The 72,089-nt window shown below is 34.1% G+C and overlaps 1 protein-coding gene and 1 pseudogene across 1 annotated transcript; one reads left to right on the top strand and one right to left on the bottom strand.

The window, feature by feature from the left end:
- The first annotated feature begins 19,567 nt into the window (after positions 1-19,567).
- LOC149580413 (ATP-dependent RNA helicase DEAH13-like) lies at positions 19,568-61,854 on the top strand. The gene is given in 14 exon segments (XM_089790728.1): positions 19,568-19,836; positions 44,070-44,141; positions 52,664-52,712; positions 52,944-53,019; positions 53,124-53,192; positions 53,392-53,441; positions 53,665-53,725; positions 53,831-54,144; positions 54,146-54,425; positions 57,761-58,006; positions 58,133-58,363; positions 58,581-58,694; positions 58,815-60,053; positions 60,222-61,854. Coding segments are annotated over 12 exon segments (4,194 nt in total). The 5' UTR covers positions 19,568-19,836; positions 44,070-44,141; positions 52,664-52,695; the 3' UTR covers positions 61,719-61,854.
- Positions 61,855-62,119: 265 nt separating this feature from the next.
- LOC149580412 (serine hydroxymethyltransferase 4 pseudogene) lies at positions 62,120-63,103 on the bottom strand (annotated as a pseudogene).
- Positions 63,104-72,089: the final 8,986 nt, after the last annotated feature.

The raw sequence follows: 72,089 nt of genomic DNA, 5'->3' as shown, positions 1-72,089 counted from the left end.
AATGATAAGACAATCACTTGTTTGGATGATGTTGGATCAGCTAGGGTTATTGCTGGAATTAAGAGACCCATCTCTTTGCGGACAATTTCTGCCAAGCAATTGGCAAGGTGTGCTCGAAAAGGCTGCAATTTGTTTGCCATATTGGTAAACAACTTAGAAAATTCCATGGTTAAAGGTTCTTCTCTTGATCATCCAGTCTTGCATAGTTTTTCAGATGTTTTTGTTGAAGAGATTCTTGGAATACCTCCGAGAAGAGAAATTGATTTTCAAATCGATTTAGTGCTAGGAACAAAACCAATTTCCAAGACTCCATACAGAATAACAACTCAAGAGCTGGTTGAACTTAAATTTCAATTGGAGGAGCTTTTGGAGAAAGGTTTAATTCATCCTAGTGTATCACCTTGGGGTGCTCCGGTAATCTTTGTCAAGAAGAAAGATGGCTCCTTGAGACTTTGCATAGACTATAGACAGTTAAACAAGGTCACTGTTAAGAACAGGTATCCTTTGCCTAGAATTGATGATTTGTTTGATCAAGTCAAGGGTGCCCGTGTCTTTTCGAAGATTGATTTGAAATTCGGGTATCATCAACTTAGGATCTAGGAAGCTGATATTCATAAGACAACTTTTCGTACTAGGTATGGGCACTACGAATTCATAGTAATACCTTTTGGGTTAACAAATGCACCTTCTATCTTTATGAGCCTAATGAATGGTGTGCTTAGAACTTTTCTAGATAAGTTCATAGTGGTTTTTCTAGATGATATTTTGGTGTATTCTAACACTGCTGAGGAGCACGACCAGCATTTAGAGCAAGTTTTGGAATGCCTTCGTGGGAACAAACTGTATGCCAATCCTATGAAGTGCAAATTTTTCAAATTGAAGATTTGTTACTTAGGTCATATCATTTCAGGGAATGGAATTCCTGTAGATCCATCCAAAATTCGGGCTATTGTAGATTGGCCAGCACCTACGAATGTGTCCGAGGTTCGAAGTGTCATAGGCTTAGCAAGCTATTACCGTAGATTTGTGTTAAACTTTTCCAAAATAGCGCATCCTATCACGTCTCTTAAGAGAAAAGGGAAGAAATTTGTGTGGACAGAGGAATGCAAGGAAGCATTTCAGAAACTTAAGGAATGTTTGACTAGTGCACCAGTTCTGGCAATCCCTGATTCAGCTAAGGAGTTCATGGTTTGTACTGATGCATCTTTGGATGGCATAGGGGCAGTGTTGATGCAAGAAGGACATGTTATAGCTTATGAGTCCAGAAAACTAAAGATTCATGAGGTGAATTACCCTACTTATGATCTCGAACTTGCGGCGATCATGCATACTTTGACCAAGTGGCGGCATTTTATTTTGGGTCAACGATTTGAGTTACATATTGATCACCGAAGCCTTTAGTATCTTTTCACACAACCAAACCTCAATGCTAGGCAGCGAAGATGGATGGAGTTTCTGTGTGAATGACTTCGAGATTAGTTATGTGCAAGGGAAGGAGAACGTTGTTGCTGATGCACTTAGCAGAAGGCGACATGAATTATCTTCTTTGATCCTAATAGTGGATCTTAAGGATAATATTTTACAGAATCTTTCTGCAGATCATTGGTTTCAGGATGTTAAAGTTTTTATTGACAGTGGCAGCATCTTGGAAGGGCGTGTTGAGGGGTATTCAGTAAATTCTGAAGGTTTACTGTTGTTTAGAGGGAGTGTGTACGTTCCTGAGTTGGGTGATTTGAGAAATCTAGTTTTGTTTGAGGCCCACAAAGCACCATATTCAGCTCATCCAGGTGTCAAGAAGATGCATGCTGACCTTAAGCAACATTATTATTGGTCTGGAATGAAGAGAGACATAGCAAATTTTGTGGCTCGATGCTTGGAATGTTAGCGAGTTAAGTCTGAACATCAGCACCCTGCGGGATTATTGCAGCCACATAATATTCCAAAATGGAAATGGGACACCATTTCTATAGATTTTATTACTGGATTGCCTATTATAGCTCGTAGGCATGATGCTATTATGGTGGTAGTGGATCATTTTTCTAAGGTCGCCCACTTTATTCCAATTAGATCGTCCTATAATGCAACAACGATTGCCAAGATATATATGGAACAGGTAGTTAAGTTACATGGTATTCCTAAAAAGATTATTTCTGATAGGGATCCAGTGTTTACTTCTTCCCTTTGGAGATCCATGCAGCGAGAGTTAGGTACTCAGTTGAATTTTAGTTCATCTTATCACCCAGAGATAGATGGACAAACTGAATATGTCAACCAGATCTTGGAAGACATGCTTAGAATGTATGTAATGGATAGACATAATAGATGGGAGGAGTATCTACACTTGGTTGAGTTTGCTTATAATAATGGATATCACAGTTCCATAGGTATGGCACCCTTTCAAGCATTGTATGGTAGACCTTGTAAGAAACCTCTCAGTTGGGATAATTTGGAGGACAGGACTCTTTTAGGACCTGATATGTTGCAAGATTTGGAGCAGCAAGTTAAGAGGATCAGAGAGCACCTTATTACTGCTCAGGATAGACAGAAGAAATATGTTGATAAGCATAGAATTGACCGTCAATTCTTGGTGGGTGATAAAGTGTTTCTCCAGGTAAGACCGCGTAAGAGTCCAATTCGTTATGGAAAGGGATCCAAGTTAGCACCTCGATTCATGGGTCCGTTCGAAATTTTGGAACGGATTGGACCTGTTGCCTATAAACTTGCCTTGCCACTGAGTCTTTCACGCATTCATAATGTATTTCATGTTTCAGTTTTGCATAAGTATATACCTAATATTGCTCATGTACTTGATTGGAAAAATTTGGAAATTATGGATGGACAAATCATGCTGGAACCAATGTAGATCACACAAAGCAGAACTATGAGTTTAAGAGGGAGAGAAATAAGGCAAGTAAAGGTCCTATGGGACCACAATGATGAAACATCTACTACCTAGGAGGACACTGAAATGATGAGAGCAGCTCATCTATTCTTGTTTACTGACTTCCAGGAGAAAGTCGAATCCTAGTGGGGGAGGGTGTCATGCCTGACCGCTACTTCGAGTTTTTCTGCAAATTAGGACCTTGTGTTATAAGTTTCTTTCTATTGTTATGTTTGTATTTCTGAAGAACTTGGTTATATTACTGTCTTTGAATCACAAGTCTGATGTTGAACGTATTTTTTATTTTGAACTATGTTATTAGTAGTGAATGTGATTTAGGATTTTATGATTTGAAACTGGCATATAAATGATTTCATGTTGATTGGGTATCAATTATGTTTATTATGTTTCAAACTCATTGTAAACTACTTTCTGTTTTATATTGTATGTTAACTTGACATTGCAAATACATTTGAATGGTAATATGTTGTATGCATTTAGAACTTAACATTGTACTTTCATATACGTGATTGTGAAGGGATGGAATTTTTGCATTAGATTTGTTTTTCCGTATAGCATATAGGCATATGTTGTAAAGGGATTAAATAATTTATATTGCATATAACCTTGAGATGGTTTTAATTACAAAACTTATATTCATTTTGTTTTAAAGGGTTTAATAAACCGCAGTTTGCATTTCATAGATATATATGTTTTTTTTTTAAAGGGGTCTAAACACCCTAAGTTGAGGTTGGCATAAATATTTTCTATTTTGTTTTAAAAGGGGTTTAATATTTCTTAAATGGCATACAACCCTAAAAGGGTATCGAATGCCATAAAAGAGGAAAACATATTCATTGTGTTGAAATCCAAATTCATGGCAGTGGATTTGGTACTGCCGAATACACGGCTCTGTGATTCATGTTGTGTATTGAATACTTGTTATGATGATTTATGGCACCAATGGTTTAGTTGGCCATTTCGTGTTGTGAGTTGGGTTTTTTGTAGAATATGGGCTGAAAACTAGGCCACATTGCTCTGTTTGGCTTTACATCTATGATCTTATTACTGAGGTATCGGCATAATGAAGGGTGTTGGTTGGAAGGGAAACTTGCTTATGTGGTTAAGCTCGATGGAGATACTCATCAGAAGTTGTCTGTTGTTTTGTTGGGTTCTTCTGCTTCACCCCATTGTGAAGTCATTTGCGAGTTATGTGTGTTGGCTTTGTAGAGATTGCTTACCAGTTTTGACTTGGTTTTTGGGGCTTCGGCATCGAGTTGAATTTCAGAGCATTTTCCATCTTCAGTACTGACGTAGGGGCAATTTCTTACCCTACTCTCTCTCTGTTTGCAATTGCAATGTTATTTCGATTAGCATGTTGTAAATGGTTATCGATTTTACTTATTGTGTATTGACACTCAAGGATGGATATGTGTAGAGCATGGTACTATGTGCAATGCTTAGCCCTGTATATATTCATCTTTGAATGTGGAGTATGGAGATATTAGTTTGGAGGTCACTATATGTATAAATTTGGGCTTTTCCCTAAACATATATTTCTTCTCCGAGTTGAACCCAGTCAGAGCCTCATGCTTGTGACAGTTAGTTGTATGTGATTATGTTATATTTGGGTATTCAGCTTTGACAGGGCCAAGCTCTGAGGAACCCATATCTTGAATACATAGATATGTGTGGTTCGGCCACAGACACGAGCTCACATTAGGTTGCAGACTCATGACTGATTAGGGCACAGTCACTCTGTTTTTAAGATATAAATGATTTAAAATAAGGGATATGTCATTGTTAAAAAATAGAATGTTTGAATTCTGTAGCTTGGTTATTGTATATTGAAACAGTAAGATAGTGAACAGTATGGGATAACTGAAGGTAGTGACATTGTGTCAAATAGTTAGTAGGAAGCTCGAGTTAAGTAGAAAAATTCTCTGCAACAGCATAATTTACCCATTAATTTATAATGGAAGTTGAATCATTATTAACTGTTGTATTGTGGAATTTCTTGCAACTAAATAAGGCATTATTTTATAACAAAGGCATAAATAGATGTTGTTGTATCACCAGGGTCATTATGTGAACAGCTAGTGAGCATCTTATAGTTTAGGGATTTTACATCTTAATCACTTTTGGTCATTAATATGATGTAAGTTACATTTCATATTTGTGAATCATATTTTAAATTGATTTCAGATATTGTATTTTAATATGTTGATTGTAGATATAACTGGGTGGTATCTTATTGTTAAACAGTGGTAAAACTTCAATAGACACTTGGATATTCAGTAACATTGTAAATAATCTTTTGTTAAGTATTGGTTGCACTTGGATTCAGTTATGTTTGATTTTGCTATGAAGTGTCTTAATAAGCATTTGTGGATTGTTTTGAGATAAGATGTTTGAAACAGAATATTGTTTTACAAAGATGTATTTCTGTTTATAAATGAAATGGAAAGTCGTTTTAAGTTATGAGATAGATTATGATATATGTTGGTGACATGTCATTTAAAAGCAAGAATATCATAGGTATATTGTGTATTATCTTGGTCTTTTCGAATGTTAAGTTTAGTTTATTATAATAGTAGGAATAAGTAGTATAGTACTACGACTGGTAAATATCATTAAACTGATGTAATAGTTTAGTTATATTTACGAGATCGTAATATTATAGTATTTATTTCTGTTGTTAAAATAACCTAAGTTTACTTTCAAAGTTGACAGTAGAAGATGAGAGTTTTAAAAGATGAAGAATGAAATATCATGTGAAAACTGTCTATTATTCGTTGCATGTGCATCCTTAGAATATCTGTTTGATGTGTATTTTAAGGATAGTTGTAATGAACATATATTGAGGTGGCTGAATATCGAATTATTCTATTCAGTTAATTAATTCAGTGATAATTTTAAGATGAATTGGGTGGGTTAATTACATACAAAAGATAATTGGCCTTACCTATGACTTAAACCAGTAAGGTTAAGTACGGAGAACAAGGCAAGTCTCTATTACGTCATTTCACGAGTACCATAGAGAATCCCACTATGTGTTGTCTATGAGCTTACCATATACGGATGCAGTATCTTAGCACCATAGTGATGACACCTCAGTATATATATGATTCATTTACTAGTTATTCTTAGTGCGAGTTTAATTTTGCGTTGTTAAGAAGATGGTTACTTCTTGCATATTAATTTTAGAATTGCACTATGTTATGAGGTTCAGATATCTACATCATGGTTTTGTATATGTTTATTCTAGCAAGTGTGCAGGTGGACTACGCTTTTTAACTCAGTATGTACTGAGCCCTCTTTGTGTGGTGTTGCATTTTTGTGTGTGTTTCAGGTCTTTCAAGTTGAATATCAAGTAGCTAAGGTTGATTGTTGAAGTTACTTCTTGAAACAGAATTTGATTCTTGTAGAGTCCATATATTGGACCTAGGTGTCTAAGAATGATATTGTGCTTCATTATTGTACTGAACTCTTTATGTATTAATATCATTATGGAAATTTATTTTGATGATATCTTCTTCTATTATGAGGTTTACGAATTGAGAATGACTCAATCATTGTTCATATTCTTGTAAAAGATGATTAAAAAAAAAAAAATCTATGATTCATTATGCTTGTTCATGGTTTCATATTTATTTATTTTTGTTTTAGTATAGCGTTACACATGTAAAACACAAGGAGATCATTGTCCAAGGTAGGGCCATATAAAAATGGTGAGTAGGAATCGATTAAGGAAGGGCAAAAGAATAAATTTGTAGATGACACAATCACTTAGCACAAGAAGTCGACACTAGACACTTCTTACTCATGTTGCATTGGATCAAACCGAAGGAATAAAGACACAAAGGGAAATAGATACATATCTTGTAGTAGAACAATAAGTGATAAGGAGCAATTCGAATATGACAAACAACATATTTGAGCAAGCATAATTATGAACACTTCTATTATTAACCAAAGGAAGATGAAAAAAAGACATCAAAATATTCAAACACAAGGTAATACTAATTGGGAAGGTACATGTTTTGGCCTAAGTTTTTTATGTGGGAAAGAGAGGTAAATATGGAATCACATGATCATCTGGGGTCAAGTACATTGAATAAGGTATGAAATGCTTCTCCTTATTATTTTTCATAAAATAATGTATATGGTGTTGGTTACATGTATTATTTTACAAAATTTTAACTAGAATTAGCAAGTTTCTTTGGTATAATTCTTGCTTGTAAAGAAGGGAATATTAGCAACATTATTGTGATTTGTACACAAAACAAGAAAGCATAGACAAGGCACTTAACTAGTGGCCCTAGTGTTTAAAATGAATACAAGATACACTCATAATAAATATCATTTACATATGAACAAACACTTCATATTCATGAATTTTTAGTGGTTGTTTTCACTACCCTAAAATACACATGCAAATTGTTAAAGTATTGATGTAGTAATGGTAAATTGTATATCCCGTCTCCATTCTATTCCAAAAACAAAAGATGCAGAAGTGCGAGTCAAGTAAAGTATTGGAAGCATTAATAATGTGCCTTACTGAGATGTCACCTCGTAGGATGTAATGATGCATGATATATACAAAGTGTATTTGTTGATAAGATATGTCAATGTCATTATTTTTGGAAAATGAGAGTGGATGAAACTGATATAAAGAAGGAAGTTGTATTGCTTTGATGTGAAAGAGTCAAGGCTTACACTAATCTTAGGTACTACAAAGAATTTTATTGAAATTATACACGAGAATATTAGATCATGAAATGAGAAGAAGAGGTGATTGATATTATCATGTGATTGAAAAATCTATAAGAGTGGAATAAGCTTTGTTGAGAAGAAGATGAAGATTTTTCTTTAGTTTATCCCTCAACTATAAGAAGGATGATTTTTTCCAAAGAAGAAAGCCAGAAAGAAGGTTTTCATATTTGATGTGATATATAATCATTTGGTAATATGAGTGAGAATTTTACATTGTGTAGGAGGAATAAAAATCAATGTTTGATTCCCACTTGAACCATCTTTAAAGGGGGCATGTTCCATTCATGTGGAGATATGTATTTCTTATCTTGAGTATTATATTTACCTACTCATTGTATCCTTTCTATTATTTGTATTTCTATACATACTATAAAGAGCTATTTGCCTTGATCTTTTCCTTTGTTTTTGGGGATGTTCTTGCAAGAAAAGAAGATTGGTATATTAGGCATGCTACCAAATATTGTGCAAACTCAATCTTATTGCAGAAACTCTAAAGAAGTTGTGATCGAGAATTCATTAGTTGTCTAGAAGTGAATATTATTGATGATTGAGATTATGAGTATTCTTCCATTAAGAGGGAGTCCAACACTTCTTCAACGACAATGTAGGAGTTCAAAAGATTGATACTCAAAGGGAGTCTAAAAAAATGCATGTGTTTGACTTCATAATTTTGATGGGCCTACCAATGTGCAAATCATGAGGAAATAACAACTTATCACTAGAAAGTCTGATATCATATTCATAGGGAGTTCAAGATGCATCCTTGGACAAAGAGAGCTTGTAATGGAGTAACTACAGAACCTGACTTCTTAAGATCATTGTTCAAAGGGAGAATTTTGAGGTGCAATCCTTTGTGAATGATATCTTCTCTATTAGGAGAAGTTATAAGCAAAATTTATTGTAATTTATTCTTCTCTATGGGATAGAATTAAGGTGAAAACCTTTTTACCACACTCTAACTGCGTTCATGCTGGTTACTATTTCACATATGATATGTAATGAAAGGTGACAATCTTTCATTGACATATATAAACAGAAGGTAACCATTATAAGATGGAGATCTTATAAATGACAGGCTTGTTATCATGACAAACTTCATTAAATCATGATAATAAGGTAAGCATTGCAAGGTGGTGATCTTATAAATGGTAGACCTATTATTATGGTTTTTTGGGCCAGATTTTACCAGACACCATGATAACCAACTTGTTATGGTTCTTTGGACCGAATCTTGCCAGACACCATAGTTACTACTATAGATCACAATTAAGGTGGTGTTTTTAAAGTTATGAGAATTCTTCAATTGTGTATTATGAAAGGTGAAAAATTTAGCCTCAATGTGAATTGAATATCATACTGAGATAATCTCTTCTTATTCTTGAGAGGATAATGTGTTCTATAAATCCTCCTAGCTAAGAGGTTGTCTTAAGGTTGTAGCTTTTGTTGGATTGATTTAATCATGAGATACCTTGTTGATGGTAAATCATCTTTAAGATAAATATCTTATATATATAATATATGTAATATAATATATATTAAATATATTATACATTGTATATTATTATATAATATAATACATATAATACATATATGGTTAACATATTAATATTACATATATGCTTAAATACGAGTTATACATATGGTTATTTATATAATTAATATATTAACTAATGATGATTAACTATAGAGACATGTCTCCTCCTTGCATATTTATGAGTCTTCAAATCTACATTTGGAAGACATTAATCACATAGGCAATGTTAGTGCATTTGTAGAAAATGATCCATGTTAGTCAACAATTGTCAATGTCTCTTGTTTTCTTTAGATTTTATGCGGTTGCAGTGAGACTGGAACAATTTATTACAAATTGTGTTGATTTTTTATCTCTCATTGTTCATATATGTAAATTCTTTTGCTTTCCATTATTTATTTATGAATATTCTTTGTAGGTAATTGCCCAATTCATAAATTCTTGGTCCCTTAATTCCATTATTTTGGAAAAATCCATTATCTATATCTTGTGACTCCTACTCATTCTATGAGACTGCACACTTCAAGTGTCATGTCTCTGCAGTCATTGCATTCCACATGTTATCATGCATCTTAGGCATTTTGTCAAATATTTTAATTGTAATGTCATCAACCTTCACATTCCATTCCTTGACATGTAATGTCTTTGAAACATTCAGACAAACAAGCCCCGAGTTTTTCCTACAGTCATGAATTCCATGGAAGTACATCTCATAGAGGAATTTTGTCAAAAATTATGGATTCTTCATCTATGCTTCCATAATTTTCATATATTATGCCCTTCCACGAATACACTTTGTGGGATGACTTTTGTGTTTAAGGCATTTTGACAAATAGTATGTGTGCCTTGTCTATGATTTCACTATTTACATCAAGGTTGCCAATTTAAATAAAATCTCACAACAAAATGTATATCGGTGGGTGGTTGTGTTCTAGCACGAATATCCATAATTTCATATGGACGAATGAAGAATAAAGTCATGTTTATATTGATAACATTTCTTCAATGCTCGTTGTTTCATCTTTTTGCCTACTTACATAGTCATCACATACAATGAAGTAAAATGTGTCATCTACCAAATACTCATGTGCTCTGTTTTCACTCTCACATGCCGAAAATCTTCCATTTTTCTGCATCTGTATCAATTCATAATTTTTATTGAAAATTTGCATATGCATGTTTTCATGGATGTTCAACATCTCTCTTAATTTAAATTAAATTTACAGGAAACATTATGTGAAATTGTGAGGGTTATCTTATTTTTGTCTGTTTAAAGAATACAGTACAACATATGTTTCTATCAACGTAAATATTGCACGTTTTAATGCAAGTGCTAGTATTAATTAAATCGATAGGCTTTTCTATTGTGGGAACCATAATGACTAGAAAATTGTCTTATCTCAGAATATTGTTAGCATGTTATTGAAAAAGAATGACACCAGGATCTAACATGGAAACCCAATTTGGGGAAAAAACACCAAGTAACATGCTACCACTTTTGACTCTTCTAAAGTGAGCTCGGTTAAGAGCCAACCCCGCTAAAGCTTACAAAACATAGTGTTAGGTGTGACCTCGTTAAAATATTTAATCACCTTGTTAGGAATGACCTGGCTGGAGGTATTTAGATCATTCCATTAGAATATCATCTTGATTAAAGAATTTACAAATGGTTGTTAGGTCAACCTTGATTAAAGGATTTTACTGCCACGATGGTTAGAAAGTAACAACTAGGTTTGATCTGTTAAGATACAACTCACTTTGTAAATTTAGATCTCCATTTGGCTCACAAATTCACCAATCAACAATGGATGAACTATTAAAACATCTCTTCTACCTCCTTAAATAGGTAGCTTAGATTTTTTACCACTTAAACATCATCATAGATCTTAGGGTTCAATCAAATTCATTGAATTTGTTCATCATTTTGTCCTACTCCTTTCTTGAAACTTCTCCTTGAATCCTCACCTTATATCACTTAACAAATTCAATTCATTCATTAAATATGCCAGCTCATTAATCCTCATCTTTCATGCTTTTTGACTAATTCAAAAATTCAACTATGACAACCTCAAAACTTGATTCTTTCACAAATGGTTATTTTGTTGACACTCGAGCATCAATGTGTTCTTCTACTCAATAAACACTAGGTAGCTTGGTCTCTATTGTTCTGTCTAGCTCAACTCACATTGGCTCACTCAGTCTTAACTTCACTCAGTCGCTACTACATTTCCTTCTTCATCTTGCTCGACCATAACTATCACTTGGCTAATATTGTTTTCTCGACTATCTTTTAAGTTCCTTAATCTTTTGCTTCATTGGCCTAGTAAACTAGTACTCATCAAGCTTAGTGTTTTACTCAACAACTCTTCTACACTCCAACTCAATTGCCTGCTTCATTTCATATGGTAATCAAACAACACATTATCTTGTCAAATACTAACTGATCAAGTGCCCATTGCAATTCCATCATATTTACTGCTCTTTTCTCAACAACTTCACTAGTTCATCTACTTTATCTTCTCTTTTCAATTCCTCTTCATCAATCAACTGATATGACACTCTACACTATTAGCAAATGTCTCACCAATAAGGTCTGACATCAATGACAACATAACAATTATAGTTTCCAATAATTTTGTGATTCATTTCAAAATCATTTACTCACTTATGTTGCTTGTAATTTATATGTTTATACTTCTAAGTTTGTTGGTAAATACAAATGATTCATTGCGGGTCAACAATTTTAGAAGTAATGTCCTCTGATATAAAATGATCTCTTCTATTTAGAAAAATGTGGGTGTTATTAGCAGTGAATGAGTCAATGAATAAATTGAATTTATTGCTACAATTGTTATTTGACATAGGTAAGCTACAAAATCTAATCAACTCTCATACATCAAGTATGCACATTGTGTGAAAAAGCTTTATTGCAACATTTATTTTTAATGCATTGAATTATATTGTTTCCTAAATAACATAAGTGTAATATTTAACAAGTGCCACATAGTGGCTAGTATTTGTCAATAAGAAAAGTGTAGTTGAATTATAATATTAAATACATTTGATAAATATAGTAAGCCAAATTTAATTATATTACAATTTTAAATGTACTTAGATATAGTAGAAACATTTTTAATAAAAGGTAATTATAAAGAATTAATCGCTAAGAATTTTTTTTATTTTTAATAACTATAAGAAAATAAATTTAGTTGAATAATAATATTAAGTATAATTAAATATAATAAGAATGTTAATAATAAAAATAAGTTAAAATTTTCAATTAAATACTATAAACTTAATTAAGAATGCTTCTTAAAAATTAACATTGTATCCTAAAAAATTAAGAGTGTAATCTAAAATTTAATAATGCATCCTCAAAAATTAAGAATGTTTTTCAAAATTAAAAATGATGCTTTTAAAAATTAAATTTTTTATAACCAATGATTTTTTGTGAAGGAATGTGTTATAAACTTAAACTTTATATGCATCCTAAAAAGTCGAATCAATGCATAATGGTTGCTTGAAATTCGCTAATAAGGCCTCAACCATATGTTGAAATAAGAAAATTTAATCACTCCAAAAGTGATTGCAATAGTATATAGCCTTTGACAAATACTAATAACAAATGCCACATAGTGGCTAGTATTTGTCGATAAGAAAAGTTTAGTTCATTTTTATTTTTTTTATAGGTAATCAATCTTAGCCTAGATTATTTATCATTCATTATTATTATTATTGTTAGATTAATTATTATTATGTGTTAATCTTGAGTAGATTTGAACCCAAGACCTCCTCGATGAGAGGCTCACAATTTACCGATGTGTTGTAGGCTCTTGCCAAAGTTTAGTTCAATTATAATATTAAATAAATTTGATAAATATAGTAAATAAATTTAATTATGTTATAATTTTAAAATATGATTAGGTATAGTAGAAACATTTTTAATAAATGGTAAATATAAAGAATTAATCGCTAAGAATATAAAAATATTTTTTAATAACTATAAAAAAAAAAATTTAGTTGAATAATTATATTAAGTACAATTGAATATATAAGAGTGTTAAAAATAAAAATAAGTTCAAATTTTCAATCAAATACTATAAATTTAATTAAGAATGCTTCTTAAAAATTAACATTGTATACTTAAAATGTAATCTTAAATTTAATAATGTATTCTCAAAAATTAAGAATGCTTTAAAAAATTTAAAATGAATGCTTTTAAAAATTAATTTTTTTATAACCAGTGATTTTTTGTGAAGGAATGTGTTATAAACTTAAAATTTATATGCATCCTAAAAAGTCATATCAATGATAATGGTTGCTTGGAATTTGCTAATAAGGAATTTAGTTAGAAAAGAAAATTCTTGAGTTCATTCTTAATGAAAAGTGATTGCAATAGTATTTAGCCTTCTACAAATAGTAATGTATTATTTGAGAGATTTATGATGTTATTCATTATATCTACCTCATAATATGGTATTCAATCAAGCTTCCACATTAATACTTCATTTGTGTCTATTTAAAATATAAATGACCTTCTTGACAAATTATATTTGAGACAATACTGTCTAGCATATACTACTATGAGTGTAAACATTGTACTTTTGATAAGGCTTAGCTATTTAAATTAATTGAATTATTACTTTTAAAAAAATGAAGATTGTAGTTTTATCTGCCTTCCCAACATATCCCCTTTCCTGCTTACCTTTATCAAAAAGTACCAATAAGAAGCTTGAGGCAAAACTCTGAAGTTTTCTCTAGAATGACACTGATGAACAGAAAAAATTGGCACTTGTTAGATGGGGAAATTTATTTAAGCCAAAGAAATCAAGAGGCTTAGGTATCAAAAACTTAAGTTGGCAAAATGAAGCATTAGGGGCTAAACTTACTTGGCATCTTTTTGTAGAAAGGGATCATTAATGGGCTAAAATTATGTATAACAAATACCTTAATGTAGATGATGCCTATTCCGTGTTTAGAATGAGGATCCTCCCTAAAGGATCTGAAAGCTGGAATTTTATAGCAAAAAGCAGAGCCCTTATTAGTAAATATCTCACATGGGGTGGTTGGAATGGTGATGAAGCTCTCTTCTGGGAGAATTCATGGGATGGTTACCCCTCAGTAGATAGCATGGGGATCCCAACTACCATCAAAGAGAAATTAGTTAAACTTTGGGGAAGTAAGGTCAACAATTATAAAACTAAAAAAGTTATTAATGAAACTATAAGATGGGAATGGAAATCGGTGGAGAATATAGATGTGGAACCAACAATAAAAAAGGCATACAAAAAAAAATTTAGAAAAGGAAAATAAAGCAGTTAGAGAGAAATGACAAACTCATTTAGGTAGTATCAAAAGATGGCAGGTATAGTGTTAAAAAAGGATATAGAGTCATCATGCATTCCCAAAGATGGGAAGAAGTGAACAAGCTATTTAAACTCTGTTGGGATTCATCTTGTCTACCAAAGACAACTTTCTTTTTGTAGATGACATCTTAGAATAGGATCTTAAATACTGATAGACTCAGTAAAATGAGTATTGAGGGACCATCAAGATGTGTGTTATGCAAGCAAGATGGTGAAAATACTAATCCTATCTTATATAGACGTCCCTATACTCAATTTTGTTGGGATTGGTTGAGACAGATGCTAGGTTGGACCACCCCTATGCTAGGATCCCTAGATTATTTTCTTAAGGGTTGGCCAATAGATAATAGTAAATTTATATACAACAAATTATGGAATATTTGTCCATCTATCCTTATGTGGGAACTATGGAAAGAAAGGAACAAAAGAATATTTCGTGACAAGGACATCACGGAAGATGAGATTATTAAAAAAATTGAGGCATGTATAGTTGAGACTTTAAACACTCACTTGAGAAAAACCCAAAAAGAGGAAGGATCATTTTAAATTGTGGGATGGATTAATGAAAAAGAATTGGAAAAACCTAATTAATCCTCTGCTTATTTATAAAAAGAAGAATAAAGAGGTGAGGGACAAATGTAGATGGATCCCACCATCGATTGGGTGGACCGAATTAAATTTTGATGGAGCCTCAAGAGACAATCTTGGTACTGCTGGAATAGGATGTATAATCAATAATGATTTTGGTAGGTGGATTGCCAAAAGGGCTAAATCCATGAGATCAACCACTAACAACAACCTTGCTAAAATAGAAGCTCTACAAGAAGGTCTCCAAATTTGCCTAAATCTAGGTTTATTGAAGGAGATTCACAGATTGTACTAAATGCCATTAGGAAAAGGAAGATGCCTAATTTGGTTTTAAACTCTAAACTAGAAGAAGTACTAAATATTCTAGACTGCTTCAAAGATATTTAGATTCTTCATATCTTTCAGGAAGGCAACAAAAATGCAGACTAACTAGCAAATAAGGGTGTTGATGGCAAAAATATTTTAATCTATAAAGATTAATAATTTAAGCATGAATTGGATAGCTATACTAATATAAAGGGATTAGGATATCCAACTCTAATTAGCAAAATTAGCTTTGAAGGAGTGGTTAGAGATTAAGGACACATCCTCATTACCTTTAGATATCTATTTCTATATGGGTACAAAGGTTGGATCAAGAATACATATACGTAAAATATATATATTTAGCTAAATGCAACTTATAGTCGTTGGAACATTTGACCTGCATAGTTAGCAAAGGGATAGTTGAACAAATTTATAGATACTAATCAAGAATTTGAAAAAATCAAAGGCAATCTAAAAATAATTAATAAAAAAAGAAAGGTTTTTAAATTAAAAAATTAAAATAGTTAGATAATAACTCGAGCATCTATGAAAGGAACTCTATGTTTGAATTAGTAATTATTAAATCATATATATTAATCTGTATTCCTAATTATTGCTTGGAGATGTAGGTTTATTAATATGTTTAGGAGCTTTATGTCTCCCATGGTCTTATCATCATTATGTGACACTAGGCTAAATATTATTACAAATCTATTTGATGTCATCTAGCCGACATCAAGCGATGATGGCAAACAATCTAGTTGCTTTTGGATCCTTTGAAAGAGTTTTAGCTTTCTATTTAAAATTGGCTAGGTATTTATAACGTATATTGTCTAGTCCATGCTGAGCCTATTTCTGTTAGTACAAGATACTATAGACTCAATTCTAAAGTATACGAATTCATAATATGCTCATTGATTTGGCATTAGATTGACATGTAAGGGAAGTGGTGTAGGAGCACCTACATAAAGTATTTAGGTCAAGTTTTATGCACATGTTGACTCAAGAAATTTATTCTGGTTTTATCATTAGGATAAGATCTTTTCTTGGAATTTGTTCAGACCCTTGTGGGGTCATTCTTCCCTATTCTATATTAATCTAGAATTTTCTATATTGTAATAATCTAGAATGTTCCATAGACTATTGTAAAAAGTATAAATAGAGTTTTTAGGTTTAGGTTTAGGTCAAGTTTTTGGATATGAAGTTACAGGGAGAAGAAATCTGTAGGAGAACAAATGTATTTATTGTTCATTTGAAGAATTAATTAAGAAGAAATTTTAATATATATTTCTTGTTGGTGTTGGTTCTTTTTTGATATTGCTTCTGTTGAATTTATCTATGCATCATTTTTGGTATCAGAGCTTGGGGAAAGCTCCTGAGGCAATTAGATTTTATGTCCCAATCAGAGTCAGAAGCTGAAACATCAAACATGGTCACCAATGCTGAACTGGCAGGAAAGGAGTCCAAGCAGTATTTGGTAAAACTTAAAGGTTATTCAGATGTAGATGCTATGTGGATGACCGAACAAGATATCAAGAAATAGGGTAACACTCTACAAGAGCTCAACTCAAGTGGGCTTGAGATCAAATTTCTTGGGGAGTATGGTACAGGAGCACCCACATAAAGTATTTAGGTCAAGTTTTATGCATGTGCCAACTCAAGAAATTTATTTCGATTTTGTCATTAGGATAAGATCTTTTCTTGGAATTTGTTCAGACCCTTGTGGGATCATTCTTCCCTATTCTATATTAATCTAGAATTTTCTATAGTGTAATAATCTAGAATGTTCCATAAACTGTCGTAGAAAGTATAAATAGAGTTTTTAGGTTTAGGTTTAGGTTTAGGTCAAGTTTTTGGATACGAAGTTGTAAGTAGAAGAAATATGTAGGAGAACAAATGTATTTACTGTTCATTTGAAGAATTAATTACGAAGAAATTTTAATATATATTTCTTGTTAGTGCTGGTTCTTTTTTGATATTGCTTCCGTTGAATTTATCTATGCATCAGGAAGGATTCTATTCACTGTTAGGAAATTATTGATCATTAGATTGAAGCCACAACCTTAGATCTAAGTATAAGGCTTTTAAATTAAAAATAATTTTAACAGGTATTCATATTAATTGACAAAATCTTAAAATAATCAACACTGTTAGGATCAAGTTTGTAATAAAGGTGGATATTATGTTAGAATTTAAGTAAAAAACATTCTTAAAATGCACTATTGATCAGTAATCTTGACATAATGTTAAAGGAAAGAAATGTAGGAATCTCCAGCCAGGAATTCAAGGATATCTAAATCGATGTTTTTAATTAATAATACTAACATTCATTTTGAGTTGCATTACTGACCAGCATGTTAGCTAGGTGTTATCACTCCATCCAGGATTGCAAACGAAGAGTCAACTATAAAGTATATATAGATCTGGTTGAAGTGGTTACTCTCATTTCAGACACTGAAGAGTTCAAATGATTGTTATTAAGATCATTGGAGCTTGTATAATTCATAGAAGGAACTGTAGACACCTAAATTTGATTACACCACTTCAGTAATCTAGTTTAGCCATCTCTAAAGGCATCATTAATTAAATTCTTATTTAATTAATCTTTGGCCATCCCCTAGCTGATTAATTTAATTAATCATCTATAGTCCTAATTGATAAATCAAATAATCTGTCATTTATCAATTAAATCCTATTCTCCTATCTAATTCCAAAATCCCCATTTATTAAATAAATCTATTTGATAAATAAATCCCTCAAATCTAAAAACCCCTAACTTATCCCTAATCCTCCATTTAGCCTAATCCACCCCATCCACCCATACTAACCAAGCTTAGCCACTAACTCACCCAACCTCATTAATGCCATCCACTTGCACATCTCTAACATCCCTAATCTAATCCTAAACCCAAGCCTAATCCACCCCTTAATGTTGTCACATTCCCTAAACAAGTTTAAGACTTTCCTAAAGCAAACCAAAGCCTCCCCTCAAAATATCCCAACCACAAACTTGATGAAGCTCACAAACCCTTAAATGCTCTTACAAGCCCACTCATGACTCTTACACCTCTCCCACTCATGACTCTTACATCCCTCTTACATATTCAACCTCCCTCATCATGCCTTTAACTAACCCTTTATCATATCCTCTCACACTCATCCTCCTTGTGACAAGTGTCACCTTCCCATTGGTGCTAAACAAGCACAATCCATGTGCTCTCTTTTGAGTGCATCCTAGCCCTCCTTAAGCTTTCATCTCTCCTTGCATCTAAGCCATCCATCCCTCTACCCCTTGGCCTATAAATTAAATCCCATCCCAAGCCATTTCATCACAATCCTTTTAGTAAAGTCATAATGCTAGTTTGAGAACCAAAGCCATCAACCATACCCTTATAATGCCAAATTGAGAGCTCACAAGGCTACCAATTTGCCATTACCCATCTCCACCATTGAAGCAATTGAGCAAGCATATTGAGCATACATCCACATCAAAGGACACATCTACCAAATCAAGGAAGCATGGGGTGTTTCCTCTCTTAGGTTTGCATTCCTTAGTTTGCTTTCTTTGTCTAAACTTATATGTGAATTTAGTTTTAGTTTGTGAATGTTTCTCTTATTGTTAATATTCTTTGCAAACTAAATCTTGTTCTACAGGAACCAGTCATTTATATTGTACTCAATAATAAAAATTAGGATCTGGTAACTGGGGTATGCCCCTTTTAATAATGTAATAATAAAGGACTATGTCCTGGGCAAGACTAGAGGTTTTCTTCTCCGCTCTTTCCTACCAATGCACGTTTGAACGAAGATACTCTAATGTATTTTTATTTTTATTAAATTAATATAATTAGAGACTTCGACCATTTACCCAACACTTAAAATTTATTATTAAAAAAAAAAAAAAAGATTTACTTATAAACTTAGATTTTTAAAATTTCTTATTTACATATTAAAAACTTTCAAAACCATTTTAAAATTTGATAATATGTCCATGGAATTAGAAATAAAAAATGAAACACAACAATAAATTTTAGAATGAAAATTAAATATTGTAAATTAAACTAAATAGACCATTTCATATTTTAAAGACATTTAACATAAATTTATAACACCATTGTTATTCTTAGCAAGGTTGAAGATCGGACGCCAGGAATTGTGTTGTCGGCCAAAGAATTCTGACTGCCCGGAAACACTTTCGAAGCCAGGGCTGAAATAGGGCAATGAGTTGTGGAAGCAAAAAACCTCATGTCGCTATTGAGACCACCGACCAAGGTACCCTTTCAAATGTAGGGACCAATTTGGAAACCTAAAAATAATAGACCACAGATCGAGTTGAGTGATTTCCTCGCATACAGCTCCTGGCTTAAGGTCTACATATCACATTTCAGGTATGCAAATAGTTCATAGTTTGGTTCACCCATTGGCCTCTCTTATGCGTCTGATTGTTTGGGAGCAAATTCATGCTCATTGTCTGCGACTTAGAGAACATTGTGCGGACAACTGATCTTTGGATGTCCTTCCAAATCGTTTGACACCGTAATTTGCATTCGTCTTCCCTTTATGATTTGATGGAACCCCTCAATTCTTTGTTGAAGCCCTCATTTATGTACAGATTACGAGGACGATGGAAATGGTTGTGGAACTTAGCAGGTTAATTTATAAACAAAAGGAAGCCTGTGATATGGTTGACTAAATGCCTGTCATGCAGATATGTGTTTTGTTCTGAATTTTAGATATTCCCTCCGCGACTTACGTTAAGTTGCATGGCAAAGTGATGGAAGTTCAGAAACACTTTCGTATAAACCAGCCTCCCAAAAAGTACGACATGTTTCACAAGATCATATTCTGTCTGGCTGACAAAATATCATTGTACAAGAATGAGAGTTCTCTCCCCACCCCCCCAATAATTGAATATCGATTTTCCTAATCCTTGTAAAATTGCAAATTCTATTAGCTCTTGTAGTTTGTAGAAGTTTGCGAATGTTCTGTTACAGGTGGCAGAGATTCTATATGAATGAAATTGGAAAAACAAAATACTTTCTCAAAATCACAGTCGTCTACTAAAAGCATATTGACTAGACGTTTAAATCCCATCCTAACTAATACTTTGAGGTGTCAATAAAGATGAAAATTTGGTTATCTGGTTTTATCCCATAACACGTGATATTATTGGCTGCAAAATGTGGAAGTCATGCTGCGGAAGCCAACCGAAGGGGATACCGCCTTTATTCCTACATAATAACCATAGCTGAAAGAATATGTAGTCACAATGGAACAAAAGTGAATTCGAATCCCAAAAAATAGATTAGGAAAATGCCATGAATGATGCAAGAAATCAATCTTTGAATCAAAGAGATTAAGGAAAAATGCTATGTGGGAATAATGTTTCTTGTTAAGCTGGTGACCTTTCACAAGAACAGCTCTCAAGAAGTCTGCAAATTACTTGGGTAAAAAGTTTGCACAAGATCACAATAATATAATTAATATAATTAGAAGAGTGTTGCAAGTTTGCCAAAGTTTATAAAAGGGAAGGTTCACAAAACAATGACAATTTTCCAAGAGATTTGAATATAAGACAAAGAACCTGAAAAGAGTTTGGAAAAATAGCTGAAAGAGTTTGGTACAACACAAAAACAAAAGCTAAATGCAAAACATTCAACAAAATGTCTCAATGAAATTTCAAGCGAGAAACTCGCAAACTGTCTGATAAAATGTGTGGATGGCATTATATCTTAACGAAAATGAAAACGACTTTCCCCAACTTCGTCTCCTGATCCATAATCATAATACAACCTGATTTCCATTAAGTATCACAGTGAAGTGCATCCCCAAAGCCTCTAAACAATTGGCTTTGGGGGTTTACTCGGGAAAAATTTAAGAACATGTACAAGCCTGAATAAAATAGAAAACAAAACTGGTGATAAACAACTCGAAAAACAAGTCGTACTTTGTAATGATCAATGCATCATTCTCACAGCGAACATATGGACACAAGCGAGTCTTGTAAATGGATCTCTTGGTGAAGTAGTTGATATTGTGTATAGTCTTGGTTGCACACCATCTAATGTATCAATGTATGTTGCATCAAGGATTGATAATTGTAATGGACCCCTGCAGAACAAAGATGATCCCAAGATTATAATGATAACTTCTGTATCATTGGGCAGTCGAAGGCAAATACCACTCACAATGGCATGGGCTATAACTGTACACAAATCTCAAGGTCTGACATTGCAAAAAGCAACAATCCACATTGGCAAAATGGATAGGCATGGGTTGACATTCTTAGCTATGTCTAGTGTCAGAACATTGAATGACCTTCACATTCAGCTGATGTTCTCCTTTGAGAGACTTTAAATTGCAAGACAATTTGTACACAATCTCAAGGGAAAAAGAGGAAGCCCGTTTGCAACAGTTCTCTCTCTAGCAAATCTAAGGTACACAGCTAGACGCAACCATTATCTTAGGACACTAAATGTTATAAATCTCTTGAACATTCTCCTAATAAATTTAACCCCCCTCGCATTGATTCACCTTAATTCCAACAGTTTTCATAGTTCAGTTTTCGCAGGTCTTGAAGGCAGCTATTCCTAAACATTTTTGGACCGTGAGAGCATTTTTGTACAATGCTTGACAACTTTAAAAAATGATCCATTCAAAGTTCAGTTTCGCAGGTCTTGAAGGCAGCTATTCCTAAACATTTTTGGACTGTGAGAGCATTTTTGTACAAGACTTGACAACTTTAAAAAATGATCCATTCAACCATATTTTATTTTAGTTTCCTGCATTTGTAAACCATAAAATACTTGATCCATGAAAATATAATGTACAATTTCTTCCAATACTATCAAAAATATTAGACAAAGCATATTTTTCTATCGGGGTAACCATTTCTCCCTGCTGGTGCAAGTGCTAGTTATATTAGAAATCAACAATCCCATAAGCTTTTTTCAACTTCCAGCGTGAATCTTTTCTCAACCTTGAAGCTCTAAAGCCTCAATATTTTTAGGGCTACTTTTGTTTACTGAAAATTCTGCCTTGGTAGGGTTTTGTGTAATCTCTCCTACACGCTCTTCCATTTTTTTCCATTGGTATCATTGATTGTATGGCACTATCAGTGCAGAATCTTGACATAAGTAACTTCTATGGTTCCATGAGTTTTTTTGGGAATCTGTATGTTGCTGGACTATTTTCTGTTGTGTTTTATTTAATTTGAAAACAATTCTGTTGTTATTTCTCAAATAAAGATATTGTTTTTGTGATTTTGTCTCTCTTTTCTTAGAATAATATTGCTGTAATACCTAGGGTTAGAGCCCTATTTACCTCTTCATGTAGAGGATAATTTTGTGACAGTTATCCTGGCATAATTACTTACTGTTGAATTGATACCAGCTACTGGTGACTCTGTAATGTGATAGTTGCCAAACTATGTTCGCATAGAGTGATTTGTAATATCGGAGAATCTCTTTATGTCTAAGTTTGAACATATTGCATTCTTTTGTATAGCAAGTTTTAATAGAGATCAAAGCAGCTTACTGAGGTAAACTTATTTGATTTCTACCTAGAAACTTTGTATATTAGACAATATATTTCTTCATTTGTTTGTACCATTATACTAGCCCTTGTAGTTCAAAGACCAAATGTCATAAGACTATGGATTGAAGTGACACAAAATAACTAATTTTTTAAAAGAAATATGTTTATAAGTGGCAAACAGCTTGGTTTCCTTATGGGTACATCCTTTTACATGGTTGGTTAAATGGTTAGGACAAAGTGATACAATTAGGTACCATCAAGCTTTTGGTATTATTACATTCTTTTCTGAAACTCTGTGTTTTTGTTAATTAATAGAGCTAATATCTCTGCTTTTTCATTGGTTTTCAATGATTCAACATCCTTTTAGAAGCAATTCTTGTCATGCCTGTTTCTGACAGGTCTATCTTTAAACTACTAGTTATGAATAACCACAGACAATTTCTCTCAAAAAGTTTGGTATAAAGATTTTGTATGTGAAAAAAATTGCACATTTGGCATTTGTCTCTTGTGGTCCTTAATCCTTTAATTTTGTTCTCTTAGTGTTGTTTTCCATTGCAAGAGACAAAGAATCTTCTATATTCTTCTTTTTATGCAACTTCAAAAGGGTTTAGTTGCTTTCCAATGCAAAAGATGCACAACATTATTTCTTCTTGGTGCCATTTAACACAGTATATGTGAGCCTTGGCTAATTTAGTCCTATCGTGATTAATGAGCTCTCTAATGTAGAAGTATTCAACTCAATTCTTTTTGCTTATAGCATATTTATTCTCCTCTTCTATACTTTGGCACCTATGCAACTATGAATCGTCAAATCTTTGACCTCTATTCAAAACAATGAAACTTGTGTCCTTATTATTGTACAAAAATTAGTTGCTTTAAAGAAAAAAGATTCCTATAAGTCCATCTTCAATCTCTCCAAATAGGACCTGGAGATTCTATTCACATTTGAGAAAAATATGTTGGAGAAGTTGTTAATGTATAGCATCAGCAGAAGTAATGATGCTCGTCTGATATATACAAATCTGTATTTAGGTTCTTAGATAAATGTTTATTATTGTTTCTTATGTGTGTGTGTGTGTAATAACATTATCGGCAGACAAACTGTATTATATCAGTGGTCTTTATTTGTTCGGCATTGTTATGTAAGTGCGATTTACATCGGAGGTACTGGATTATATATTCCCGATGGCTTTATACTAACTAATGCTTGTTAATCATGCCACCATAGAGGCATGACTCTTCGTGGCCAAAGGCCACGTAGAGTAATGACTCTACAGGGGTCATGACCCTTCACCATTGTATACATAGATAGGCAGGTCGCTGTGGATAAATATCAATATACGGCATAATAAGTTACAGCGATCTGCACTATCAAGATTATTCTAAACTCTCTCCTTCACACTTCTTGCTGAAAGGTAAATATCATATGCACTCTACAATACAGATTATTAGCAGACATAATTGAAGATCGTTGTCACATCAGCAAGCACAGAACAGTCACCATTTGAGAATCAAATTGATTCTGCAGTTATACAAGTAAGAGTATTTATCCATATTTGTTGTAATAGTTTTATCTATCAGAAATATATAAAACTAACATGGTATCAGAGCCATTCTGATAAGAAAAGCTATTATTCAGAATTAAAATCTAAAATTTCAGATTTTTTTTAAAAGCTAAATTATATTATTAAAATGGCGAATCATGTGAGATTAGAAGATAGGCTTGAGGGTGCATCTAATTTCTCATCATGGAAAATTAGAGTAATGATAATATTAAGGGAAATGGAATTAGAGGAATATATTGAAACAAACATATCCATCCTGAAAATGAACTAGAGAAAGTAACATGGAAAAGACATAATAATAAAGCAATAAAAATTATAATAGATTTTATAAAAGATAATATTCTTCCATCTATATCTAGTCTCAAGACTACATTTGAGATGTTCTCACTATTCGAGATACATTTGAAATCAACAATACTAGTAGATTATTAACCCTAAAACAATATCTACTATATATAAATATGAAAAATGGAGAATCTATTACTTCATACTTCCTAAGGATTTCTGAATTAAAAGATCAACTTGCAACAATGGAAATCGAGTTGATGACAAAGAACTCAGCATGATAGCACCAAGAGGTCTTCCTCTATCATGGGAAACATTTATTCGAGGTTTAAGCTCTCCATCCAAACTCCCTAAATTCGATTTATTAAAGAATTAATGCACACAAGAAGAATTTCGATTAGTCTCAAGAGGGCTAAGTACAAATCATGAGGGAGAAATTCAATCACTTAATGTAAAATCAAACAAGAAAAAAAAATTCAAATACAACAAAAGGGAATCCAACAAATCACATAAGCAACGTGATTGGTCCAAAGTTAGATGTTTTAAATGTGATAAAATTGGTCACTCCTATAACTTTGCCCTGAAAAGAAGAAAATTCAAGCAACCTTAGCAGAAATCAAAGGAGAGGGTGTAGAGAAAGAAGAAAGAGAAAACTATGCTTTTTACTTAGCCCTTTCAAGTGAATTAAACTCAAACCACAACACTTGGATCATAGACAGTGGAGCATCTCAGCATATCACCGGTTTTAAAGACAAATTTGAAACTTTCTTTGAACAAGCCTTAGAAGAAGTTACCATTGGAGATGACTCTACTCATCCTATCAAAAGAATTGGTTCCTGTTCAATTTACCTAAATTCAGAAATTACCCTACAACTCAAAAATGTTTTATATGTACCAGGAATAAAGAGAAACCTAGTCTCTATTTCTGGTTTTGCTGATCAAGGATTCAAAATCACATTCCAAGAGGACAAAGTTCTATCTTGGCCAAAGAACTTTAATATCAAGAAAACCATTTCCATCGGATTTAGAGATGGAGGTCTATATAAACTTTGTAATAATAAAAACCTAGCTCTTAGTCATGAAACTTCAAATTCCACTGAAATTTGGCATAGGAGGCTAGGTCACCTTCACTATCGTGTATTATCATCCCTAGGACAAATTGTAAAAGGTTTACCTAGTCTCAAAACTGATCACTTAAGTACTTGCAAAGGATGTGCTCTAGGCAAAAATACTAAACAATTATTTCCTAAAAGTGTTCACAAATCTAAATCCATTCTTGAACTAATCCACACTGATCTTTGTGGTCCTATGTCTGTACCTTATCTTAACAGGTGCTTCTTCTATGTAATTTTTATTGATGATTACTCTAGAAGAACTTGGATCTATTTTCTAAAACATAAAGAATCAATTGAAGTTTTATCAAAATTCAAAGAGTTCAAAGCCTTAGTTGAAAATCAATCAGGACAAAAGATAAAAATTGTAAGGTCAGACAATGGAGGTGAATACATCTCTGATATTTTTAAGAATTTTTGCATTGCTGTTGGGATTAAGAGGGAGTTTTTTGTACCATATAATCCTTAACAGAATGGAGTTGTTGAACATAAAAATAGATCACTTGTTGAATCTGCTAGAGCAATGATGTACGATCAAAACCGTCATATTTCTTTCTGGGTTGAAGCATCTAACACTGCAGCCTACATTCAAAATAGATGTCCACACTCAGTATTAGAGAAGACCACTTCAGAAGAAGTATTCACGAGCATTAAACCTGATCTAAGCCATTTAAGAATATTTGGATGTCCTGTTTATATCCACATTCCTAAAGAGAAAAGAACAAAACTAGAACCTTCTGGAAAGAAGGGGATACTTACTAGATATAGTGAAACAAAAAAAGGATACAGGGTCTTCATTCCAGGTCAAAGAACAATTGAGATTAGTAGAGATGTGAAATTTGAAGAAGATATCGCCTTTAATATCTCTAGAAATAGTGATGAATCCATTATTGAATCTATTCCTGAAGTAGATGAAAATCAACAAGCGAAAATTGAGAGGGAGAATGATATTGAACCATCCTCTTCCACTGTGTCTAATCATGAAGATTCTGAAAATGTCAACAATAAAAAGAGGCCACTCTAGGCTAGGAAAATGATAGAAGAAAATCAGGTTGAACCTAATGAAGTGATTTGAGAAAGCAAAAGAACAAGAAATCAATCATGTTATGTTGCATTATTAACTGAACTTATAAAAATTGAATGTTCTATTCTAATGTTAAAGAAGCACTTTCATATCAATCTTGGAAAGAAGCACTTTCATATCAATCTTGGAAAGAAGCAATGATTGAAGAATATAACTCTATACTAAAAAATGATGTCTGGGATGTTGTACCAAGCCCTAAAAACAAATCAGTTGTTTGTTCCAAATGGCTATTTAAGATTAAACATGCATTTGATGGCAGTACTGAAAAGTACAAAGCTAGGTTTGTAGCATAGGGTTTCTCATAGAAAGAAAACATTGATTATGAAGAAACATTTGCACCAGTTGTTAGATATACTTCAGTTAGAACCATCTTGGCTATTGTAGCATCCAAAGGATGGAAGGTTCATCAAATGGATGTCAAAAGAACATTCTTTAATGAAAAAATTGAAGAAATTTATATCGAGCAACCAAAAGGATTCAACACTCATGACAACAAAACTCACGTTTGTAAATTAAAGAAAGCCCTTTATGGTCTCAAATAGGCTTCCAGAGCGTGGTATGAAGGATAGACAACTATCAAATGAAGTTAGGATATTCTAAAAATGAAGTTGATCCTAATTTATATTTCAAAATAGATGGTGATGATATGATTATTCTTGTGTTATATGTTGATGATTTGTTGATAATAGGTGAGGAACATCTCATAAAGAAATGCAAACAAGAACTCACAGCAGAGTTTGAAATGAAAGACTTAGGTTTACTTCACTACTTTCTTGGATTAGAAGTTTGGCAACAGGATAACTACATTCTTCTGAATCAAGGAAAATATACAATTGATATTTTAACAAAATTTGGAATGATGGAATGTAAACCAACTACTACTCCTATGCAAGTAAATCTACACAAGTTGAAAGATGATATGATCAAATCAGAACCTACAGATTCTACTTACTACAGACAGATTATTGGATCTTTAATGTATTTGGTGAATACTTGTCCTAACATATGTTATGCTACTAACACCTTGAGTCAGTTTATGTGTGCACCAAAGAAGATACATCTACATGCAACTAAATACATTTTGAGATATCTAAAAGGTACTATTGGAATGGAAATCAAATATGATAAAGTCAACATCAAACTTCATGGATATTTTGATTTTGATTGGACAGGCAGTCCTACTGAATGTAAGAGTACTTTTGGATATTGTTTCAGTTTAGGATCTGGTATGGTTTCTTGGTCCAGCAGAAAACAAACTTCAGTTGCTTTAAGTTCCACCGAAGCAGAATACATTGCATCTTCTTTGGGTCCCAGAGAAGCGGTATGGCTACGAAAGTTGTTAGCAGATTTGTTCAAAAGACCTTTGAAGCCCACTGTGATTCATTGTGATAATTAAAGTTGCACAAAGCTTTCAACCGGTCTAGTTTTCCACAATCGCTCCAAACATATTGAAATTCCTTACCACTACATTCGAGATATGGTTAATCGTGGAATCATTCAACTGGAGTACATTAGTACTAATGAGCAAACAACTGATATCTTTACCAAGCCTCTTGCTAAAGTGATGTTGAAATACTTCAGAGAAAAATGTGGTATGATTAATTTGTAATATTGAATATTGAATTAAATTTTTTTCAGTTCATGTGAGTTTATACTTCTATTGTTGTTTAGTCGCATTAGATATGTAATGAAAGGTGACGATCTTTGATGGACATATTTATTTAAAAGGTAATTATTTGTAAGGTGATGATCTTGCAAATGATAGGCCTGTTATCATGGACATCTCTAGATATTGCTTCGGGCAATTAGAGATCATAGATAACGAACCCATAATATTATCATGAACATCTCTAGATATTGCTTTGGGCGATTAGAGATCATAGATAACAAACTCATTTGTGTTACCATGGACATCTTTAGATATTGTTTCGGACAATAAGAGATCATGGGTAACAAATTTCTATGTTATTACTATGAACATCTCTAGATATTGTTTCGAACAATTAGAGATCATAGATAATATATTCATTACGATTACTCTAGATATTGTTTCGGACAATTAGAGATCATAATGTACATTATGATAGCGTTCATAGCTTGGTGATTTTTATTATCTGACTAGTCACTGTTTCAGAGTGTTAAGATCAGATAATGTGATCAAATATTCTATTCTAAAATCTAATGGTGTATTACTTCTCCCTTGCTAAGAGGGAGTGTTAATGTATAGCATCAGCAGAAGTAATGATGCTTGTCTGACATATACAAATCTGTATTTAGGTTCTTAGATAAATGTTTATTATTGTTTCTTATGTGTGTGTGTGGATTAACATACATGTAATAACATTATCGGCAAACAAACTATATTATATCAGCGATCTTTATTTGTATCAGCATTGTTATGTAAGTGCGATTTATATCGGAGGTATTGGATTATGTATTACTGATGGCTTTACACTAACTAATGTTTGTTAGTCATGCCACCGTAGAGGCATGACTCTTTGTGGCCGTAGAGTCATGACTCTATGGGGGTCATGACCCTTCACCATTGTATATATAGATAGGCAGATTGCTGTGGATAAATATCAATAAAAGGCATAATAAGTCCCAGCGATCTGCACTATCAAGATTATTCTAAACTCTCCTTCACACTTCTTGCTGAAAGGTAAATATCATATGCACTCTACAGTAAAGATTATTAGCAGACATCATTGAAGATTGTTGTCACATCAGCAATCACAGAGCAGTCACCATTTGAGAATCAAATTGATTATGCAGTTATACAAGCAAGAGTATTTATCCATTTTTGTTGTAATAGTTTTATCTATTAGAGATATATAAAACTAACAGAAGTAACCTTGGATGCACTAGATAAATTAGCTTATCCGCTCTTACATATCAATGGATATGGACTCTCCTCAAATTCGAAAGCATTCTCTTATCTTAATAACTTGGAGAAGAACTATACTCTTAACATGTGATCGCTTTCTTTTGTGCTTGCCCAATGGTTCATAGATCACTTGTGGGAGCCTAGTATCACCATTGAAAACAAGATAGTGGATGATGACCAATTAGAGATAGTCACTTTGGCGTGCTTGATACTAGATGACGGCAAGAAAAATAGGTGTCATTTTGATGTTCAATATATTATGGCTTAGTATAGTATGGTGCTTTGGATATTGAATTGCAAACAATTCAAGAGGATACATGAAGGATGCAACTCTACAAATTCCTAGTATTATGAAGGTAAAGCAATTCCTCATCATTTTGGGTGAACACAAGATATGCAAAGACCATGATATCTTGGATCTTGTATGGTTGGAATTCAAGAGAAAGGGGGTAGAGCATCAAGGCATTAAAGATGGGCCTTGAAATGTTTCCATGGTTAGGTGCAAGGAATATCAATGGGTGATAATCAAGACCTCTTTCAAAGATGAGACGCTTGATTACAGTGGTATTTGTTAAGTCACACTTCTAGGGTGGATGCCAAATGAAACAAGTGTAAGATGGATATTTCTTATTGAGGATCTTTAACTTGACTTAATAAGAATGAGTAATGGTTGTCATGGATATGAACCAAGGGCTGCTTTGAGTATGGTCCCCAATTGTAAATCTGCTGCCCTCAACATTATTAGCACATCAATGTTTTCCTTACAGCCAAAGAAGAGATTTTAGTCAAATGTTGGTAGAGTTTACAACTTATTACCATTGTTGCGATGTTTTCAGCTAGTAGAAGGTGGTTTCCAACCATTACACTATTTTTGTCTTGAGCAAAAGAACGCAATATTGCAGCCAAGGTATAGATAATATCTATTGATCTAATTTTGATTGTAGGAGGATCACATGCGGGGATCACTAAATACAAACATTCCAACATTTTTAGTGCAGTTGGTGTAAAGATTTTGGGCAATGCATAACTTTTACAGCCAACTTCTAGCACACAGAGAATTTGATCCAAACCCTCTTGCAAGTTGTAACACTTGGGACACCATGGTACAAATATTTGGTGTCCAAGGTAAAATTGTAACATCAACCTAGAAGAGGCAAGCATAATGATTGGCATGTATGGGTCTCATTTCTTTGATAGGTATACTATAGAGCTGAAGTTTAATGAAATGGAAACAAGCTTGGTGATATTAAAGGTGCATTGAATGACCTAATAGGTGGAAACTTTTTATGAGGTCTTGAAATTCATAGAAGAGAAATAAAGAAAAATAAAGAATATTTGGAACTAGAACCCTAGCTAATTATCAAAGGGTTGCAAAACTAAACCAGTCATTGCCTTGGATCAAATATCATTCTAAAAAATATCCTGTTAATCAACAAAAGAAGATTTCTCCTATTGCAAGAAAGACTAATGGTGGCCAAACCAAACTTAGAAGAGAAAATATTTGCTTCCTATGGAAGGGATCTTAGGAGCCTAACCACAAGTATTGGAGCATACTAGACCAAAGAAGTGATGACATCAAAGAAGAAGCTTGTAAAATCTGATGTATAATAAGAAAATAAGGTCAAATATGAGGATTAGAGGCCTCCATGTTTCCCCTCCTCTCCTCAAAAGATACTCTTTGCTACAAGCAACTCATGCATCTGCTCCCACCTTTTCTATGATATATTTTGCTATTTGATGAGGTGCCAAACCTTTATTATTATTTCTTGGATATATAAGATCAAATCTGAAAGATTCAAGCATTCAACATGTAGATTTCCGAGAAAGAAAATTCATTCTCAATCTGATATAAAGTTAGTAAAACTTTACATAGTATTTGCCTTGCTTGGATTAGAGCTACGGTCTCAAGGTCAAGCCTTGTGGAGTGTGGTGGGCATGATTGTCCCTTTTGGATGGAACCCCAATGTGTTGATTAAACCCTTGGCAAATGTTCCTTCATTGTGCTAGCAAGTGTAATCGAACTAGATGATGGGGCCAACAGCCCCATGTCCAAAAGGGAGCTAGCCTGTGCTAGTACTTCTGTGGGTCAAAAACCCCACACTTAATGTTGGTTGGTATTGTTTACCATTAATTCAAGCTTTTTGGTTTAGTGCTTGCCATGCTTGGTATCAGAGCTGAGGTCTCAAGGTTGGTCTTGCAGAGCATGGTGGGCATATAATACTCTTGTTGGAATAAAACTTAGCATGTTGGCCAAATCTTGACAAACGTTCCTTTATTGTGTTGGCAAGTGTGTACTTGAATCAGATGTTGGGGCCAACAATCACGTTTCCATGAAGGGGCTGGCCTATTTGGCACACTGATGGGACAAAACCTTTGACATTGCTTGTTAAATTTTCTCTAATTTATGTAGGTCAGGTCTGATTTGCGTAATTTGACTAGTGCAACTTGGGATTCCTAGCATAGTTCACTTTTGCCAGTGACAATCCTTAGCAATCTAAGTTGCACTTGAAGGAAGTGTTGCTCCAAGACATCTTTTGTAAGTATGACCCAATGAGCAAACATTGCCAAACTATTGAAGGTAAAATTTTGAGGGTTGCAGGCCAGATTTGAAGATAGGAAAATCACAAGACTCATTAACTTCCATTCATATTGTTTAGTGAATTTTATACCAAGGGTCAAATAGTTGATCATAACTTGTTGTTAGGGTCGAAGGCCTCTATATCATTTCATAAATTAATATTAGATGTAGTAGTGTCATATTTAATCATTGAGGAGATCTACCTCCATTCCACCAACAAACCTTCAAACCCTCAGTTTTGGGTTGAGATCAAGCAACATTAGAAGCAACACCAAGGAGATCTAGGCTAATTCCTATGTATTCATTAAGTTGGAGTGTCAATAGCATGACCAATTATTTTGCCCTAACCAAGGTTGTTCCTCTGCAAGAAAGCCTCCAGCTCATAAATTATGACTGTGGTTGTAAGTGATCTTGTTTTTTAAATCCTAGTAATATAGATTGAAACCCTGGATGCTTAGTAATTTTTGTCCTAAACCCCGCCTGCCCCTTGGCGCGACGTCTCCTATCGAGCTCGGTAGATAAGATAGTGTTCAACACTGTGGCATGCAGAGTGGTGAAGGTACACGGTTGGTCATGATGGTCCTGTTATTGCCTGGTTTCGAAGTCACCCCTTCCTTATGTATCAGATAGATCACACGCCTCGATCAAGAGTCAGGGAAAGTAGTGCACGCCACTTTGTTAAAGAGTGTGGGGAAGAAGGAGCCCAAGATAGAGGTACCAAGCTTGAATAGTTCAGCTTGAAACCCTTCCTCATTTGCTGCTTTGGTACATCTCATGGATCTAATACCCTCAAATCTTGGAGAGGGTGAATAAACGACAATGAGGGGGACTAAGATAGATAGAGGGATGGCCGGAAATATTGTCAAGGGAAGAGGTATGGATGGTGAGAGAGTGAAGGTTGACGGTGGAAGGATGGGGGTGGCAGGGCAACAAGGTGCACCAGAAAAGCTTGGGGTTACGGATAAGCGTATCGTGAAAGGATTTGCAGTAGGAGATGATGAACAACCATTTCTTATGGTGAAGAAAGAGGTGGTAAGAGAGGTCCAACCAAGGGTAAGTGGGGGAGCCAACAACAAAGGCAGAGCACAAGGAGTGATGAAAGGTTTGCAGGGCAAATGTTCTGGCACTTGGTGATGCGAGAGGAGAAAGTGGTGTGGTGTAGGATGGAGAGGAGAGCAAACTCCCTAATCACCATAGCCAGTAAATAAAACATGGAAGACGATTGGCTAGAGTCAAAGAAGCGATCACGAGGGAGGAGCCGTCTAAGGTGGAGGAGGAAGAGGTCCATGTCACTCTTAGAGAAACGGAAAAGGGGATCGGGATGGGCCACAACCAACGGGAGATGAGTGATAGTGAAACTATAGCTAAAGTAAAGATCCTAGATCTAGGGAAGCACGGGAGGCCATTCAGAATAACAAGCCTAGAAGACTTGCAAAGCTAGAGGAGGTGGCGACCATAACAAGAAAGAGGTCCAAAGGCGTCATCAGAGAGATGCTGAAGGCCCAAACTGGTGGCATCAGTCTCAATGGAACAGGTCAGATCGGATTTGTGATTACGAAAAGGAGTCTAAAGGTCTCTGGTTCGTGCATGCAAGTCCCCCAGGATGATGATGTCAACCATAGCTGCAAACTTGGAGATGCACTCGTGCAAATCCACAAAAGGGTCACTGACCTCAGTATTATGTAGCATATGGTGAAGAGGCAGGCGGAAAGTAGCAAACAACCACAAAGATTTCATTGCAGTGGTGACTCCTGCAGTCAATCCGGATCCACAAAAGCCTAGCAAAGGTGTCAAAGTGTACAATAGAGGTAGAGCTGAAAAGACCTTCTCTAATCAAGCAGGCAACACCCCTTGAACCGTAAACCTCGCCTGAAGTACGAACCTCATCTCTACAAACTAACAACCACTGGTAACCATCATATCGAGGTAGAGGGCGAACAAGGCTCTTCTGAGTCTCAGCGACAACTAGAATATATGCAAATCCCACCGCATCTTGAAGTAGACCAGACAAGGACCATAATTATGCATTAGCATTCCAATTGTTGACAAGCAAGGAACCAGTGGAGGGTTCACGCTTGCCCAATTGCTGGCGAGACTGCCGTTTGGGGACTGATATCGATACCCAGCCACTGAGAGGTGAGTCTTGAATAATTGCTCTAAGGTTTTGAATAATTGCCCATTTACAGCTGCGCCTTACCTCGATAACAAGATCCTTGGTCTGCTTCAGCTCTGCCACCTGTGATCTCATGAGATCCTCATCAAGAAAAATCTTAGTGGGAAGAGGGCATAATAAGTTGTTCCCCCAAGTGCCTGAAGCCTATCAGCTAGAGATAGAAATCTGAGGTATAGTGTGTTATTCGGGCCAAGCCAACATCTATCCAAAGTAATATCTAAGATACCAAAAAGATCCTTAAGAAAGGAGTATCTTGCTGAAGTGGGGTCCACAGTAGAGGTAGGGAGCCCTCAGAACCACAAATTTAGTTCACGTGCGCGCCTTACCCGTTTGTCAACAATCTTATTATAGACTAACTTCTCAACCCTACCAAGAGGTACAACTTCCTTATTGCATAAGGAGGCCCAAGATTTAACTTTCTACTTTGTGTCGGAGAATAGGTCACAGTGTTTGGAAATCATTTCGGTGCGCTTGTCTCGCATGGTGTCGATTTCACCCAGCTGCTCAATGATAGAGTCTAGGTTCTACTTTAAATTTGCAACTTCAGAAGAAAAGATGGCAGAAAAATTGTTAACGATAAAGGAGCTGGACTCGGTTTGCATTTGGAGCACACAGGTTGTTTGAGAGAGAGTAGGTACACTGTCCCTTAGTTGCGTGTTATCAGTTTCCAGTTTGGTGAGGCAGTCAGACAATCTCTGATATGTCAAAGAAGGGGGTTGCGACTGTGGAGTTTTATCTTTGAGAGAGCAACCAACAGTGCAAGCAACTCACACAAGTAGTAGGCATGAGGGCAAGTCCGCAACAACAAACCGAGAGAGCAACAAACCACGATCACTAGCGGGGAGCAAAACCATAGGTATCCAACAAACACGGGCTAGAATGGAAAACGAAGTAGGAATAAGGTATATAGGAAAACTACACGAACAAAGAGTGGATAGGCGCATAACAAAAGTCACCCATGTTCGCAAGAGCAACACAGGGACACACTAGATGGAGAAACGAGAACAAACACGGGCCATAGCAAACCTAGGCAATGCCATTAGCGTCGCGCACATCCAACAAAAATGCAGAGGGAGTGTTGATGACGACACGTGAGGTTTTCTTCATGGGAGTCATTGCGGGAGGTTTCCATAAGGATTTTAAATGTTACAGAAAGGTACACAAGCTTTGGTCTAAAATTGTTTATAGTGTTTGATGACAATCCCATAAGTCACATATTGATAAATTGGATCTTTTAGATTCTCGTAGAGGGCCAACAATTATTAGATTTGTGACAAATTCTACTATGGAAATGTTGCTCGCAATGTTCTTCCCATTCATTGTGCTCTAGAATATCTTGGGATGATGGGGAACAATACATGACTTGAAGGAGTTTGTAAAATGTATTGACTCAATAGATGCCAAGAAATTATTTTGCCTAGTTGGTTCTTCGTTTACACAAGAAAAATTCCCAAGCGATCAACTGTGCATGAAAATTTGTCATAGTCTTGTGTGAATTGGAAATCAAAATGACAAATACCATTATGTTCCAAAAGCTTGGTGGATTGAGGACATTAATGAACTGGATATTGATTTTGTAATAGCAAAGTTTGCCATATAAACCAAGGGAAGAATGTCACATGGGTTAATAGGAAAAGCAATGAGGTCTAAACTCTTGAATGGCTACTTAAGTTTAGTCAAAGATGCCATTAAAATGGAAATGGATTGGTTTTAGAGGACTATGTAGAGACAACATCAATGCACAAAATTTTCTTGGAAACTATAGTAAATCATTTAACACCACAGAAAGGAATGAATTCCTGTATCTTTCTACTTGTAAAACCAAGGGAAGAATGTCACACAGGCTAATAGGAAAAGCAATGAAGGTTTACACTCATCAGTGGCTACCTGGAGTTACAACAAAAAGTGTAGTCAATGATGCCATTAAAAATGGAAATGGATTGGTTTTAGATGACTGTAGAGATGGCAATAAAGCATAGGTTCTCTTGGAAGCTATTGTAAATCATTTACCACCACAGAAAGGAATGACTTCTTGTAGCTCTCTGCTGGAGTCGGTGAATGCTACTCTATAATGCTAAGAGAGAAGCCTCCTCTAGATTGGAGATTGCAAGAAGAGTAGGGCTCAAGAAGAGTAGGGCTTCAATTGAAAGAAGCTTCACTTTGTGATGTATTGATTCCATCTTTATCGCACATAGATGACTTTTTAAGTTTTTCTATAATGTGGACCTTGTAGAATGTGTATTGGAGCATTTTCTGGTGTAGGACCAAAATCCTTAAGCTAGTCTAGGAAAAAAGCAAAGCTACTATATGAGAAGAGAGCAAGATCTTTTGAAGACGTGAAACTTTCTAAAGGTAATCTCATCTTTTGCTACTTATGGTTCTAAGTTGAGTGTTGCGAAACTTATTGATGGATGCCTAGCTGAAATTGCCTGTGATGTACAACTACCTTTGTTTAAGTTTATCGAATTGGTTGAATCTATATCTAGTTTTTATGACGTGTTCATTCTGATTTGTATAAGGGCATTGACATATAATTGTGTTAGCAACAATTTATGCACCCTTAGTTCAAAACTTTCCACTTCGCAAATGCCATCATTCCTCAAGTTGCCTAATTGTTGTTTTCCCTAAAGTCATTTCCCAGGACATCACATTGTCACAAGTTCTACAAAGCTTGCAAGCTACGGTTACATCTTTAATGCTTTCCTGAAGTTGATAACTTCCGACTAGAGCTTCAAAACTTCGAGAAGTAAGCATCTACTGATGGTGGGTTTTTGAAAGCACGACCATCATGATGTTATCATGTATTTAATGAAGCGATCCTCCCGTAGTCTTGTAAAGGAAAATCTTTTTGAATTGGGTGCAAAGCACGTCTCGTCATGAGGTGGCAAAGTACAAGGTTTAAATTTCTCATGCGCTACCCTCTTTAATAAGCTAATTGGAGTGGTTATAAATGAAGTACACATTCATTCTTCGACACCTTGTTCTCTAATGATCATCTTGCAAGTTCAGCTGCTAATTCTCTCCTGTTGAGATGGGAATTTCTGTTCGAGAGGGATACAATAATGAAGAACTTGACCTCGTGCTCCAGCCTAATCTCACAAAAGCAAAAAACGGAACAATTTGACACCATCTCTAGTATGTTCACTACTGCTCAAGATTTTAGAACTAACCATGCTCGTTACAAGAGTGATATTTTCGAGCAAGAGGGAGAGAGGGATCATGCTGAATTTGGCTTTATGTTAGCTGAAGTGGAAGAAGACTAGGCAATGGACTTAATGGTGGACCTCCTCAACCTGTTGCATGTGAACATGGATGAAGAGGAAGGAGCGGAAGATAAAGGAAATGCAGAAGTAGACTTAGATGGAATCTAAGATGTTGCCTTTTCTTGATAGTGGAAACAAAGCCGTTTCCATTTTATTTTTGTAACTGTTGCCGTCAGGAAGAGTAGTTAGTGTTATATAAGCATGGTCCTTGTAAATGGGGGGGTGGATGGATAGAAAAAAAAAGACAATTTTGGTTTTATCTTCCATGTAAAAGACTGATTTTTTTCGTTTTTCATATGAACGTAATGTCGAAATTTTGTGCTACCATTCTCTAGGCTTCTATTTTGGTGCTATGTGATGGAACTTCAAAATTTTGGCAAATTAAAGAGTTCCAAGCACCATGGCAAGGATAAAATCTTCACATCTTACCCACTACTTATACTAAAACAATATGTTTCAAACAAATGAAATTCCATGAATAAAGTATTTTGGAAAGTGAAGTTATTATGATTAATGAATGAAGCCAACAGTTGTAGAAGCATTTTCAAACTTTCAAGGAGTGACCATATTTCCAATTACCCTAATCTTTCCAGTTGTGGAGTATATTGTACGTTGTGTTGAGTTGATTACAACGATTCTGTAATAGCATGTATGGTAATATCAGAATTTAAAGTCCTGCTAGCCGAGAGTTTTGTTTGAACTTTGATGAATGAAATAGTAGATCAATCTCAAACCTATGTACATAGCTTGGGCACATTACAAAACTGTTTGTGAACAAGCATCACATAACCTCAAACTTACCAAAGAAATGATAAGCAAAGTGATGGAGACTTATAAACCAGATACATCATGTGCATGCACAAACAATGAACAACCGTCATATACAAACGTTGGAGAGGATTGTCACGACAATGAATGTAAGACCAAATGTGATAAATAGTGACATAAAGATAAAACACAGTGACTACATCAATATGATGGTTACGATAGGATCAACAATTTTGATAATATAGGAGGCAATGCCCATCACATATGGATGTAGTTCAGAATCAAGAGCGATGCATAGATTGATGGGTATCATTTGCTCTAGATGGACGCTGGTGTATATGCCTTGCGTATATGGATGAAGTCAAAGGTGAGGACTCAGGTTTTAAACCAGATTGCATTCGAATCATTCTAGGGATACCGTTAAGAGTTTCTATGCCTTGTCGAGTACCAAAAGTGATGCTTGGCACAAACGTAGTGGAGTTTGCATAGCTGGAAAACGATTTCACCCAGCAGTCAATATTATCAAGCCGAGATTGAAAGGTTTGAAGATAAAGTATAATGTGTACAATGATCATTAGGCACGAGACTAACTGAAGAGGCCATCTCTTAGATCTTGTCAAAAATAAATCAATTTTCTATACACGTCAACACAAAAGGTGTCGCCTGAAATAATACTTGTGAGAATTAAAAAATGAAACTATATAAATGGAAGCCCATGCGATTAAGTTCGCAATGAATTTGACTCAAAGAATGCGCGATAGTAATTTTCTTAAAAGGCCATGATGTGGAAGTTAATAAAAATTTACCGGCAAAACACCATATGGCTCGATAAAACAAGGGATTAAATAAAATAAAGAGATGCAATTATAATACATTTTATTTTAAAAAGAAGTGTCTGTTCACTTTGAAGAGTTACAACCTCAACTGAGTGAGGTATAAATAAGGATTATTTTATTTTCAAAAGATTCAATATCCAAACATTCATACACTCTAAAGGAGTATTTTTATATTTATTTATTGTATGGAGGAATAAGGGGCTCATTATGACTTTGTAATATAAATTCTATTATTTTAAAAATAAAATAAAATGTTCTTTGTTTATTATTAAAGGCATGGAGATTTAAACTGCCGATGAATCGTCCTTTTTAATTATTTTTGGGAATTCTGTATACAATTTTAATGTCAGATAAGTGGACATGGTCATTTAACATTGTAAATTCGATCATCACAGGTAGTGTGAAATATTTAATTGTTTTCGCATTTGTGTCCAGTTTGTCTCCCTACCAGAGGAGTTAAAGCTCAATCTAGACTAATTTAACATTGCGTAATATTTGATCTGTTGCATCTTGATTATTTAATTGTTGGCAGTAAAGTGCGTAAAACATTATAAAGTTGTACGTGAAAATTCACTGAAGTTGACTCTATTGCCTGGATAAGCAGAGGTACTAGTCTTCTTATTATTGTAGTCAGAAAATCTATAACTGTATTCCTACAAGCATCAAATTAATTATTATTCAATTATACAAAACATTCAACCATTATCCAGCATCCAGTTTCAGTTTCATTGAGCTCAAGGACCTTGCCAGCCGGAGAACTCCAAAGTTTAAATTCACTTTAGAAAAGCTCTGAACCAAGTGATCAGGTTCGAGGAGAAGGTCTACCCGGCTAGGTGTAGCGGAGCTTGAAGTGCAGGGGAATCGAGAAGTATTCGCATTTGTTGGTCAAAACTGATTGAGAAGTCCTATCGGTGAAGTGGCAGGCTCTTGATTTTCCAATCTGTGGTTTTGGGAACCAACACTATGTATGGATTATTTTCAGATAATTATCAAAGTTGTGCATTACGTTATCTTTGAATAATGATTGATGAGCATTATAAGATTTATCTCCCCTGTTCGCAATTTAAGAAAGTTCTACATAAATCAATTTTGTTTTGTTTATGTTCATTATCTGGTTTAGAGATTGTTTATTTTGTTGCTCGGTGTGTGTGTTTGCTTTCTGGTTATCTGGTTAAAAGCGCAAAGATTTCCATTCATTGCATATCTTATACAAGGGAGCTGTACCTCTAAAATTCAGAGATGGGTTTGGTGTAATTGTGCCTCCCTTCTGTTTGTAGTGAGTGTTTTGTTGCATTTATGGGCTTACAGGATCATCTCAAACATTTGAATTTAGAGTGCATTCACCAACAATTTGAAGGAGCATACTGAGCTGAAAGGAGTGAAAAGAAAAAGATACACAGTTTGGTGGATTGTAATAAGTCATCCATGGATGCTTGCTTGCACGCTGCATAGAATGAACTTTTATATCTGCACATAGTTGAGGAACTGCCATTGCAGACATTATTACCTCCAGAAAACATTTTCATGGAAGCCTTTATTCAGTAACAAACTCTGAAGATGAGTGGGATGCAGTTTATGATGACATAAATTTTTTGAGAGCATCCTGAAACTGCTGTGGCTCTATGGATGAAAGATCACTTGGTCACAAACCACAATTTTTTTCCAAAATGTCAGGAGCCAGGTCAAATTTAGACAATGTTTGCATGACTCAAATATGTATGAACCTTTCACAGATTTGAGTTTGGAATTTTTTGAAGTCACTGTTAAAGATGCTGTCCCATCTTATTGTATTTTAAGTTTAACAATTAGGAGGAGAGGAAGTAAATCATTGTAATGGAAAATGATCAAGTCATTGTTAAAGATGCTGTCCCATCTTATTGTATTTAGACAATATGGAGGAGAGAAAATATATGATTGTGAATGATGTAAGGTAAAATTCAATGCTCTAAAACAGCTTGAATTAAATAAGGCCACTACTGTTCTTTCTGTTAATTTTCAGCACTTCAGTCCAATGGCAGTAGAAAACAATAATAAAGTTGAGTTTCGGTATACGTGATGCACTTTGTTAGAGGTCAACAGGAAGGAAATTTCAATTATACACTTGATGGTATCCTGATGCATGCTAACTAGAGCACTCATTGGGGTCACTATTACTGTTTCGCTTGTGCAGCAACTGGCAATTTTCATGATTTAGATGATAAGAGGATGTATAGAGTGAGTGAGCAAGTTGTGTTAGAGCAGAAGGCTTACATGTTCTATGAGCATGATAAACAGACATTAAAACAAACATCAGAAAATAAATCAACATCATTGAATGCCAACCTTAAAGAGGGGATCCAATGATCTTGCTTCTTTGGTTCACTTGATTCTAAATATGTTATTTTGTATGAATTCTAATGGCACAGCAGTTTCACAGGAGGATACAGTAATAAGGAATGAAGCCATGTTAGACACCATTCTGCTTTTAAGGGTACAGAACCTAGGATGATCAAAGTAGAGTTTTCTAATGGTAATCTACACATTAACATTCATTCTTTGCCTAAGGTTTCGTTGGTTTCAAACTCGAATATGGCAATGATGAGGAGCCAGAAGGTGGTGCAAACATGGAGGATTTCAGTGCACATGATATAGGAAGAAATAGTCATTTAAAATTTAGAAACCTGCTTTGGAGTACTTGTCATATCCCTGCCTCGAAGAAAGTCATGATGATATTCTGTGAAGATAATTCGTGATCATAAACAAAGCAATTAAGAATGACCTGACGACAATCATAACTTGCTATTATAAAACCCAATTAATTGAGATAATGTTTGGTTTTGCGGAGGAAGACAATTTGAAGAGTCACGTCTTTATTGAGAGGGCAGGCACATTCCAAAGGGGTGCTTTCCATCATAAAGTCGCCAAAATATATAAGTGGGAAATTCCAAGGCGGACAAGGCATCAAATATGCAGGCTTTCCAAGTTAAGGAAGCAGTGGATTTCAGATTTAACCTCCATAACTCTATTAGCAAATATATTAAGTATCATCCACATTCAAATCATGATTAAGAGTGGCAGACGTGTACTCTTCCCAGACCTGTTTTTCCAGCAGTTTATGATCTTAGCACCTGCTCTTGTGGTATATATATATATTTTTAATGAATTTTTAGACAATACTTATCTCTTACATAGGTGCATTCGTAGAATGGAATGTAAAGTTCATTTTACCCAATGTTTGGGAAGTTTAAAAGTTGTGGATGGAAAACCTCATCTAGTAGCAAATTAGGCCTCTATAAAGCGTCCTTAAGGAGTTTGGTGGAAACAAAAGAATTGAGGTTTTGTGTCGTCTTAGGCCTCTAGGGCCAAGATATGGTGTTTGCAAGTGTCTAGTCCATAAGGGGAGACATTTGATGTGAGCAGTTGTGTTAGTTGTAAAGGGTATTATAGATCTTCTAAGGAGTCAAAAAGTATTAAGCTGTGTTGATTAAGTGTCCCTTGAAGAATAATTGTTTGGAAAGTGTGCCTTGGTAGTGTTGTGGGTTGTGGGTTAGGAAAACCTTGCTTCCTTGTGAGCTCTGCATCAAGCACATAGGAAAAATATATGCCCACTAAAAAATTTGAAGGGAATGCTGCTCTATCTTTAAATACTGTGATAGAAGACCACCCCTTTTATACTACCACAACTGATTTTGAAATTGAAACTCAAGCATCCATTCGACGCAAAAATGGGGACCTTTGGAAACTTTATTTCAAAATAAGTGTTGTGACATTGCTGACCAGGATATAGCAAAATGCGTGTATTAAAATGGGTTGCCTTTCAGTGTTGTTCTCTCTCCATACTGGAAGAAGATGTATGTATGTATGTATATGTATGTATGTCTGTATGTGCCTCAATGTGCCTTGTATGATAGACTCAATGTGCCTTGTATGGTCTCCCACAGTGCTTCCTAATGAGGATTGGTTCTTGGAAAAAGCCTTAAGGGAATCTTATGTACATTAGGAGTGTTATAATAATGAGTAGAATTCTCTTTGCAACATTGTTGAAACATATGTTTATTTATTGCACATTTATTGATAACTAGCTGGTTGCCGGCTCCAAATCATGGCATTAATCCAGATGTCGTTTAGGAATTATAGAGGAAATTAAGCTGCTTTGTCCTAATATGGGACATTACATGTGAAGACTAGCATGACTTCCTAAGTTTCATATTGCAGGAATCTCTGCATATAGGGCTACTACAACAATACATGACTAAGGAGCCTATGGCAACAATTGAAGCTACATGGAGTTCACATGGTCACCATGCTTTGGCTATTGCTGTCTTTTATCCTGTTCTTTGCCTATATAGTTGGATACTGCCTGTGCATTTTGCATCCAAATATTTTAATTTCACTGTAATTAAGCTGCCACTGACATGATCACAAATACTTCCGATGATAATTTAAACTAATATTGTTAGAAACATTCTTATTTATTTATATGGGTTCTAGAGACATCATCACTGTCATTTAGTTGTATTGTGTAATGATTAATCGTCTTTGCCATGTTTTGTAGGAGAGCATAATTGAAAGCGAAGGGGAAAAGTTGACGTGTGCAATTGCATGTAAGGAGGACAAAGTCACCAAGGTGAGGTCACTTGGACCTTATTAGTGCAACTGATTATGTTTTCTTATAAACAATTTCTTATTTCTACTTTTTTATATTTCTACCTGGAGGTGAAAAAATAGAAAATGTAGTGATATATGAGATGGTATGTATTTTTGTCTTCCTACATGCATCTGAATATATACACGCATTTACACACAAATACACATATTTGTATGCATATACAAACATGTATTCATATATTTTAATACACATTTTGTATATACATGTATAGAATGATAAATATAGATGTGCTTTATGTATGTATATGTTCGTGTATAAGATTACTATCAATGCAAGTCATGTCATGGAATATCAAGATAAAAACTTAGATCAACCCATGTGTAAAGATTAATGCCCCATGCATGTAAATCTGTGTAATGCCCCTTATGGAGATGTTACTATAATTTTCCGTAAATCCACAATTCCAAAAAGAGATAAGAAATGTAATAAAATGAAGAGGATAAAATTACTAATAGAAAATCCTTTTAACAAGATCAATCCCAGTTGAATCCTGCAGACTGTTTTACATCCTATAATATTCTTTTATTAAGATCTTTTTTAATAGTAGCCATTCTTATGTGGGTTCCCACAATAATCTCACTAGGAATTCATTAATTTTTACAAGCCACAGTCTCAAGGTATGATGCTCTTGTACTATGATAGAATGGAAGTTGGGCCTCCCTTCCGTCCCTCAATTCACCTTGGAGGCTGGCCGGCCTCCTTGTTGAAGCCTAAGTGCAGACTAATCCCCATGGCTGCGAGCATAATATGTATCTCAGGGTGGCATAATTGATGGGACCTTAAACCCAAGGGCACATGAAGCCCCTTGGTCCTTGGGGTGTCATACCCTGATGGTATCTCAAGTTCAAGGGCACATGAAGCCTCTTGGCTCATGAGCATAACATTCATACTCGGGTGACATTCTCGGGTTTCATAAATGCTGGCTGCCCTAAGATTTGTAAACCGTTTAGCCAAATTCAAAATAGTTTACTAAACAAGTCTTTTATCATATAAATTTAAGAGAAACATTTAGATTGACACAATATCCAAATTTAACTTACAGCATGAACACATATATGGACACCTATAAGTTTATTACATAATTATTCTTAATCTATGTTCTGCTACTGGATTTTTACTTCTGCTCTTAATTGAGATGAGATTATTTATTTGCTTATCTCTTGTTTCTCATTCAATCAATTGATAATGCCTTTCTTGGATGGACTTTTCTTCCTTTAACATCTTCCATTTGGAGAGATTCATACCTCTTCGTAACACCCCTTTTGCTTGGCAAGGGTTTCACCTTTTCAAAGATGGTTGCTGCTTCAACTTTAATTAATTCTATTTACATGCCATTTGTGAATTGTTGCCTCCAAGAGCTTCTTAGTTGACTCCATTGTTGAATCACTTCCTTTATTAATTAATTTTCCTTGACTTGGTCAGCCTCCTTTATCCATTTGTTAATATTAATGCCTAAACCTAGGTCAGCTATAATCATGTGTTAAGTTACTGGGTTCGCTGGTCTTAGGGCCTAGCAGTCTCCAGTTTGAACTGGGTAAAAATCCTGGTCTTATTTGACTTTAGGTTTGGCTAGGATTTGAACTCAGCAGGCCGGTTCATCTGGGGCGAACCTGGGACGACCTTGGGCATACTTGCATGGATTGACAGTGAACCATTTGAATTTTAGAGTTATTCATTGGAACCAACTGCCAATAAATGAAGCACTTTCCTCTCTTAAGACATTTTGGAGTTGTTTGTTTTACTTTTGACAGCAGCTCATTTGGATATAAAGTTACAAAAAGGTGATCAAGGGTTACAAGACTACAATCCTGCATGCAATCGATAATCTTTTATAAATACTGTAATTTTTAACCTATCTAAGCTAATGAAATATTTCAACTGAGTTTTAATAGTGTATCAAGAGATCCTAAAATAACAAAATTAAACAGCCTGATAGGTCAAAAAATCTGGTACAATTCCCAGTTGTACTTTTTTCCTGCATTTCTTTGTAATAATTTCTAAGGTGACGAGGGAACTGGTGAAATCAGTCCAGCTACCCTTCCAATACAACCTGTTGGATTCTTCTCTTCTTTGATGTTGTTCCACAATCTACTCTTCATTGCAATGCGACAGGGTTGTTTAGTATCTAATGGTTATCTATTTTTAATCTCTTGTAAATATTAGTAATATTTAGTTTCCCGTCTCTAGATAGAATGTTTCCATTCTTTACGATTGTTTCCTAAGGAAACATTGTTCAATCTCTTGTATAAATTGATCCCTTGATCATTGTTGATATTAAGCTATTTTCCAATTACTTTATAATATGGTATTGAAGCCAACTCTCTAAATTCTTTCGAAAATAATTATAATTTTTTGGTCGAAGTTATCTGCCTTTTGCCTTCGAAATTATCTTCATATGTGCTTCCAAAACCTCTGGTTCGACTAGGGTTTTCTGCCAAAAAATCATGTCATTTTGTCTGTAACTCATGCGATTTTTTTGGTCTGCAAATGCGCACCCTTCTATCTGCAACTAGCGTAACTGAATCCTCTGAAAATTTAGGGTTATTCTCTGTTGTTCATGTGGAGGTCTGTTGGGTGCCGTTTCTCTGCAACTCATGGCTAGATTTTTCTGCAACTCGTGTCCAATTTCTCTGAAATTTGCGTGTCTGTTTGTGGCCCATTTTTACCATTTAAAAAAAAAGCGGTCATTTTTTGCAGTGTTTGGATGCACCTAGAGTTTTTACAGACCTCTAGTTTTGATTCACGCCCAGAATCAATTTTCTTTTTTTCCTGCAAATCTGCCTTTTTTTTTGGGTTTTTGCAGCTAGGGCCATTTTTGGTTGAAACTCTAATTTTCTTTACTGTATCCAATTTTTGTTACATATTCTTGGTGGGTTTTTCGAAAGCTCGATTGTATTGTGGTCTGTTTTTTCTGGGTGCCTTGATATTTGAGCCAACGGATCCAAAATCCAAGAACATATTCTATCTGGGTTGTTTGAGCTCTCTTTTGGGTACCTCTTCATTTTTTTTGGGTCTTCCTTTCGTTTACCTCAAAGTACGTGCCTTCATATATTTTCACATTTTCATTGAAAAACGTGTCATGGCATCTCTGACTAATATTTTGCTCGAGGGAATAAGAAGTTCAAAGGGCGCAATTAGGGCACGTGGAAATAGTAGATGCTAACCATCTTTAAAGATTGCAACGATTCTGGGCTAAGTCACAAGGTTTGAGTTCGACAACTATGAAGTTCGGATGAAGTTCGACAAGGCAAAAAATAATGAAAAAAATTCGACATTAAGTTTGCCTTATACAATTTTCAAAAAATAAAATATCTATGTTATTTATTTTTAAATGTATGTATAAAATAAAACTATAAAAATTATACAATAAAAATAATTAAAAATTAATGTAATAATTTTTTTAATAATAATCATAAATAATCAAACAAAACATTATTATATTACTAATAAAAAAATAAAAATAAAATTTTTCCTAAAAACAATACAAAATATATTTTACTTGCATAATAATTAATAAACACTTCCATAAAAATAACATATAAGAAACAATGAATAAGAGTTAATAAAAAACTAATAAACTTGAAACCTAAAAAAGAAAAAGAAAACGTTATAACTATATTGTCCCATCCCTGACCGTTGGGCAAGTTGAAAATGGTAGAGCTTCTGTGGGAGATCATTGGGCAAAGACGAACGACAACTTCAGGGAAACATAAATGAATGGCAACTTCAGACAACAGAAGTGAATGGCAACTTCAGACAATGCAACCGCCAGAGATGGATGGCAACTTTAGACAATGCAACCGCCAAAGATGACTTGCAGTGTTCTTTTCGACTATCAAAAATGCTTCAAATGTCAAATGCAAATCAGATACTTCGACCCTTATGCAAAACGACAAGGAATATATTGCAATACGAATTTTCTGATAAATCTAACAATTTCTTTTTTCATTTTTTGGGGTTTGCTGAATTTCGAACCTGAAGCTGAAAATTCGGCAAACTCTGTGACTTAGGTTCTGGGTACTACAACTCAACCTACTCAAGCTGGTCTTGTTCAGATTGCATGGGATCAGAATAATTGGGAGGCGGTGATGCTTCGCAAATTATCTGTAGCTGATGAGAGTTAAATATAAAGAGGTATTTGAATGTTGGGCAATTTAAAAATTGAGATATCAATTGCATCACACTAATGTATCCTTTACTTATGTAATGGAGACTACTTTTTAGTTGTGCATTTCCATGAAATTATGTACTTAAAGGAAGAAATTTCATTCAGTTTTTGATAACAATTTTAACACCTATAATTGCAAACTTGTAGAAAATTGCTGCTCTAGCTTCCATGGCCACTCAGAAAGGTTCATTGCTTTTACTTTCTCTGTAAAATCAAGCTGTATTCCAGGAACGTGTCCTCAGGTTTCTGAGACTTGGAGACGGCTAGGGAATGTCCTCCCCTGCATACCCGATTTTCAGAAAATGATAGGGGACATCCTGGAAACATGAGGAGTTCGTCCAAAATTCTGAGTGGGGGGGGGGGGTGCGGGGGGGTGGGGGTGGGGGTGGGGGGTGGGGATGGCTGGACCAACATTTCTGTAACCATCTACAACCAGATTTTTATACACCCTTGTTGAAAAATTAAAATGGATTTCACTAACATTTCTTCGAAGCCTGCTGGTACCAAGTCAAATGTTGCTGCGATTTCCACTATAAGTGAGAAGAAGCCAACCAACTCAAAAGAGTAATTAGCCGGTAGGCTATTATACTAGAGACTTTTACTGGTTTTGGTGATGTCTCATACCGGAAATAAAAACTTGATCCCCACTGTTCAACCAACACCCACTTTTTTATATAATAAACTGATAAATAAACAGATTGTGTCGAGAGAGTCCAGAATTATCAATCAAAAAACTTGCATTGACGTGCGATCCATTCACCAGATCCGATGCGAATTAACAATACTTGCAGCCTCTAGAATAGATCGCTTTATTAACCGTAGTTGCAGATAGGAGGTTGTGATTAATGCTGCACCAAATTCAGTGCATCCAGTGGAAGATAACAAACAACGACACCACTGCCCAAATTGCTGCTGACTCAGGCCAACCGCCCAGGTATGTGCCAGATTCACTTAGCTTATGCGTTGGAGTTTGGAAAGCCATCCCTTGTTGAATAAATGCCGGTGCAGCAGCAGAGATCTTCCATTGAAATGAATCAAAGAACATTTCCACATCCGCCTCTGGAAAATTTTCCCCCATATAATTTTCAAACACAACTCTGCTTCTGAAGTAAATGGGAGCAGTGCTTAGTTCCAATGTTTTTAGACAGAGAAAAGAGAATCTGTCTGTTCAATACCTAGGTAAACTTCTTCTCTTGACCACTCTCCATCCCCATTTGTCCTCTGGATTTGACCATCCCTTTGCAACATATGGAAGACCTTCGTCCCCTTACCCACCCTCATACCTTCAATTCACTTATTTTGTAACTCCAAATCTCATGGTTCTTGTTTTGATGTTGATAATAGCATTATGCCCATTTCATCAGAACCCTCTGAAATGTTTTTCTGCTCCAGATGGTATTATGACTCCTTTTAGGTCTTCCATTTTGAGATCTCACCTATTATGTGAATGAAAATTTAGATCACAATAGCTCTACTCTGTTGGAAAATTTCTTTAGGCCAAATCTGGCATTGTTTGTGATATTCAAACAAAATATCTTTAAAAAGTTGGACAAAACAAAAAATTCCCGCTTCTTGTTTTTTATTCAGATATTTTTTGATGCAACAATATTTTCAACAACTCTTATACAGCTGTTCACTGTCACGGTTACAGCCTAGCAATTCAGAAGAGTGGTAATAATACTAATGTAAAGAAATCCTTAAAAAATTAAACCGGTAGGTAAAATCTACACCTTCCTGGTTTATTGTTTACATCTATAAAGTTTCTGATGCAACCCAACCTGCTAGAGCTTGCCGTAGCTATGATGCTGCAATTTAAAGAAGAGATTGCACCTAATGGTGGTACAATGGTTATGCTGATAAAGGTATACCTTGCTCACTAAAATCTACGTCATCTTCTTCTTTTACTTTGTCTTCTGCTCTTACTTTTTTGTTGTCTTTCCTTTCTTACTCACACACATAGACACTCCTTACTCCCTTGCTATCTCTATCTTATCTTACCCCTCGCTCCCTCCCTCCCTCGAGCTTTGTATGATTTAATTAAATGTCTAGATTGTTTCTCAAATTTTTATATTCTAATATACATATATATTTTCTAAATGAAAATGCTTTTATTGATAAGAAACAATTGAAATTTATCTTATATTATTAATCAACTAATCAAAGTGTTAATATAGGATTAATAATCTATTTATAATTATTTATGTAATGTTAAAATAATAATTTCTAAAATAAGTTGAAATAAATCATAATATTACTAATATAATGCATATTCAATAAATATGAAAGATCTTTATAAATGTATTGACAATAAATATTAGGAATTAATAAACAATATAACTATATGCTAATATTGAATTGGTTAAAATCTTTTATAAATGTACCGACAATAAATATTGGAAATTAATAAACAATGCAACTATATGCTAATATTGGATTGGTTTTCATTTGAAGGCTCGTTGTGGTTTCCATTTGAAGGTTCATTAATCCTTGTGGTTATTCTGAAAGCAAAGAAATTTTTTGTTCAAACTAAAAGTAAATTCGGAAGGGTCAATGTATTAATGTCCAATCTCTATAGTTCATATAGAAAACTGATCGAGTATAATAAAGTAGCCCAAAGTTAAATATGAGAATAGACCTAAATACTAGGTCCTCAATGGCATTTTCCAGAACATTATAGTTATGTATAAATAAAAAATAAATACAATTAAAAATTATCTTTAAAAAAAAAATTGTATTTAGTTTCATAACACAAATTTGAAGATAATTAAACAACCAACTGTTAATTTTTTTCATACAGATTTCCTTCCAAATTAAATTGATTTTGTTTAATTTCTTTCCAATTCCCTGCCAATGCTTTTCTTAAAAGTAAATGATAACAAAAAAAAGTTAAAACATTGGTGCAAACCATCAAATTATAAGGTTAAAAAATATAATTAAAGGGTCCATCCTGCTTAGGATTATCAAACAATATGGGGAAAACTGAAATTATTTGCCAACGAGCTGCAATTGGCTAAAAAGTCCCTGGTTTCTGAGATGGACTGTTTGTGATGAAGGAATGACTTTTCTCAGCAGCATCTGCCAGGGAATAACGAATAAACCTCCATCTTATAGATTTTATTTGGCAATCCATAATATCTGCATTTTTCTGGTAGTAGGGGGAAATTCTTGGAACCACAAAAAAAAACATTGGTATGAGACATCAACTTTTCTGTCCAAAGTCCTCCATATATATATAACGTGTTTTTTAATAAATAACCTATTGAATGATATCTATACTAGAAAGTTTTGAAGAGTAGTTTTTTCCATATTTGATACTGAATATCTGTTATTTTATGAATTTTAAATATTATTTATTAATATTTAATATATTAAAAATAAATATAATATGATATAGCTTTATACCAATTTTAGTGCTTTAATTTTTGTGTGGAAATTAGGGTTTTCAGTCCCTATTAACATATATTTTACTTGATCAAAGTCACGAGCTCAACGGCCAATGGCTTGCAAGCACAATTGCCCACAATTGACCAGCAAAGGCATGCATCTTGTCCAACAGGGGTTCGGAGCTTTGTGGCCACTTCACCAATGAAATGATTTTACCATAATATTATGTCTCAATCAACTTTAGGGCAATATATTAATATATACGTCTGTACGTACAGGCGTACCCAACCTCCAATTTTTTTGGTCATGTTAGCATATCCACACCTGATTTTGATTTGGAAAGTTGGGAGAAAATTTACTATGTTGAACTTTAGAATTTGTGAGAATGTGATTAATGATTACATGAATATTAGAATTGGAAAACACTACAAGGCTTCATGCCTTACAAGTGAAAATGGTTACTGATAAATTAGACACTGTTCTTTAAGCCTCTCGACTTCAAACCCATCATAACTGGATAGTGATTTATGTAATAAATTGATGTCTATAGCTGTGAGCATGTATGCGTAAGTAATTTTTAAAAATTATTAGGGCATAACTATTCCTAAAATAAGGTGGATATTAACTCTGAATCAATGCAAATTAATTACAGCTCTGGTATTAAGGTTTAAATTGTGCAATTCTCTGGTGCTTACTGCCAAGATCAAGAAATGCCTCTTATGAGCATATTTATAGCTATTTCTACGTATTAAATGATCTACTGAGGTCTTGTATATAATATTTTTATTTGATGCAACTTTCAACTTAATCCTATAGTACCTAACTTCAATTGTTTTTGTTTTTATATCTAGATCTAGGATTGTCTTCAATTTATTTTTATCATGTGGTTAGCATAGTCTGAAAAACTTTGCATGCCAAACAACTGCAGTTTGGAGCCAATCAGGTTTCAAATTTTACAATATGGGAGTTGCCAGCAGGTATGACTACATTATAGTTTGGTGACAGAGACCTTTTTATTCAGATTATATATTCTAAATCAAAGAAAACAGCGAGTCTAGTGTTTTCTACAATCTTAGCATGAAATATGTTTTGTTTTAAACTTTACAAGATGTCTGGTTAATATATAAAAGACTGTAAGATATCTAGATTGTGTTTTAACTGATACCAGGAGGCTTTTCTTTTTATTTACTTATATCCTATGGTTGCAGATCTGAAGAGGGCGATCCATGCAATGCTATTATTCTTCCTAGCAATCATAAATCCAAGCATAAAGATAAAATAAAGGTATTTATCCATTAATCTGCCTTTACATATGGAATTAATATAAAATTTAATCATTGATGTTATCCTTATCATGAGATTTTTATGTTATTTTGTTGTTTTTGAAGGTTGCTAAAGACAGGAAGAAAAATCTCTTATTGAGTAAGAAACAGCAAAGAAAATTGAGAAGGCTGCAGGTAATTTCAGTGCTAAGCTTGCCTTAATACTTTGGGTTTTGTAAAATAGTTATGGAAAAGAGTATGGCCCTGGTCTGTAATCCACACTGAGGACTTTTCTCTTGTTGAATATCTTCTTAAAAGGTTTTCTCTTGGTACCTTAGACTGCTGGTCAAGTGGATGTCATTAAAATTCCTTCAATTCAATTTTTTCTATGCAGGAGGAGAAGGATAAAAGGGAACAGCGAGCTACTGATCTTGAGATCTTGGAGTGCGTGCATGCCTTTGGTCCTGCTTACTTTTTTGTGATCTGTATTTAACAAATGTTTCCTATGGCTAATAATTAACTTATTATTAAGTAGTAACCATCATATACAAAATGCCACAAGTTTAGTAAAAGGAAAATGTGGACTTTATAAATATATAGTATTTAAAGGATTCCATAAAAAAGTTTGTCATCTTTTTCTTACCTTGAGCTATGTTGATATCCTCAGGAAGCACAAGATTCAAGATCATGCTCACGCATTGTTATGTTCTTCTGACAATCTTGGACAGGTATCTCACAAGATGGCTGTCATATTCTAATATTTATATATCTGTACTAATAATATTTCAATCTTTCCAGCCAACTGTTGATATACTGTAATTTTTATTGTTTAGGTTGAAACTATGCGGGAGAAACTGTCTAGGGCAATGCGATTACGTAGAGCAGGATTATCAGTTCCTTCAGATGTTCCACTCTTTTGTGAGAGAGAAATTGATTCAAATTTGACAGAAACTTACAATCCAATGAAGAATATTCAGGATACTGGCACAATTCAACCAAAGAAAAGAAAACGAACCGCTTTGCACACAATTCTAGATGGAGATCGAAATGATAGATTTGAGGATGCGAGCATGTCTGCCTCTATTGGTAACCAATTTATGGAGAAAGAATTGGTAACAATGCAGGGCCACAGTATTGCCCAGAGTGATAAGTATAAACTCTTGTACTGAACCTGTGCTATCTGATTCTAGGAATGGTTTTTTAAGTGGAGCTCAACTAGAAAATTCCGAACATTCTAATAAACAAGGGTTGCTTGTTTCTGCTAGAAGTATTCAACTGAACAATGGTAGTGAATCTTTGACATGCTTGGATTCAGTTCACCCTATTGTACAACAATGTTCCCCAAGGATAAAGTGTGAAGATGGTAGCTCAGAACAGAATGTTGGAGTAAAGAAGTCATTTGATCTGACTAAAGAGAGAAAATACCAGGTTTGTTTCTCATAATCTCAAATAGAAATAAAACTTACCAATGACTGACTAACCCTCACATTTCTCAATTGTTTGTTCTATTTTTAAAAAATCCTATCAGGAGTGTTTTTCTTATTCATTTGATAAAATGATATGGCAAAGGAAATTGTATCAGCTTGAGGTCCCTAATGGGTTGGAAGGAATTGTTTTGGCTGTTGTTAACATGCATGTAATGTTAAAGAGATTAAATTTCCACAATCCATAGCAAATAAACTGATATATTTCTGGATTCGATTGTGTAAAAATCTTTACACAATCGAATCCAGAAATATATCAGTTTATATGCATGTAATGTTTTCATGTTTGTTCTCATGAGATTTGGGGCATATTTATTCCAATTCAATTATAAGAGACTTAATTTAGATAAAAGAAAGTCAATTGGGATATGATCTTATGCAGTGGATTGTAGATGTACATGATGGATTGAACTATTTGTAATGCCTAACTGCCTTGATCTGACTTTGATATAATTTATTATTTGAAATTAATAGTTTCCTGATTTAGGATGTAAGTGATGTTCATTTTATGGTGGTTAATATATTTGTGTCTAATAAATTCCGAGTTTGATATTCTATTCTCTTTCAGTTATTATTAACCTTGGTCAATGTTTACTTGCTTATCTCTAGGTATTGATTTCTCTTCTCTAGTCCAAAGGACCGTTATTACTCTCTTCATGTATCTTTCACACTTTTCTGCATTTACTTCTTTTTATCTTCGGAAATCTGATGTATAAAATAAGCACAATGCCTATAGCAAGTAATAGAGAATGGCTTGTGATTCCTTGTTTTAGTGATCCCAACTATTATCTTAGACATGACTGCTGCTTAATTGTAACCATGTGTGGTAGAGAATTATTGTATGCTCATAATAATTTAGTATCTTTTTCAGAAATACTTTACCTATGGTAACCCAATTTGTTATGCCTTCTTTAGGAATGTGAATGTGGAGAAATGGGTGTTCTCATAGTGGCATCCACGTTTCAATCCACTAATTATCTGTAAACTGAAACTGTCAAACAATCTCAATTATACTCTAATGTATGACTATAACGTCCAATCTTGTGAGTATTAATCTTCTGAGGAGTGCAATATAGGTCCCGGTCAAACCTCTAGTTATTATTGCATCTACTAAAAGTAATGACCTATTTCCTATTATATTAATCTCCATTTCAACAGAACGAATCTGTTCTCTTCCCTCAATCCCCAATCATTGCTGCACTTATGCATCGATGCAATTTTTATTCTCTGAAGTGGTTGTTCTTCTCCCAGCTTCCATCCACTTTCTTTTAGACTGAGAATAAATTGAATTCCTCTATATTTCGAAATGTTCCACTTATTTTGCCTGAGATATATATGTATCACATTCATGATTTGTGAATTGCAACTTGATTCTCTTAAAAGTCGCTCCAGCTGTAAGAACTCAGACGCCACACAATAGTAAAATCCTTTATTACTGAATCTGTTATATGGTTGACTTGGTCCTCCTCTCTTCTTTTATATATCATTGTCTTTCCTTATTATATATCTGCATTATTGGATGAGGAGTTGCAATGGACAAGACATGACTTTTGTCCATCGGTAATCACATCTCTACATAACCACTTCTAATCAATTCCTTAAATGGTTACGATCATGCATCTCCATAATCATTTCCTAATCAACATTAGACATATGCCATTAATCACAACTTTCTCTATGTAATCAATTAAGGTATTCCCTTCAATATGCAATCATTCAGCCTTATGATATTGGATTAGTGCAGTCACTGGCCAGATATCATTATATTTTATAGTGATCTGAATAATCCTGAATGGAGAACACAAAAGTCTAGCCTTGAACTCTAAGATAATTTTTTGTTGAATATCTTTAGATTACAAAAAAAGGATTTCTGGTTTTATCTTTATCCGCCGAGTATTCACCGCCAAAGCTTCGCAGAAGATGATTTCTGTTGCCGTTATTACTCATTGTTCTTTATCGTCGTATATGAAAACTTGTTTTGTGTCTTGTATTCAATTGACTGGCATTGCTGCTGTGACTTATGTTGCATCCAAACATTTATGACATAGTCAAAATTATTCTCTAAAAACACTTGACATCATCTGTATCTATCGTTGTCACATATCCCTGTCACTGCCTTAGCTTCATATGCTTATTTCCTATTGGAATCACTACACATCATCATCGCTGCCTTTTAAGAAATGTATGTTTCGGTTCTGTATGCTTATCAGGTTGTAGAGATTTGATTTATACTGTCACATAGCCACTTGTCATCACTGTCTATACTTTAAACAGATTCATTCCCATTTGCAGGTGTATGTTTTTTCTGTCTTTTATAAATATATCTGCCTACAGTGATAAGTTCGTTTGTCTTTGTTTACATTTGCTGCCTCTGTAATATTCTTTCGAAGGATCTGTTTGCTGTGGTCTTTGTAATATGTTGTTGCTGCTGTTGGTCTCTTTCTATTTGTATACACATGCTGCTGTTTCATAATTTTGGCTGTCACTGCTTTAGAAATAAATCATTGCTAGAAACACATCTCCAGTTCATCATTTCTGAAGACACTACTGCGTATGATGTTTTTCTTTTTATTTTAATATTTTCTGACCTTAAATGGCATGGATGGTCCCTCTGTTGATCTGATACATACACATGATACTTGAGTCACGGCTTCCACATCCAGTCATGACATAGTCTGAGATTAGGCATATATGAATTTCCTTATTCGTATTATGACATACTGTTTAATATATCACTCTTACTCTGTGATTTTTATATGGCCACTGATGCTTTTTAAATTGGGTTTCAGTATTATTGCTGTCATCATTCCTTACAGTTGCAGCTGTTCAATATCTTCAAATCTGCTAAAATGAATTTTCTTGTCACCAAGTGTAGCTAATCATTCTTTGCTTTTGTGTTCTTTACATATCAACTTTGATATACCTATTTTCAAGGACGATGAAGTATATATATTCCATATTATGTAATATTGAATGTATATGCATCTCCTAGTGATATCTTTGATTTGACATCAATTATAATTTTTCCATCAGGATATGGGTTTGCCAACTTGCCAATTTTTTTGTCAAGGTTCAGTACATCTGGTCTAGTGATAATATATTTTTATTTTACAAAATCTCAAAGGAGATTGGCCTCTGTATTTAGGAACAACTGGACTGTTTCAAGTTGCAAGGAAGGTACTTGACGTTTTACATGAATGAACTTACATATTGCTTATTTTGGTGTTAAAGATGCTCGGTGCACTTAGTCTTTACATATTGCATTGTCATATTTGTCAGGTTTCTAAAGAGGAGGGAGTGAAGCTAGATGCACAAGATAGTGGCAGGGCTTCCAAAGACTCAGGCTGGAATCCTACAAGTAATAACTTTGTAGTTCATGTTACAAGACCAGAGGAAGTTGAAGAGAAAAGAAAAAATCTTCCAATCGTTATGATGGAGCAGGAAATTATGGAAGCTGTCAATCAGCATCCTGTTGTGATTATATGTGGGGAGACTGGATGCGGTAAAACTACTCAAGTTCCACAGGTATGATTCCTAATTGTTTCCCGGTTTCTCTTTTTTAAAGAGTTGCAAGAATGCCTCAATTGTGTTTCCCAAGGTGATTTGAATGTTGCATGATGCCTTACATTTAACAAAGATTTTTTATTGAAGTTTCTATTTGAAGCTGGATTTGGTTCAAGCAAGTGCAAGGCAAGGACAGGAATTATAGGTGTCACTCAGCCCCGACGTGTAGCAGTTCTTGCTACCTCCAAGAGAGTGGCTTATGAATTGTCCTTTCAGCTGGGAAAGGAAGTTGGATTTCAAGTGCGGCATGATCGAAGAATAGGAGGGAACAGTTCCATCAAGTTTATGACTGATGGAATTCTGCTTCGTGAAGTGCAGGTAGAGAGTTTATATTTGTCATATCTATCTAAGATGAGAGACTTGTGGCTTCCATTCTGTAGAATCTGTACTAAAGACTAAACTTAGTTGATTTTTTCATAACAAAAATCTTTTATCTATAATGTGTCTAATAATGAAGCCATGCTAATCATTGAACTCATATTTTGCTATTCTGTGCATATTATGGAAGCCTAATGCTTCACTTTGTTGGCCACAGTATGATTTTCTATTGAGGAGCTACTCAATCATTGTGTTGGATGAGGCTCATGAGAGGAGTTTGAATACAGACATCCTTATTGGAATGCTTTCGCGAATTGTACCTCTTCGACAGGTTTTATGATTTGATATTTTGCATTTACAGTTGTTTATGCGTTATTAATTTATTATCTAATAAGCCAAAAGAAGAAATCAATACAAAATTAGACTCTTATTTGTTCCATTTTTATTGCAGAATCTGTACGAGCAACAGCAAAAAAAAATATCAAGTGGAGAAATAGTGAACACTGAAAACTTGGTCAACCCATTGAAACTTGTTTTAATGAGTGCAACACTGAGGGTTGAGGATTTTGTTTCAAATAACAAATTATTTCCTGTAATACCACCTGTTATAGAAGTGCCTACAAGACAGTTTCCTGTGACCGTTCATTTCTCTGCCAAGACAGAACTCGTAGATTATTTGGGAAAGGCTTATAAAAAGGTTTTAGCTATTCACAAGAAGTTGCCACCAGGTGGTATACTTGTATTTGTGACAGGGCAACGGGAGGTGGAATTCCTATGTAAGAAGCTGCAAAAAGCATTTGGGAAAAGGATTAAAAGCAATGCCAAACCAGTGGGCATTCCTTATGTGACAAGCTCATTTTCAGATGTAGATAAGTTTGCAGATGAACCTGACATGGAGAAAATTGCTGAAGCTGTAGATGCTGCTGATGAAAATAATATGTCCAACAGAGGATTTAATGGGTTTGATATATATGATGATGATGGCTCTGATGATAAGTTACAGGAAAACTCAGAATCTTCTGATATTGAATTTGATTCAGATTCAGATTCAGATAGCGAAGAAGAGTTTCTTGATAATGAAAATGTCTCTCTTGATAAAACATTGCCAAATGCCAGCTTGCTGAGAGAACCAGGATGTGTGGAATCGCTTAAAGCTGCTTTTGAAGCACTGAATGGTGGTGACAATATTAAAAATAATAATACAAAGTCAAATCAGCAAAATCTTTTAGATGCTCATAACAAAGAACACGCAGATCAAAGCAGTGCAGGAAACTTGAAAGAGACAGGTCCTCTCTATGTTTTACCCCTGTATGCAATGTTATCTGCAGAGGCACAGTTACGTGTATTTGCTGGAGTACCAGAAGGAGAAAGGCTTGTTGTGGTGGCTACCAATGTTGCTGAAACTTCCTTAACAATTCCTGGAATCAAATATGTTGTTGATACGGGTAGAGCGAAGGTCAAAGAATATACTTGTTCAAGTGGAATAGCAAAATATGAGATACAATGGATTAGCAAGGCTTCGGCTGCTCAGCGTGCCGGCAGAGCAGGCAGAACAGGATCAGGACATTGTTATCGTCTTTATTCATCTGCTGTTTTCAACAATACTTTACCAAATTTTCCATTACCTGAAATAAGCAAGGCTCCTATTGAGGGCGTTGTTCTTATTTTGAAGCACATGGGTATTAATAAGGTGATCCAAATGAGTTCTAGATTTTTGTTTAATCTTTTTTTTTGTGAAAGAACTCTTAGATATTCAAATCTTCTATTTCAGCCTTCTATAATCAATATATCAGGCATTGTATAGCTCTGGTGTTTCTTTAAATAGATCTCACAGACTTACTGATTGGTTGTTTTTCAGGTTGCCAACTTTCCTTTCCCTACCCCGCCTGATAAGACAGCCTTAGTGGATGCTGAACGGTGCTTGAAAGCCCTTGGAGCACTAGATCAGAGTGCAGGAAGACTGATGCCAGTTGGAGAAGCAATGTCATTATATCCTATTAGTCCTCGCCATTCTCGTATGCTTTTAACTGTGATTCAGATACTAAAGGAGAGGGATGAATGTGCTAGTGCAAGTTTGGTTTTGGCTTTTGCAATGGCTGTTGCTGCAGCACTAAGTGTGGATAACCCGTTTCTCATACATTTTGGCTCAGTGGCTGGAGAAGATGTGAAAGAGAAGCAGAGGGGAAATGATGCTGCTCTTGAGAAAGAAACTGAAGCACAAGAAAACCTAGAAATTAAGAAGCAACGTGCCATGGCTAAAGCAGCCCACAGAATGTTTGAGAATATGAGCAGCGATGCTTTAACAGTTGCAAGGGCACTTCGTTCATTTGAAATTGCAGATAATCCAGAACAGTTCTGCAGAATTAATTCTTTACATCTGAAAACGATGGATGAAATGTCTAAGCTTCGCAAGCAACTGCTTCAGCTTGTCTTCAACCATAAAATGGAAAAAAAACTGAAAGAGGAGTTTACTTGGAGTTTTGGCAATTTGGCAGATATAGAACTTGCATGGAGGGCATCAACTAATAAATCTCTTACATCAACTCAAGAAGATATACTGGGACAGGCAATCTGTGCAGGCTGGGCAGACAGAGTTGCACGTCGTCTAAGTCCACATAAAACAATAAAAGCATCATTGGAAGGCCAACGGACGAGGGCAGTTAAATATCAAGCTTGTTTTGTGGAAGAAACTGTTTTCCTTCATCGCAATTCATCTGTTGCTAAATTGGCACCCGAGTTTGTTGTGTATAATGAACTCATTCATGCGAAAAGGCCTTACATGCATGGTGTGACATGTATCAAGCCAACTTGGCTTGCCTTGCATGCAAGAGCTCTCTGCACATTTTCTAAACCACGTGCTGATCCTCAACCACATTATGACTGCGTGTCAGATAAGGTATATTGTTGGGTTTCTCCCACATTTGGCCCATATTTATGGGAGCTTCCTCTTGAAAGATCCATTATGAAGAACATAAATCATCGGACAGCAGTGTTTGCATGTGCACTTCTTCAAGGAAAAGTTCTGCCATGTTTCAAAGAAATTCAGCAATTTCTAGCAGCTGATCCCTCTATGATGTTGAAACCTGAGGCTGCTGCACACATGCGTGTCAGTGATCTCCTCCACAGATTGAGTGTGGGGCCAGTTGTTGACAGCCGTATTAAACTTAAATCTGCTTGGGATGCAGATCAACAGTTCTTGTATGTTGAACTATTAGCATGGGTTCAAGGTAAATTCCATCATCTTTTTGATCAGCTATGGAAGCAAATGAAGCATGAGTCCCATTTAGACTGTAAACAATTATTTCATAAGAAAATTAAGAAACTAAGCAGGACAAAGAGAATCAAAGACTGGTAGTTGTTTAAGTTGATAATACATGTTGCACTAATCCTTCATTAATGCAAATTTGAAGGCTTGAGTTTGCATCTCACACTTCTAGAGTGGCTAATATTCATGTGAATTATTATAATTATTGTTTTTATTTTTTAGATAATCCCTCTTTTGCAAGAAGATTTCTTATTATTTCATTTGAAAACCAAAAATATATAACCAATGAAATTATTAGGCAACTTTCCCCACATTAACTCTAAAAATCAGCTAAAGACATTTTACTGTTTATCTTCATCTCACCTATATTAGCTACACCAGCAACCGAATTCCTCAAATAGGAGGATCGTTAAAACTGATGAGCAGCAACAATTAATCCATTAATCCATGAGCATAGCTCCCTTTACTACTAACTTTGAGGCTTGAAACAGTGCATCAAAAGCATAAAACGAATGACATTAATACCATTTCAGTACACTTAATCTTGGTACTTCGGTAGTTACATCAAAACCAGGCTTGCCAAATGAAGCAGAAAATATTTCAACTTCAACTTTCAGATTTTCAATATCTTTGTTGTTCGCAAGACCTTTGTTTAAGTCCTTGAGAAGTTTCCCATATTCCTTCTGGACGGGCAAGGTGATGTTGATAGCATGGTGAAGGAATGGTGCAATCTTCTCAAAATCAGCTTCTTTTAAATCTCTGGAGGTCATTGCAGGGGCACCAATACGTACACCTCCAGGAAAAAGAGGACTGCTGTCACCATAAACAATATTCGTGTTGATTGTTATGTTGCATAAATCATAAAACTTCTCAACCTTGTTTCCAGTCAATCCTTAGGGGTCGGAGATCCCATAGAACTAGGTGATTTTCTGTTCCATCTGTAACAAGTTTGTATCCCTTGTTCATCAAGTATTTCGCAAGGACAACAGCACTTGCCTTTACCTGCTTGGCATAGGCCTTAAACCCAGGGGTCATTACCTGCTTTAGAGCAACAGAAAATGCTGCAATCTGGTGGTTGTGTGGCCCACCCTAAAGAGATGCGAATACAGAAAAGCTGACTTTATCCTCGTAACCATAGACTGCATCCTCTGGCTGGCCCTTCTTGGGAGGATTTGGTATTTCCCTGTAGAAGATGACTCCCACTCTTGGCGCCGCCGGTGACAGCGAGGAGGTAATATTTTTCACTCATTTATTTACAGTTTAAGAGGAGGAATATTTTTAATTTATACGTAACTAAGATAAGCTCATGAAACTAGGTCACTTGTCAAACGCCAAGACCCTAGATCTACACAGCAGTAGACGTGTCAGTCATTGCGTTTTTTCAAGAGACTTATAAGCATTTGTCATGAAAGGAGTGGTTGCCACGACACTAATGGCGTACCAAAGATTATCAACTGACATTTAGGTGACCTCATTCATTTTTCACAGGCTAAAATGATGTAAAATTTAAAATTTCGATAGAAATATCCAGGGACATTATTACTTGTAAAATGAGCATTTCAGTGAATTTGAATTCATCTAACATGTTTTCAGCTCCGTGAACTGGTAGCAGATTTTATCAACTAAATCTACATTAAGAGTTGGTTAAAATATTTTATATACATCTATATTAAAAATGTCAAGACATCGACTTGAAGTTATTTTACTTTGATGACATTTTAAAATATTTTATATACATCTACATAAAAAATGTCAAGACACCCATTTGAACTTATTTTACTTTGAAGGATTTTTATTTTATTTTTCTTGAAATAGCATGTTTATTATTAAATATTAATATTTTGATTCTTAAAGGATAATCAAAATTAAAATAAAAAATCAAAACAATAGATTTTTTTTATTACACTCGCTTATTCTTATAACTGTAAAATGTTTTTGACACAATAATATCAAGAAACATAATTCTATAATTCAAAACAAAAACTACAAAGATAAAAGAGGATGCTTGTGAAAAATGTGAAGTGAATTCAATTATGTCTAGATAAATTCAAAAGAGTAATGTCAAAAGAATGAAATCATTTTATGATGGTAATGTCTTATTCTTAGTAATTTTATTTATTTATTCATTAATATAATTTATAGGGCTTGGGCCTTTTTCTGATTAAAAAAAGAAAAAGAAAAATTATAGGTGAAAATAAATTGATATAAATACAATTGTTTTATACTATGATCAATTGTGATGTAAATGAAAAAACTATTGTTTGAGTTTTTAATTTTTTTTTAACAAAATTAATGATTATATTAAATGGATAAGAACTCTCAAATGAGGGTGATTTAAATTAATTCTAATATTTATAATGAAATTCAAGCTCCAAATTCCAAATTCAAATAACTAAAATTATAATATTTTATTATATTTATTTCTTATTTTACCATATTTCTTCTTCTTTATTATTTTTTGATAATTTTATCATACTTCTTGATCCTAGAATGTGTCTTCATTGATTGACTATTTATAGGGATGCCATGTTGTATTTTTATAGAGAATTTGTGCTCAATTGATCACTTAACAATTGCTATGGAGTGGCAAGTTCTATATTAAATATAATTTAATGAGCTATAGTATGATTTCATTAGAACGTAATAATTTAATAACTATACTTGAAATTTTAGTTGAAATAATTTAATTAAGTATTAGTAGGAATGATATTTTAAGAAGGTAAAAATTAAATGATACCAAAAAAATTAAATAAATAAGTTACAATAATAGTATGAAATTATAAATTTTTTTGTTTAATCTAGAAAAACATTTCATTTAAATTAGAATATTAATTCATATTGAACAAATTTGATAGATATATTATTAATTATTACAAAATTGTATGATTATAATTATAATAGAGAAGAACGAGAATTTAAAATCAATATTTAATTAAGCTTAAAAGGTAAGATTATATAATTTAGCATATTTGTATATGATTTTAGTTTGTAATTTGTTTATTTGTAATAATATATTATGATCTTTTCCTATTTAAAAGTAATTAGAAAATTTAAACCAAAAACACTTTTTATGTACAAGTTTTGAATAAATGTCATTCCTAAAAATTGTTTCACAATATGGATAATGCTTTAACAAAAATAATATTATGATATTAGAAATTAAATATTTCACAGTTATACTTCAAATCTAAAAAGAAATTAAAATAATAAAATATTTCATTTTAATTGGTTGTAATAATAAAGTCTAATAATTAGTTAAACAAACTTGATTACAATAGCATGACAAATACTAACAAGCCTTTATAGCAAAATGTAATAGAAATAAAAATCTTAGACTATAGAAGAGTACCATAAAATGTAATGTATTGTATTTAAGAGTACAATTATAAAAAATAATTAAAATAATCAAGCTCTCTAGTCTAAAATTTAAATTAGTAATTTAAAGTTAGTCTCTAATCTTTCATTTCATTCATGTTGTCATTTTTAGAGAATGATTAGAAAATTTCTTTTAGAAGGGTGAAATAAAAATAAAATTCATACTTAATTTTCTAATTTTTTAAAGAAAAATTAATAAAATACATGATAAATAATAGTTAATCAAAGTAATATGGCATCTTTATTTGTTTTACTATTTCTTTAAATTTAATATTATTTATTTATTTATTAAGCTTTATAATAACTAAATTACTATAAGTATTTTCTTTTCTAAAAAAATATCATAAGATTTTTTTGAAAGATTGGTCATATATTAAATTTTTTTAACCAATAATCAACCTACTAATATAATTGATTCAAATTAATTTAGTATTTGTTAAAAGTGCAACAACATAAATTACGTTAAAAAAAACAATAACATAAATTTTAAAAAATAATATCAAATATAACCAAAAAACTAAAAAAATGTCTTTATTCATTTATTTAAACCAAACCAATCTTGATGCATTATGTCTATTTATTTATATTTTTAATTGAATAAAGAATAATGTGTAATATGCAAATAAGATTATGTTTTTTGGTTTGTTCACAGCGAAAATTTAGCCGAGTAAAATTCAATATGGAGAGCCCTCCGAAAAAAGGGCTCCTATAAAACAAAATCAAATCATCCAATCATATAATTTCTATATTATATAAAAGTAATAAATAAATTGAAAAAACTTTAGATATATTTGAATGATCTAAAAATAGTTATTGGTGACTGGTTGTAACTAATGAGCAATGGAACGAATTGAATGCAATAGTGCATTGCCTATGGAAAGTACAATAAGAAGTAATATATCATCTAACTAGATTCTAATATTATATTTGAGATTATCTTGAGTTGTTATTTGCATGTTACTTTGTGTTGATTATTACAAGTTCAATTGTTAAGATTTGATAAGTCGATGGTTGGGTGTACTTTTGTCTTATGGCCCTTATAATGATTTTTGAATAATATTTTTAGTATACCTCCTCCTCATCCTCGACACCCTCTCTCCCCATCTTTTATTTGTGATGTTAGAGTTAGCTTATGTTAAGTAGGAGTCAACCATTATTATAAAGATGAACGAGCTCACTCATTGCTCTACAATCCTTTACATTTTTGCTATAATTAGTTCCTTAATACAAGGGTCATTAAAAATATCATCAATAACCAATGCTAAGGCTATGTCTTCTATTTCCTTTGAGACCATAAATCTATGCGTAGCTTTCTGTAGTCCTATTGTGTAGCCAAATTTGTGCACATAATTATTTTCTAGGCCCACAAGAGTAATATATGATTTCATTGAATGAATTTAGGATTACTATCAAATACACAATTTTCTTTCTCACAATTATGTCTAAGGCATTTCCTATGAGTACCTATTTCCATATAATAGATGGTATGTTATAACCTTTTGGATCAATGCAATGTTCACCAAAACTACACCAGATAAAATCTAATGGACCCTATCATAAAAAAAGGACTATCATAAGGTTATTTTAAACATTTATATCCCATGAATGATACGCTTACCAATATCACCTCTCAATCTCTATTCGATGCATCTTTATTATTTATTCTTGTTCTTCTCATTGTACTCCCCTTACTCACCGATCATTTTCTTTAACCTATACTCACTCTTTTTGCCACTTAATTTCAACCCTTAATGAAACTAAAAACTTGTCGCACACACACCTTGTTCACTTGACATATCCATATGTCCTTAGCTCATTTACGATCACGACCTTGATTGTTATTAGGTCTTTCTTGTGCTATTCCATAGAATAGTCAAAATGTGTTTGTCATGCCTAGATTTTACAGGGCAAAAACACAACTACAAATTACTTTAAAGATAAAACTTAGAATTATCACATATGGTCTTATACATTGATAACTAAGTTATTGAATGACCAAGAGATTAGGATACCTAACCGTTATGCTTATAGGGTTGTTCGAACTTTTGATTCCCTAATCGAAGTGATCCTTACTGGGTTGGTTGAAGGTTCATCTCTAACTAACATTGGAAACCATGGGAGTAGTTTAATGATGCATCTTCATAATCCAATGGAAAGAAGTCCAACTTCTTTGTATTCTCAATGCTAGTATACATTAGGGCTTACTAGTTTTGTCGAGGGGTTAAACTCAGTATGAACCATGAATTCTGCATCCAAGGTGGGGTTTACATTACATTTCTGTATATTATGCACTTGAGTAGGGGTCATGGTTAGAGTATCAAACATATTGAATAATGACTAGCTATCTTTTATAATATGCATCATTACATTTCATTTCCCAAATTATATGTCATTCACCACTAATAGTCTACAAGCTATATAATCCCACTTGACCTTAATAACCTACATCATTAGATATTTTGTTTTGTTTTCACAATAAATGTTCTAGCCTATACCCTTGTTTAACGTATAACATGAATTCAAGGTTCATTAAGCAACTGAAAGTGATACCGATATGTTCTAAGTATTAAGAGCTACAACTAAATCATATGGAACAATAGGGTTATACAGAGACATCATATAAATATATACCCCTTATCAAATCTATAACATTTAATCCCTAAATAATATTTCAAGCATCATCACTAATCACTTGATTCCCTCAACTGCCACTCAGTCTAACTATAATTAGATATTAATCAACCTCTAATCACGTAAAACATTATTATCATTTAATACCAACTAATAACAACTATACCAATTATCTTATTTTGTTTTTTTACTTAATAACTAATTTTTGTATTTTTTTACAACTAATTATAATTTATTTAATCCTTATACACTTATCCACATCTACACTATGAAATTATACAACATGACTATTTAAATATTATACTATCTAACAACTAAATCATTCTATATCACTCACTACCACTAACTATAACACTAAATAACTAATAATATACTACTGACATATTCCCTAGCATTCACCATAATTTAATTCCAAACTACTATTAAACTTCTCATTCACTATACACTAACCATTTTATATTAGTTGATAACTAAAACCAACTAACTACTAACACAAAATTACATGCTAACTTTAACTCTTAACTATTTCTTAAACACTAACCCCAAATGTAGTTCCCCCTTAACTAACATTTTTACTAAATAGTTTACATCTATCTACACTCCCCTTTCCCATGTTCCAACCTTGTCTAACCTAGCGCCGTCCAAGATCATGTGCCATCGGTTAGTATGGAGTTGCGGTGACTAGGACAGTAAGGAGCACACAAGCAACTTGTGTCAGGTTTAGTGCTCACAACCTTGGGCATTTATTGGCCTCAAACAAGGTCTCTCTCTCTCTCTCTCTCTCTCTCTCTCTCTCTCTCTCTCTCTCTCTCTCTCTCTCTCTCTCTCTCTCTCTCTCTGATCCTGAGAAAACAAGGTTGACCAGTGTGTATGTAAAAAGGTAAGGTCGCGCCTTATCCTCATTGGGTGCCCTTTAAAGATGCATAGGCGCTCGTGCAAGGAGGAGGAGGAAGTGGATCATGTAATCTCCCTCCCCTCCCTATAGAAATGTGATTTCTTTTTAAAACAAAGTTTATACATGTGACACCCCTATCATTCAAACCACTTATATATATATATATATATATATATATATATATATATATATATATATATATATATATATATATATATATATATTTGTGTTTATAAATTTATGCATGGAGATTTCGATGGGACACGAGGTAGTACTATTTTTTTGAACTTATACATTCCCTTGTAGTCTTAGGTTATAGGGGAATGCTATAGGGCATATTTATTATTATTTTGTAAGGGAATCATGGGGAGTTTACATGTAGATTATTTTATTGCTTTGTAATGGGGAGTGGAATATTTTCCCACTTCCCATACAAATTCCAAAGAGTAAATGTGAATGTACAGGTATGTTTCACTATGGGTTTGATGTATTTGCTCTTAAATCAACTATATTGCTTAGTATATGGGTTTGGTGGTAGTTTGACATTATTGATATTTGTTTGCAACAAATATATTTAATTAAGTGAATCTATTTAAAAGTCACTTCAGAGGTAATTTCAACTCATGAGATACATTTAAAACAAGATCGAGTATGAACTAATAGGTTAAACTATTTCATCATTAATGGAGCTTTATATGATATTTTCTATTGAACAATACTTTGAAAATACATTCTCTTGATTTGTTTCTTGATTCAATAAACATAATACAACAATATATATACATTTCTCAAGTATCAAATGGATGACTATCCTTGAAATGAATCCTTTCCATAATTCTAACCATGATGTGATAATCTCTCTTTTTCGTTACATCTAAATGCATAATCTAATATTTTACAATGCAATCACATATGATCATGTCTCCAAATTCTTCATTCCTTTATTGAATTCTTTCTTCACTACAATGTACATAAGATGATAACCTCACTTTTACAATCCAATGCACAAAGGACACAAGTGAAGGGTTCAACTTTTACAATGCAATATACAATAACATGCTTAAGTATTTCATCCTTTCAACTCCATTACAAAATTCCATATCCCTTCCTCGCTATTATGCAATCTTTCATTGGAACAACATGAATAAGATGGAGGGAGATTCTCCAATATATGTACAATGCACAAGACAAGTTTTCTCCTTCAAGCAACATCTACAAGATGACCATTCCAAGCTTGTTTCCATTCCTCCCATGAGATCAAAATCTACAAATGCATCACAAAGAAAACAACAAGAACCATGGGTACTCTCCTCCCAACTATAGGCCTCCAAAGAGACCACCCCTTAGCTCGGGGAACAAGGTTCAAACATGGTTTCATTCCAATCTCACAATGCATATACATCACATTACAACACTTGAACAATTCCATCCCAAGGATATTTCAAAATGGCTCACCAATGGAACCATGAACATACGGTGAAGGTGTGCTTTTCAAAAGGAGACTTGCCATATCAAACAATATCTGCAATAAACAAATTTCATGCCTTTTCGGGGCTTTCACAAATCAACAAATTCCATGCCCTTTCAGGGCTTTCACAATCATCCTCCAAACATAATACCATCAGTTGTAGCTTCCTTGGAGCCCATACTCCATAAACTTCCTTTCTACACCATACTTCCCTTATCACCCCTAGCAAGATATGAATGATTATGGCATACAATGGAGCCCATACTCCAAGGTTCTCAAATACATTTTCAAGCTCAACTAACCCCTTCACCTTGGAATTCTTTCTCTTCCCAAAGGGTGAGTGAAATCCTTACACCCATAAACAACATACATAACAAAATGGAGACACAAAGATAAAATGCAACAACACATTTCATCTCAACCCAACAATATCACAATTTTCCCACAACATGAATCACCATTCAAACATTTATATGAATACTACAACACAATACAATACCATGAAATCTACTTACAATATGAACTCACACTCCTTGATGCGCATGAATGCAATGCCATTATGCAAGTTTAAAGAAAAATACTACATGGGCAAGAAGAAACCAACCTTGAATCCTTTTGCAAAAATGGAAATGAATGGTTGTAGAAGAGCTCCCTTCCTAGCTTCCAAACCCTAAGAGTCTCTAAAGTTAGAGAGTGGGTAGACACTCTACTAGTTTGTCCAGGTCCATTAAAAAGACTCTCCCACTATCTTTTTTTGGCAAAAACATCAAACCACTATTTCTTACACCCTTGTCCCCACCAAAATTGCTACTTTGACTAAGTGGAAAGAGTGGGGGTAAACTCATGGGACAACTCAAATTTTGAATTGGTTTGAAAGTGACTTGTTTGGAGGGTTCCCAAGGTCATCTAGGCATACTAAAGGTTAAATTTAGATCCCAACCCATATTACTATCATGAGAGCACTTATTTTTCACCAAAATAACCCCCTTGGACCACTTTTTGATCCCTAAGAATTTTTCGGAAGTTGGAATTCGAATTTCCCTTGATGGAGAGTTCTCCTAACACTCTATCATTAAGGGGGTTAACTTGGGTATTGCATTGGGTTAGGTTTAGGTTAGGTGACTTTTGCCCAAAACCCTAAATGACTAGTCATCAACACATGGACACCACAAGTGTCAAGTGACACATAAAAATAACACTTTACATTTATAGTGACATGTCTCTAATTATATATGAATTGAGCTATTACACACACATACAATTCACGTTTATGAAACAAAACACATTACAACGAGGTTTTGAATCTTTTCCACTGATTCAACCTTGGCTATGTCATGTTCACATTGGCTTGAGCCTTGGTTCCTTGTGAAATCCCATAGTTAAATTCCTACACACTAAACTCGAGCATCAGTAGTCCAAGAAAATCATGTATGCAATATGTAAATATGTGCAATAAATCATTATCACAGTCAACATTCAAAACATTAAAATATCAAATTCTGCTAATCAACATTAAACTTTACTTATCATGATCAAATTAATATTCTAAATAACTTCATAATCTATTTCTATCATAGTGACGAAATTTTGAATCCATGACTATTGAGACCCCAGGCATGTGAATTAGGTCCTAGTGCATATCAAAATCTATTCTTTAACTCTAATTTTCACTTAAATATTACAATTTCACGTTACAAGCATTTCTAAAATTCAATTTCTATCAAAGCAATTGCAAAAGATTAGAACATGAATGAAATCATTAAATATATCATTTAGGTCCTAATGTGTAGACATAAGTGTAGATCATCAAAATGCAGATATTAAAATGACATATCCCTATAGTCTCAAAAGTGTATCAAAATGTTGAATTAGAAGTATCATAATGCAAATATGTCATCTATGCTAGGGTAGATTGGGCGAGGCCTCATAGTGTTTGACCTACACTAGCTTCATCTTGAATCTTCTTACCTACCTTTCTTACATCTTCTAACTATTCTAGTCAAATTACTCCTTTCAAGAAAATTCATGATTACTCTTTTGTTTTTTATTGTATCGAATCACATTGATCATATGACCATCCTTTTGTCATGGG

Source organism: Cupressus sempervirens, chromosome 1 (genome assembly GCF_028749045.1).
Source record: "Cupressus sempervirens isolate cs-2001-9-10 chromosome 1, ASM2874904v1, whole genome shotgun sequence".
Lineage (NCBI taxonomy): Eukaryota > Viridiplantae > Streptophyta > Pinopsida > Cupressales > Cupressaceae > Cupressus > Cupressus sempervirens.
This window is presented reverse-complemented; position numbering and strand designations above follow the sequence as displayed.